The 72089-nt window shown below is 35.5% G+C and overlaps 1 protein-coding gene, 1 long non-coding RNA gene and 1 pseudogene across 2 annotated transcripts in view; 1 reads left to right on the top strand and 2 right to left on the bottom strand.

Moving 5' to 3' along the window:
• Nucleotides 1-30984: 30984 nt before the first annotated feature.
• LOC132270193 (rust resistance kinase Lr10-like) lies at nt 30985-32778 on the bottom strand (annotated as a pseudogene).
• A 3327-nt stretch (nt 32779-36105) lies between these two features.
• Nucleotides 36106-40082, top strand: LOC132271633 (uncharacterized). Its single transcript, XR_009469749.1, has 2 exons — nt 36106-36547; nt 38517-40082. It is a non-coding gene; the product is annotated as an uncharacterized LOC132271633 (long non-coding RNA).
• A 30260-nt stretch (nt 40083-70342) lies between these two features.
• LOC132271632 (rust resistance kinase Lr10-like) overlaps nt 70343-72089 on the bottom strand; it is a 2682-nt gene continuing 935 nt past the window's right edge. Inside the window, exons 1-3 of the mRNA XM_059773082.1 lie at nt 71941-72089; nt 71751-71777; nt 70343-71660 (exon numbers count right to left, since the gene is read on the bottom strand). The exon at nt 71941-72089 is cut by the window's right edge and continues 935 nt beyond it. Coding sequence (XP_059629065.1) covers nt 70546-71660; nt 71751-71777; nt 71941-72089 — 1291 coding nt within the window. The 3' untranslated portion in view covers nt 70343-70545. The remainder of the gene's footprint in view (nt 71661-71750; nt 71778-71940) is intronic.

Here is a 72089-nt window from a genome sequence, read left to right as displayed (position 1 = left end):
ATGCCCATTCATCAATAGCTTTTAATTGATCTTTAAAGGGTATTTGAGTAAGATCAAGATAAGTACCATTTTGTGTAACGGCATACTTACTAAGGTCTATTTTAAGAGTAAAAGATGGTGTTGGATCATTTACTGGGAAGTAGATGGGACTGTTTTATCTTTAGTCTCAGTGGCTGATGTTTCTTTAGTAGGAAGTATTTCTTTGTGCAAAGGAAAATCACCGTAAAAGGATTCATCTAAAATAGTATTAGATGTTCTTTTTCTTCTGTTGTAAGAGGAGGATTCTGGCTGGGGTTCAACTTGAATTTCTTCATCAACAGATTCTGAATCGTCGGAATCATTGAATTCTTCGAAGTCAGATTAGTCAGTAAGAACATTGATTTGTTCTTCTGTTTCATTATCAGATATAGTAAACTGATATCCAAAGTGAGTAAGGAGATCTTCATTTTGTAGAGAAGTTTCTCGTATCTGATTGATGATGTGTTTACTTTCATCAATAGATAGTTCAGGATTAATATACATCTGTTGTAGACATTCGAGGAAGTATACGATGTTGCTATATTCCTCTTTATTCTAATTCTTTGATTTTTTATCATTAATTACAAGCATATCCTCAGATCCATAGTAAAGGTTTATTACCTTTATTATGGATTTGGCAGTAGATGTTTTATCTACTTTATCTGGAGGCTCAGGGGGATAAAGGTCAGATAATTTAGCTTTCTTTAATTTTTCTAAATTAAGAATCATTTGATTAATCTGAACTTTAAGATCCTAATTATCTGTCTATTGAATAAGTTGTGTTAACAAATCTAATTTTTCATTCAAGGAGATCATTCCTTATTGTAAATCCTCAATAGATGTCTCAATAGGGGCTAAAGAGGAGTCTAGTGAACTTTGGAATTTGTTATATCCATCATCAACCTTATCAATCAAGAAATTAAAACCTGCACCAATTTGGTTTAAATTGATCGAATCTGAAGTCTCAAAGTGAGGGATATGAGAACAGGAATTTGGGTTTTTTCCTACTAGGTTATATATACAACCTACAGACTTTGCTTGTTGTGCCATAGTAAACAATTAATGGTTCTTAAGACCTTTTGATTATTGTTCAGGTGCCTAAAACCAGGATTCCTTTTTGAATGCTTTAACGTCACATAAACTGATAGCAAAATAAGGAAGATATAGGCTTTAAAATAATAATCAAATATATAAGATTTATAACAGTAACTAAAGCACAATAATAAAGACTTATAACTGAATAAGAAAACTTACAATAGTGTCCAAGCTCGTAGTTTAGGCTCTAATACCAATTACAAATACAAAATACAAATGTGGAAATATAAAAACTGAGAATGTTTTGCAAGAGGGAGAGAAAATGAAAACTTTATCTAGACTACAAATACCGAATACTAGATGAAGCTTCGGTTTAAATAACATAAAAAGGTACATGAATAGTGATTAGGATAAGATAAAATCTTCACTGTTCATAAATAGTGGTTTGTCAGCTGCTACTTTCACTGTTGATGAATAGTTAACCAGCTACTTTCACTGTTGATGAATAGTAGATATGACATATCTTCTTGTCGTGTGCTGAATTGCTGTGCAGTCGATCAGTAAGAAGATAATATCAGTCTTCCATGGCATTGATGAGATTATGGAGTTCATACTCATCTAAAAGAGGGCTTCTAACCAGGCTTTAGGCAATTTGTTCATGCCAATCATGCTCAGACTTATCTACCGACTTATAAACAATAAATGTTTAGAAGTCAAGGCCAAAAAATAGGTCAAGAATCAAATCAGCAACACTTCAGCAGGACGATGTTGATGTGACAAAATTCTTAAAGAAACCTGGAAGATAGTATAATACCCCTCGAATCTGAAACATGGGTTGATATGGCCCAAGCCCAAACCCGAGAGAATATCAAACAATTAATATTTAAAAACGAACACGGAATACAAAATTGAATTAAGAAATAAAAATTAATGCTGAAAAGAATACTAATTAAATAACATCCTCAAGTATTGATGTTAAAATCCAATACCCCAAAACCTCCATTATTTTACAACTCGGAAATTCATCTAGTGGACCCCTAATAAAAACCAACTGAAAATAAATAACTTGTGACAGCCCAAGTTTTTCAACCCGGTGTGTCAGTGATGAACCAAAAGTTGATCCGATAATGGATCCGAAATGCGGAAGCAAATGATAAACCAAGGTCACTAGAGATAGGAGTCACTCTTAAGACACAAATGTGACCCTCCATGAGGTCACGGAACTTAAAGAGGACAAAAACGAAAACAAAGGTTAAAGAGGACAAAATTTGCTATCCAAGAGGCAAAAAGGTCAATTCACTATTAAAAGGAGAAAATTGACTCTAAACAAGTCAAAAAAAGGTTAATACAACCTAATCTAATCATTTTGAAACATTCCAAGAGGTTCCATGAACATTAGCTAAGAATTCCACAAAATGCCCCGTCCCGGTTGAAGTGAAACTGACACTGCTTCACTAAAATATACAAAACTCCCACCATGTTTGGAATTTGAGAATGGGATTGGTACCATTGGAAAGCTAATTCAAAATCCTTGAGTTTAGGCTTAATAATCACCCCATTTGGATTAGAAACAAAGAAGTTATGACCCGTTGAAGTCGGATGATCAGTGTTGGAACTCCACAGAGACTAGGCTCTGGATCAAGCTATTTCGGTCGACCGAAATGGACTTTCGAATGGCCAAAATGGAAGTGCTGAGACCTGAAATCATGAAGAAAAGGTTCATGTTGCTTCGGTAGACCGAAATAAAGGTTCGTTCAACCGAAATGACTTATGAACAGTGCATTTGGATACTGGAATGTGATTTTACTGTGCATTGGCAATTCCATTTGCCATTGGTCGACCGAAATAGAGTTTTGGTCTACTAAAACACCACAAAAAACTGCTAAAAAGGCTGCTATGAGTCCAAGGTGTTAAGGTTCAACCTCAACTTTGAATCCCATGATGTTTTGGTTCACAATGAATGTGTAAAACTGATTTTTCATGAGTTTTGAGAATGTGAACATGTCAACAACTTTGATATGAATAAATAAACATAAAACAATGGCCCATGGCCTCATACACATCATTTACAAGATTTTCATATGTCAAACCTCAAACTTTAGTTTAAATACACTTTTGATGCAAAGGTTGATACCAAAAGTGTCTAAGTACAAAAGTATACATGTTTGGCCCTTGGCCTCTTTACATACATGTTTATAATGTCAAAAGTAAATGTTTGAGTGTCATTACATATCAAGAAAGTTACAAAAGCTCCAAAAGTACCATACATCCATGGCATTCAAAATATTATATCAAAAGAAAGGCATGCTAAACACTTGCATGTCAATATACAAAAATGCTTCATTTAGCTCAACAGCTTCTAAGGATGATGAACCTCCAAGAACATACTCTCTTTACCTGAAAAACAACCCAAACCACTAGGGTGAGTAATCAAGTTACTAGTAGGATGTGGTGCATGCGCATACCCTATAGTTTCAAGTATAATGTGAACCAAACATAGACCATCACAAGGGTGCATTCCACCTAACGTCTATGTTACTATGGTGCTCTAAGGGATCATCTCAAGCTATACAAATGTTGAAACGGTAAACACATAACATCCAAGTATACATAAGCAAGTACACTAACCACATTAAACTAAGATTTACCAAATCACAAGCTACAAGAAATCCATGATGTACAACTTGGAAAGTAATGCGAAATCAAGTAATGGAAAGACTAGGATATGTGGCCACGAGACCATACAAGTTATTTTGGATAATTATGACCCACAAGGTACTACCTAGTGCGCACTATGACTTAGGAGAATTCCTATCCTCCGTACTAGAGCCAAACTCTAGCCATCAAACATTTCATATCCTTACAAGCTTCCAAAAATTAACAAGTTCATGTCATTTATACAATCTCAATGCATGAACTACCTACCAAGCACAAGTAGGGTAAAACCACACAAACCATGCCCTAAGGTTTCATGTCTAAAATGGCAAGCTAATGATACTACACATTATGCCACATGGATTTAATATTAATGTAGGCCACACAATTGCTAATTATGCAATATAACAATTTACCTATAAGTAATTTCAAGTGATACTTACAAGACTTTCAATGAAATCTATATTACTTAACAACACAAGAGTAATTTCAAGATATTCATCATAAACCCTAAATGAAATCACAAGTATTAGGCAAATCATTAAACAATAACCTACCTATACAATTTAATAGTCATATACATGCTTTAATCCACTAATCCTAAGTCAAGCATACAAAATCTCTATTCATATGCAAATACAAGAATTTTAAAGTATGTAATTAATATATATCAAGCTCCAATATATATAAAACCCAAAGAGGATAAACATACAACCACCCCTACCTCAATAGAGAATTGAATCTCTATAATCCAAGCAACCAAGCCCTAAATGTAAAACAAGTTTAGGGTTATTGAAAAGGAGAGTGAGAGGAATCTTTTCTCTCCCAAGGTTTTTACTCTAAGGTAAAAGGAAGTGAGCCAAATTGAAGGGAGAAGCTATGAACTAAGCTTCCCTCCAATAGTGGATTTGCTAGGGTTCAAGAGAGATAATGAAATGAAGAAGGTAAAGTGTAAAATGGTGAGTGGAAGGACTAGAAATCCTCCACTCACTATGTGCTCTTGCACTACCTCTCACACACACACAATGCAAGACTAAACCTTGATCCTACACTTGTCACTAATCCAATGCCTCTTCCAAGACTAAATCCCAAGCTCACACTTATCACAAATCAAAGGCTATATGTGCACTAATCTAAGGCCTACACATGGATGAATCTCCACCCACCAAATGTCAAGAAGTCATGGTGCCAAGTCTCTTCACCTAAATGCTAACAAATGGCTACATGAGAGTGTGACACTTGTCACACTTTCCAAAAATTGCAAAATGGTCCTTTTTCAAAATATCTCCTAAAATGAATTGTAAAAAGGTCCCTAAAACGAAAAATAATTATTTTATATAATTACACTAAAATCCCAAAAGTTATAAATAATTACACATTCATGCCCTTTACAAGAAAAGTGGTAATCTAGCATGCTTTTCAAGAAAAGTAAAAATACTAATGTCATGAAAATCAAATACCATGAATGCATGCAAAACCGGAATCAAATCCGAGCACAACAAGTGAGGTTATGCAAGGAAAAATGAAAAACGGGAAAAAGACAAAATAGGAAAAAGACGAAAAAAAAAATCGCCGAAAATGGAAAAGGAGGAAAAAGACCGGGTCATTACATAACTGAAGATAAAATCCAACTCTAAAACATGGAATAGAATCCCACGTCGTCGATAGAGTGAATAATAGTCTCTGCTCAGCATGATCAAGCCTAAGACTGAAACTGTCCGATACCTGAAAAATATAAGAGTGGGTCAGGCCCACGAACAAGTTCTAATCTAACTGCAATCCATACAGTGACCCAATACGCAGATACACCCTAGATATCTCAACAATATCTATTTAGTCCATACTTATATATATATCCACACTAATGGACATTCACTGGACTACAAAGGGGTCTCAATCTAAATAGAAGGCAACATGCAAAAACGCACCCGAAGGTGGGCATGAGTACCTAGACCTAACAAGGTACACCTCAATTATGGTTGAACCCAAATTATTGAAATGGACTAATCTTGAAATCCCAAGAAATTACCTATTCGAATATCTGAATCCTGAAAAGAAAGTGCAAATACTTGAACCAACAATTACTAATATTTAAGCTTCTGGACCCCATCTCTATATTACCAATACAGAGAAACCACAACTTCAATGGTCCTCTTTTGCATGACACATTCGTGAACCTACAGGATGGGATAAACTCCTTCCTAGATTGTCTAATGTCCAGCTTTTGGATTTACCTCCTCGGCGACGTTACACCACGGCTGAAAAGGCAAAAGATCCTATAGGAGCACCAATCCTTCCAGGATCAAATTCCAACCATTCGGTTAAAGTTACAAAAATTTTCCATTTTAACCATGGATAAGATGAACTTCTTCTTGCTCCCTCACAAGGAAAAAAGTGGAAATGTACCTATGTCAACGGACTTCTTAATTTCAAAGGATATAAATCCTATAGCCTTTGTGTTCTCATCGACACTGGAGTTACAACCAGCTGTTGTAGATATAACACCATACGATCAAAAAAATGGCGCCAGATGAAGCACCCTATTGGAGTTCAAGGAATTGATACGGAAGCACTGCATACAGTTATCCAATTTAAAGCAAAAGATATTGCTATTTTGCTTAATGATAAAAAATTCATTATTCTAAAATTATTATGTTTTCCATTTATGCATAGCGATTTTATATTAGGATGTAATTTCATTTACACCTATTTACCATTGCATTTAAAAGAAAAAACTATTTCTATAACTACAAAAGATAATACAGTAGTAGTTATCCCTATCCAGGAAAATCTCTCTGTTGTATGTGATAGTAAATTTTCATCCCCAAAACGGGATAATAATGACTACAGGACTCTCACTGGACTGTGGAAAGGGTCTCAACCTGAATAGAAGGCAACATGCGAAAACGCACCCATAGGTGGGCATGAGTACCTAGACCTAACGAGGTACACCTCAACCTCTCATATCCAGCTACCCATCCTACTACATATACGCTCCCTAACCAACGACTCTGAAACTCAAGCTTATATCGCGGTACCATAAAAATATATTTAAAGTCTGATCCTAACTATCCATCAAGAATCCATTTAGTCATTCAGCTTGTACAGCTTATTTGACTTAACATAGATAACAAGTAATTCAGTTAGTCATTCAGCTTGTGCAGCTTCTTTGACTTAACATATATAACAAGTAATCCAGTTAGTCATTCAGCTTGTGCAGTTTCTTTGACCTAAGCATAAGTAGGATTTACTTTGAAATCCATTCCCTTATTCCGTGTAGGTAGGATGTAGTATTTTGAAGCTAATCCAAACCTAGACATGTCACCATCCCATACCGGTGCATGTCATCCATCATCCAGCAGTTGATAAAACAAGTAATAACTGTAGTTATCAACTATTTCACATATCTAACAATTTATAGTAAAACATTAGATACAAACATCAATGGTTCCAGATTAAGCATGGTAAAATTGTATTATTTAACAGGCTTATACATACTACTTCCCAAGGTCCAATAATTGATAATACATGTCATGCATATAAACATCAATTTAACTCCAAGATGGCATAACAGAATATACAGATTTACATGCTCACCTTATAATACTACACAATTGTTCAGGAACTGATGACACAATTAATGTATGTTTTCATCACTTACCCATTATAAGCATACAATCATCCTGTAATCTAACAAGCTTATAATTTACTACAGACACATGAAAAAACCATAATTCCATTCACAGATAAACTGTTACCCATAAGGTTGTGCAATTTAAATCCTTCGTCCAAAAATAGTCTGCTAATTTTACTTAAAAATTAAATAATGTTCTAACAGCAAACCTTACTTGATTTATCATGCACTATCAAGCCCTCTCAAAAATTAATTTTATCATAGACCTCAATCAGATCTCCCAATTACAGCCCCTAAACCCACCAGTAGCATCAGAAACAAGCCCAGAATCAACCCAAGGCGTCAAAACACAACAGAAGGAAAAAGGAGACATCTCCCCACAAGGGGAGCCGCCTCCCCTTTGAGTGGAGCTAGCTCCACACCATATGGAGCTGCCTCCAACTCTCTTAGAGCCGGCTCCCCCTTGTCGGGAGCCGCCTCTTTGCCCCTTTGCTCCTAATCTGCTCATCTTCCCCAATTGTGTCCTCTCCGGCAACGTCCAGTGCATCCGTCTTAAATTCTAAGGCTACTACTGGTTAAAATTATGTCCTAGTGTAATCTAGAAATAGTTCAATTCCTTAGTCATTCACCGACAACAATCATAGCAAGAATTATGTGATAAGGAGTTAGAACGAGCAGTTTACCAATCAAGAACATGCACTGTTCTAAGTAAATTAATCATGTGAACCAGAGCAATATTAAGGCTTCTCTTAGTGTTAAAAACTAATTTAACTCTTTACATACCAGTCTACGTGAATTATACATTCAGTTCCATGAGTTATATACAAAAGATTTTAAAACAAACAATATAACTCAAGGCTACGTTCAGTTTAACAAAAAAAAAAAGGCAACAGAGACATGCAAACAAATCCACTTTTAATCTTTATAGATTCCTAGAATTGTGTTAGAGATGCAAAGAACACAAGCCTAAGGAATAGAGTTAGGATTAGAACTTGCCTTACTCCGACGTCGTTTTCAATTCTCCGGTGACTATTTGTTTACTCCTCTGGTTTCTCTCTCTGCCTCCACCACCATGAACAGGGTTCTATAACCCTAGATAGAATTTTACCCGTATATTTATAGACCACTAATCTTAGGTTCCATTAAACCCTAACTAACTTACCCGGCCCATAAACTAACCTATGATATATAATTGTCGACTACATATAAGAATTGTAAACTTAATTTATAACCATACGTGTGTAACCCTACATGCAACCACTTTAAGAAGGAAACATCAAATTCAATTAAATAATTAACTAAATTCAATTAAATAAATTCAATAAAATAATTAACTACACTGAACACAATTAATTCTCAAGCACAAGTAAATCAATTAATCAATTAAAGCAAACAAAATTCAATTAAATAACAATTAAATAAACTCACAACTAATTCAAACAAACAAAGAAACCAATAATCAATTAAATAAATTAAAAATTCAATTAAACAATTAAATAAATACCAGGACTATCTTTTTAAAATTAGGGGTATTACATTCTTCTCCCCTAATAAAAGGAATTCCGTCCTCGAAATTCGCTCTTACCTTCGTCCCATAATTCAGGAATTTGCAAGCGAATGACATCCCCCCGTTCACAAGTAGACTCAGCCGCATTGTGATGACTCCATTGAACACGAACTAAAGGAATAACCTTGTTATGAAGGGTTTGATCCCGACGGTCGACAATCCGACACGGTGGTTCCAAAGAAGTTACATCCGACTGTAACTCAATCTCCCTAATAAACAGGCGATCGACACGATCAGCCGTATAACGCCTCACATGGTGCCATCCCAATAGTCTTCTGGAAACTATTGTTCTAAGCAAACTCCCCAAGCGGTAAGTAATCCTCCCAGTGGCCCTTGAAATCAAGAACACAAGACCCAAGCATATCCTCCATGATCTAATTAACCCTCTCAGTCTATCCATCAGTCTGAGGATGATAAACAGTACTAAGGTGTAATTCTGTACCCAAAGCCTGCCGAAAACTCTTCCAAAATCCTAACACAAGCTCGAATCCCTGTCCGAAATAATTAACAATAGAATGCCATGCAACTTACCATCGCTGAAATGTAAAGTCGTGCCAATTGCTCCGAAGTGAAGTCAGTGTGAATAGGCAAGAAATGAGCTGACTTCATCAGTCTGTCCACGATAACCCAAATGGAATTGTGATCCTTGAAGGAGTTTGGCAACCCTTCCACAAAATCCATAGAAATGCTCTCCAATTTCCACTCCAGTATCGGCAGTGGCTGTAGAGCTCCTAGTGGCCTCTGATGATCAATCCTGACCATCTGACAAGTACTACATCGTGAGACAAAAAAAGCAATGTCCCTCTTCATACCTGCCCACCAAAATTGCCACTTCATATCCTGATACATCTTGTCATCTCCTGGATAAACAGAAATCTCAGAGTGGTGAGTCTCAGTCATCACATCCTTCCTCAAATCATCAGTAGAAGGTACCACTAACCGTCCCTTATACCTTAAACTTCCATCAGTCCCAACATAGCAGAATGGAACCTCTCCGAAAGCCATCTCTGTAATTTTGTCAATGCACTAATGATCCGTGAGTTGTGCCTTCAAAACCTTTTGAATAATAGAAGATGTCACTACCATACAAGCCATGAAAGCATCCGATAACTCATCCACTGTCCTCAAAGCATTCCACTCAGTAGCGAATAGAGCAGAAAGACTACCAACAGGTCAGCGACTGAATGCATCTACCACCACATTCGCCTTCCCTGGATGGTACTGTATAGAAAAATGATAGTCCTTGACAAACTCCAACCATCTGCGCTGTCTCATATTCAACTCCTGCTGAGTGAACAAATACTGCAAACTCTTGTGATCGCTAAATAATCTGAAGGACTCACCCAACAGATAATGCCTCCAAATACGTAAGGCAAAGACCACAGCTGCCAACTCCAAATCATGTGTTGGATAAATAAGCTCATGAGGCTTAAGCTTCCGAGATCCATATGAAATTGGTCGCTTCTCCAGCATCAAGACATATCCAAAACCCTACAAAGAAGCATCCATGTAGACCAGATACTCTATCCCGTTCTGTGGGGTAAACAAAACTGGTGCAGAAGTCAACTTAGTCTTCAGCTCCTCAAAAGCTTTTTGATAATGTTCATCCCACACGAAACAGACACCCTTCTTAGTTAAATAAGTGAGTGGTCCCGCTATCTTGGAGAACCCCTGGATGAACCTCCTGTAATATCCTGCTAAACCGAGAAAACTTTGAATCTCGATAGGTGAAATAGGCTGTCCCCACTCAACCACTGCTGAAACCTTGGCTAGATCCACCGCTATTCCCCTTTCTGACACCACGTGACCTAGAAATTTCACCTCCCGCTGCCAAAATTCACATTTCTCGAACTTGGCATACAACTGGTGCTCATGAAGCATCTGTAAGACTATCCGAAGATGTAAAGCATGATCGTCCTCTGACCTCGAGTAAATCTAAATGTCATCTATGAAGCCAATGACAAATTTATCTAAGTAAGCCCTGAAAACTCTGTTCATTAAGTCCATGAAAATCGTTGGTGCATTAGTGAACCCGAATAGCATCACCCGAAACTCATAAGATCCACATCTAATGAGAAACACTGTCCTCGGAACTCTGCTGAATCTAATCCCTCAGCTCTCGCATCTCCACTAGTGCCATCCAGTACAGTGCTCTAGCAATAGGCATAATGCCTGGAGCTAAGTCAATCCCAAAGTTACTTCTCTAACGAGGTAGAAATCCTAGAATCCAAAAACATCAAAGATTCCTGCATAATTGATATGTTGTCCAGTGATACAGTAATCTCCTCCTCCGTTTCCTCCTCTTCATAAAACGAAAAAGTGCTAGATACCCCGTTATAACGAGACCTAGTGACTATGTACATGTCCTGACCAGATACGGTAAAAAAAAAAAATCGTAAACCTATCATAATTATTAACTTGGGCATAGTAATAGGATAACCAGCCCATCCCAAGTAGCACAGTATAAGAGTGCATATCCAGAATCACTAGATTGGCTAAAAATCTGAGCCTGCAACATCTAGTGTCACCAGCTAAACTATCCAAACTAGAATGCTAAATACTCCGTAGAGCAAAACACGTAAGGTAACTAAAATACTCCGAAGCTATACCCTTTTAGATTATCGTGCTATCCTAGAACTTCATCATTCGATAACAAAACTACCATATCAACTTACACAAGTTCGTTTATAAACTCCTTGGTAATCGTCCTACCTTAACACAACATACATATAAACAAATATTTATTTGTTTATCCAAAACTAATCACTCCACTGTGATAATCCATATTATTGCAACAAGAATAATAAACAAAAACAAAATAGTTCCATAAACCATTTATAGAAGAAACCTCAACATACTTTAAATCATAACCTGTCAAAAGAAAACCATAAAATATTCTTTAACATGCTACTAGTATGTGTGATTAAATCTGTACCACACTTCTACTAATACCTCCACTACTATAAATAACAAAAAAAAAAAAAAAAAAAAAAAAAACTCCCAACAAAACCATCATCCCTGTGAGTCGGTACCCTCCTGCCTGGACAGCCCGGTATCTCAATGTTTGGGACACTGCCTGAAAGTGTGACCCATCTCCCCACAAGTATAGCAAGTACCCTAAAAAGTACCAAACGGTCTCCTCTTCTGGTTAGCCTCAAACTGACCCATTCTGCCTGTGGTCCCTTATGCTGTTGCTGAGCGAACCTAGGACATTGTCTGGCTGTATGCCCATAATTGCTACAGGCATAACAATGTCCTTTAAACACATTCTGCACCACTGGTACTGCTTCTAATGTCTGCTGAATGTGTAGCTGATTCTGAAGCGCAGTTGCTACCCCTGCTGCTACAGCTTGAACAATGGTGTAAACTAACTGAGGAGTATACTCTGGTTTCCTGCCTTAATTGTAGCCCTGGTCCTGGGACTCCGAGTTACTTGTTCATTCTCCTACTCGATATGCAACTGACCACTTTCATCCTACTCCTCCTCCTGAAACCTAGGCAATGGTTGTTCCTTCCCCATTTGCTGACGCTGTAAGAGATATTGTCACCTACGTGCCGCTCTCCTTTCCTTTATAGATCCTTGCATGTTCTGTCCTCTACTAGCGTTAACCATCTGTTAACACGAAATGACAGACATCAGTACCATCTTTAAACGAACCGTAAGGAATACAATGAATCCTAAACTTAAGCTCTAATAAAAAAAAAATCGTTACGCGGAAGTCTTATACTATAGAATCCTAGAGACACTTGAACCTGGAGTGCTCTGATACCAACTGTGATACCCCTCGGATCCGAGACACGGGTTGATCAGGCCCAAACCCAAACCCGAGGGAATATTAAACAATTAATATTTTAAAACGAACACAGATTACAAAAATAGATTTAAGAAGGTAAAATAATAAAGTTGAAACGAATACTAATACAAAATCCTCAACTGATAAAAAAAAAAAAATTAAATAAATCCAACTTCTGAAACCTCCATGAATACAACTCGGGAATCCATCTCTAGTGGACCCCTGATAATAATATAAAATGAAAAGAAAACTACTAAAAGAATATCCATAGTAAACCATGAAGAGAAGTCCTACGTCGTCGGAAGAGTGAGTGATGGTCTCTGCTCAGCACGATCAAGCCTCCGACTGGAACGGTCGAACACCTGAAAAATAGAAGTGGGTTAGGCCCACAAATAAGTTATATCCTACTACTATCCAAGCAGAGACTCGATATGCATATACATTCTAACCAACTCAACAATAGCTAATAGTCCGTACATATGTATATTCACACTACAGAACTCTCACTGGACTATGGAGAGGGTCTCAACCTAAATAGAAGGCAACATGCGAAAACGCACCCATAGGTGGGCATGAGTACCTAGACCTAACAGGGTACACCTCAACCTCTTATATCCAGCTACGCATCCTACTACATATACGCTCCCTAACCGACGACTCTGAGATTAAAACTCATATTGCGGTACCATAAAAATATATTTAAAGTCCGATCCTAACTATCCATCAAGAATCTAGTTAGTCATTTAACTTGTACAGCTTCTTTGACTTAACATATATAACAAGTAATCCAGTTAATCATTCAGCTTGTGCAGCTTCTTTAACTTAAGCATAAGTAGGATTTATTTTGAAATCCATTCCCTTATTCCGTGTAGGTAGGATGTAGTATTTTGAAACTAATCCAAACCTAGACATGTCACCATCCCATACCGGTGCATGTCATCCATCATCCAGCAGTTGATAAAACAAGTAATAACTATAGTTATCAATTATTTCACATATCTAACAATTTATAGTAAAACATTAGATACAAATATCAATGGTTCCAGAATAAGCATGGTAAAATTGTATTATTTAATAGGCTTATACATACTACTTCCCAAGGTCCAGTAATTGATAATACATGTCATGCATATAAGCATCAATTTAACTCCAAGATGGCATAATAGAATATACAGATTTACATGCTCACCTTATAATACTACACAATTGTTCAGGAACTGATGACACAATTAATGTATGTTTTCATCACTTACCCATTATAAGCATACAATCATCCTGTAATCTAACAAGCTTATAATTTACTACAGACACATGAACAAACCATAACTCCATTCACAGATAAACTGTTACACATAAGGTTACGCAATTTAAATCCTTAGTCCAAAAACAGTCTGCTAATTTTACTTTAAAATTAAATACTGTTCTAACAACAAACCTTACTTGATTTATCATGCATTATCAAGCCCTCTCAAAACTTAATTTGATCATGGACCTCAACCAAATCTCCTAATTACAGCCCCTAAACCCACCGATAGCATCAGAAACAAGCCCAAAATCAACCCAAGGCGTCAAAACACAATAGAAGGAAAAAGGAAACGTCTCCCCACAAGGGGAGCCGCCTCCAACTCTCCTGGAGCCGGCTCCCCCTTGTGGGGAGCCGCCTTTTTGCCCCTTTGCTCCTAATCTGCTCATCTTCCCTAACCGTGTTCTCTCCGGTAACGTCCAGTGCATCCGTCTTAAATTCTAAGGCTACTACTGGTTAAAACTATGTCCTAGTGTGATCTAGAAATAGTTTAATGCCTTAGTCATTCACCGACAACAATCATAGCAAGAATTATGCGATAAGGAGTTAGAACGAGCAGTTTACCAATCAAGAACATGCACTGTTCTAAGTAAATTAATCATGTGAACCAGAGCAATATTAAGGCTTCTCTGAGTGTTAAAAACTAATTTAACTCTTTACATACCAGTCTACGTGAATTATACATTCAGTTCCATGAGTTATATACAAAAGATTTTAAAACAAACAATATAACTCAAGGCTACGTTCAGTTTAACAAAAAAAAAAAAAAAAAAAAAAAGCAACAGAGACATGCAAACAAATCCACTTTTAATCTTTATAGATTCCTAGAATTGTGTTAGAGATGCAAAGAACACAAGCCTAAGGAATAGAGTTAGGATTAGAACTTGCCTTACTCCGACGTCATTCTCAATTCTCCGGTGACTATCTGTCTACTCCTCTGGTTTCTCTCTCTGCCTCCACCACCATGAATAGGGTTCTAAAACCCTAGATAGAATTTTACCCGTATATTTATAGACCACTAATCTTAGGTTCCATTAAACCCTAACTGACTTACCCAGCCCATAAACTAACCTATGATATATAATTGTCGGCTACATATAAGAATTGTAAACCTAACTTATAATCATACGTGTGCAACCCTATATACAACCACTTTAAGAAGGAAACATAAAATTCAATTAAATAATTAACTAAATTCAATTAAATAAATTCAATAAAATAATTACCTACACTGAACACAATTAATTCTCAAGCATAAGTAAATCAATTAATCAATTAAAGCAAACAAAATCCAATTAAATAAACTCACAACTAATTCAAACAAACAAACAAACCAATAATCAATTAAATAAATTAAAATTTCAATTAAACAATTAAATAAATACCAGGACTATTCTTTTAAAATTAGGGGTATTACATGTAGTTAACAAAATTACATTCTCTTCTGATGATTGTACTTCATGGAATGCCTTTCCAGTAATGATCAAGTCCATGATTTACAAAATTACACCTCATTGGAAGTTCAGTCGCAATATGACATTCTGGATTTCTAGTTATCTTGGGTGGTGCAAAAAAACAAAATTTTTCCAGCCTTACCAAATCTGGTTTCTCAAAACCACAGAAGATAATGAATTTGATCATCATCCATTAGTGAATTCATCTCAGCTCACTGACAAGATTAAACCCTTTGAGTTGGCAATCAAAAGCCTTTTGCATCTCAAGCATAAAGTTTATTCCGTTAGCGTTTCTCAAACAGAGGATATTTATCTCCACACTGTTTGTGATGGTAGACGTCTTTTCGTCACTCAATTATTTATGGAATATCCTGAATATAGTGATGGACAGCGTTTTGAAGCAAACGAATTTTTAACCAAAATTCAGAATTTCAATATTGACGTCATCATGGCCGCCGAACAAACCGAGCATGGCTGGCATGAACAATTTGCCCAAAGCCCGGTTAGCAGCCCTCCTTTAGATGTGTATGAACTCCATAATCTCATCAATGCTATGGAAGACTGATATTATCTTCTTACTGATCGACTGCACAGCAATTCAGCACACGACAAGAAGATATGTCACATCTACTATTCATCAACAGTGAAAGTAGTTAGCTAACTATTCATCAACAGTGAAAGTAGCAGCCGACAAACCACTATTCATGAACAGTGAAGATTCCATCTTATCCTAATCACTATTTATATACCTTTTATGTTATTTAAACCGAAGCTTTATCTAGCATTCGGTATCTGAAGTCTAGATAAAGTTTTCATTTTCTCTCCCTCTTGTAAAAATTCTCAGTTTTTATATTTCCGCATTTGGGTTCAACTATTAAATCGAAGGGCTTCAGACATGAGACAGTTGTATTGTGCATTTTGAAGAAATAAGAATTGAATTGAATGATGTTATGATGTTGACTACCTGTTGTAGGTAATATGAGGTGACTAGAAAGTTTTTAGATTGATTGATGATTATGGTATTGGCAATGTGTTACTTTTAGCTTGTTATGATTAAGGTATGATAGGGGATTTTTAGAGTATGTATATGACTGTATAGTTGTTGAGGTTATGTAGAACAATGGGTGGATAGTGAGTGGATCTCTTTCTTGTTTTGTGGACTGTGTGGGGATGTGTTTGAGGTTTAGACCTGAGGACAAGAATGATGTCTATGTTGAGATCGGATTGATGATGAGAATGGCTGGCCAACCATTTCTCCTGAGTCAGTCCATCTTTAGCACGATGTTAGGTCAAAGGTCCATGATTGTTTTAGTTTTTCAGGAATGGTGAGAGTATAGTATTGCGCGATGTATCGGTATGACAGGGTGGATTCAGATGGTTTATCTCGGGTGATGAGGTCTGCTAGGTAGGACCAAGCGTCTGATAAAAAGGTTTGTGGTACAATAATTGATTATTGAGAATCTCAATTTGAGGATTTGTGCCAGGATACAAGATGGTATGTTTTATTATTCTGGTGACTCGTGTTTATACAGTTGTTGGGAAAATTATTGTTGGGTCATCTTAAGGTTATTAAGTGTAATGATTGTTGAATGCTGCGGTTGGTGGTCGCTTGTGCTGATATGTGATGGTGTAGCTGTGTGTTAGATGGCGAGTATTGGTTTGATAGAGATGTGTGGATTTGAGCTTCAGTTTGATTGTATGATGGATGGGGTTCCTTTTCTGAGATTTTGTGTGTCCTTTAAAGGATAAGTAGAGATAGGGTGTTGTCATGTTCAGGGGTCTTGTAACCATTCTTCTTTCAAGTTCCGAAGTCTTGTGTAGCAGCGTAAAGTGGACCGATGTCTGTTTTGAGTTGGGTATAGCATACGGCGTACCAGATGGTCTGGTGTTATGATGTTGTGAGTGCTGAGTACCCTCGTAGGATGGTGAGCATGGGGTTTTTCTGATGTCAGTGTGCGATTGCCTGTTGACATCGGGTGTCAAAGACAACAAGGTTGTTGAGTTTTGGGCTCTACGGTTTGGTGAGGTATTCTTGAGAAGGGGTTTGGTTGCCGGCCTCCTTTTTTAAGGAGGGTAGATTTCGAGGACGAAATCTTTTAAGGAGAGTAGTTTGTAATGTTTGTGAATTTTTTTTTTTTTTTTACATATATATAGTTGTGGTGTAGAAAGAAGAAGAAAAAAAAAAAAAAAAAAAAAAAAAAAAAAAAAAAAAAAAGGAAAATTTTATTTTAAAAGGTGGTGGAACCTACCACTAGCATATATGTGTGGCTCAGAGACCCATTTGGTCTCATTCTTCATCTCTCTCCCGTAGCTCACTCTCACCCCTCTCATTCTCCATTTTTTTTTTTCTTTTTCTTTTTACAAGATTTCAATCCTAGATTTCTCCCTCAATTTTTAGAGTTTTTACTTGCCGTTTGTGGCAAATTAGAGATCATGGCGAGATCTTCGATTTGATCGGAGCAAAGGTGGTTTTGGTGCACCCTAAGAATTTCGAATTCTAGGGTTTGGGTTCAGCAAATTGGGAGTTTTTGCAATTCTTGAGATAGGGGTTTCTAATTTACAATTTTCTTTGACTTTTATGAGTTTTCTTATAAAAGTTGTTAAGTTGTTTACTAAATTATGAGTATTGTTTGTGGTTATGGACATTTTATGTATAATGAGCATGACAAGGTGTATATTGTGATGAAAATGATAGAAATTACTTGTATTGGTTATTGATTTTGATTATATGCACTTGAATACTTGAACGTCTAGTACTATGTTGCCAAAATTATTAAATGAGAGTTTCTTAATTTAACTTTCCCAAAAGTATGTAAATGAGATATAGATGAACTGTATGGAATTGTGTAGTAGCATGCTTATGTGAAATGGATTATACTTTGCATGCTTGGTATGCTAAAACAATGTTAAAGGGAAGCATGAATTACCTATTTTAGAGATTTAATTTGTAAAGCATGTGTGAAATTCTATGGTTGAATTCATGATTAGGAGTATGAAGCATTCATGCATCTATTGGGAAAGGAAAAATGGGAAAAATGTTTTGAAAGCAAATATAATGATTTTGGGAAAATGATTTTGAAAAGTTTTGTGAAAACTCGGACGCCTAGGAGGCGCCTAGTGGTCCGTGGTGTTAGTGTGATCTAGAGGGGGTTAGAGAAAGACTCTAGTGTGGTTGAGCTACCCAGACGACACTATGGAGGTGCCATGTGGTCAGGGAAGACTAGCCAACCCCTCCCTCGTGATGCCTTGAAGGTGCCTTGGGTCGGATTACACTAACGGTTTGAAAGTTGAAACGGAAATGTTTTAGAAACGGGGAGCGACATGAGCATGGCATTGCACTTCATTGGCATACATGGTGTGTTTGTGACTTGGTTGACATTTGTGTTTATAATGGATGTTGTAGTTATGGTTTACATTCCCGGTATAGTATGATCCCGTTCTCTTATTTTCTATTCTATACGTGGATTCACGGGGTCATAAGAGGTGTGTCTTAGACACTTTCTACTGAGCTTATGCTCACCCCTTTATTATTAACATTTTTCAGGACACGGAAGGGAAGTAGCGGACGACGCTCCTACACAGGGTTCGATGGGTTAGTAGACCGTTTTTGACATACTTTGTAGCTATGATCTCATTTTATTACTATTATTTATTTATTTATTAATATTTATTATTATTATTATCTTATAAAGTCTGGAATGACACGTATATTATGTATTGACATAGAAAATGACGGTAGTGCCCTTAGTTGACCTCGGGTTCGATTAAGGACTCGGTTAGTAATTCGGACCCTCAAGTTCGGGTCGTTACACTAGTTGCTTTAAAAAATAAAAAAGGAATGCAAGTAAAAGAGGATGACTTAAAACTAGAAGTCTAGTGAACCGTAAAGGGAAGAAACAGAGGAAGGAGGGTAGAAGCGGGATAGCATCGAAATGAAAATCCACATGGATTTATTTATTTATTATTATTGTCTATATATATATATATAAGAAAATGATTCTTGCACCAAATAGTTACAATGAATTGCTAAACCTATTCTTTTAATTGGTCAATTATGCAACAAATAAGGAAGTGAAACTCCTCAATTAGTTGTATTTGATATAAATAGTTAATTAAAAATATAATTATTCGATTAGAAAATTCACTGTAAATGTTGGGTGTGAGTATCACTATTCATTCATATATATATATATATATATATATATATATATATATATATATATATATTGACTGCAGAGATTTTTACTCTCTCTCTCTAGAGATTGTCTATAAGATAGAACTTTAGTTTAAATTATTTTAAAATAACTATATAACTATTTGTCTATAAGATAGAACTTTGGTTTTAATATATGTATGTATAAACAATATCAAACTTTGTAATGTATAGACAAAATTAAATCAAAAAGATATTTGATTAACGCTCCGTTTGTTTGAGCGTCAAATGTTTTTTGAAATATATATATATTTTTTATTATTATTTTTTTTTGTGTTTGATTGTTGCAAAATATTTATGAAAAAAAATATTAAAACTTAATATAAATAATTTATTCATTAATTTTGACAAACTATTTTATATGCTCCACTCGATGGACTTCAACATCAACTTCAACTTTTCAACCTAAATCTTTGTTAAACACTGGAAAGTAAAAATATAAATATTTTACCTATAAAAAAAATATTTTCTAAAAAAAATATTGTACTTCAAAACAAACAAGCCGTGGCCAAATTATGTTCTAAGCAATAATGTAAGGAGAGACCATGGTTTCAATCAAATCTTTTTACTTTTGGAATGTTGCTTGAAATGGCAGGAGGAACAATGTATATCAAGTTAGGACTTTGGAGGTACAACTTTTGTTTATTGATTTTAAGAGCCTGAAATAAAGATTACGAAAAAGGGGGAAAAAAATTATAAGAAAAATCTAGGGTTGTGGAATTGTGATCCATTCAATTGTAATAGTAAAATGTTTTACATCCGTCTTATAATACTTGGGAGTATTAAATTAGGACTTTGAATTTGATTTTAAATTTGAAAAAATAAAGTATTAATTCAGTACTCTCAAATATAAAATAAATTTAATAATGTATGAAAAATATTTTGAAATTAAAAAAATATTTAGTATAAATTTTAAATTAAATCTTTTTCAATTTCAAATGTAAAATACCACTTTAATGCTATCAAACATAATAGAGTATTAATTATATTTGACTTGACTGTTGTGCTGTGTGGTTGGTTGCTGTCAATGGATGGATCCCATTTCAGTTCTTTCCCTTCTCCTTCCTCCAACAAATGCCTTCCACTTTGAGAGGACTTTAAATTACAGCCACTGATGAATTATCTGCCCAATCAATGCTCGGTGACTTTTAGGCCTTCCTCTTTTGCTTGTTCGCATGATTTTGATTTTTCACAAGACTACGAAATGCTCAACTCTCATGTTAAATAAATAAAATTGAATTAAAAAAAAAAATTTGGTAGAGATGAAATCAAAGACCTGAAAAGGACTCTTACTTTTAATTTATCATCTTTTGCTTGACTTTGATTTTTCAAAGGGCTTCCTTCCGTTGAAGTCAGAATATATATATATATATATATGCACAATAATAATAAATAAATAAATCCATGTGAATTTTCATCGCGATGGAACTTGCTATCATGCTTCTACCTTCCTTCCTCTGTTTCTTCCCTTCACCGTCAACCAGACTTTTAGTTTAAATTTTAAAGTCATCCTCTTTTGTTTGCATTTCTTTTTTATTTTTTCAGAAGACTCCTTAGCATATAAAAAAATAATACAGTAATAAATAATAAAAAATTAAAAACACTTGGAAGATCTGTCAGCATGATCGGTGCACATCTTTAATAAATAGGTTTCGTGTTCTCCCAAATTTCATTTCTTACATTCAGCTTTTACATATTAATTCTTCAAGTTGCATCAAGATTCCTACAAAATCAAATATATAAAAAGAAAAGGAGGGAAGAAGAAGACGGGAGACTCTTGCCGTGGACCAAGGATTAATCCTCATGCTTTATTTGGAAACATCCAATCAGTGCTTGGATTTGGGATTAGAGAGTATATAAAATTTAGTACAAAATTTTAATTAAATTTCTTCCGATTCAAATCTAATAGGTTAATTCGGTTCTCCCAAACCTAACATCAAATAAACTTCCATTCTTCATATTACAGGGGAATGTTCCACATGAGTTAAATTATAAGATCACAGTCCTTATTGATGAGTAAATTTAATTGCGTACTTAGCATAAATATTTAGACAATACTGTTGGAAATTTTTATATATAAATAATAAAATTATTTTATAGTCCTATGCATTACGTTTTTTAAAATAGGATTACAATATGATTATTGATACTTGAGGGATTGGGTTGTACTTTTCAATTTGGTAGTCTAATTGTGGGTATGGTTTTACACCGTTGGATTGTGGTTTTCTAACTTATTTGGTGTGATTTAATTATAACTATCTAAGTTTCCATGATAGAAAAGAAGACTTACATATGTTTATTTGTAGAGAGTCTCCCTGTTGTTGTTATATATAAGAGTTTTAAAACTCTTATTCAGACTTATCAAATCGACAACTTTCAGGAAGAGGTAAAACACTTTATTTTTCATATCTCTAAAAGGGCGATAAGGAATTCTCAAAGATATTTAAAGTTTAATTTTCTAATCAGGTATGATATCAAAACCTATCTTTAATTGATGATCAATTTTGATTTCTATTTATTATTGTTATTTAAATTCAACAATTGGTATCAGAGTCAGATCAGGATTTGTAGAAATCAAAATAATAAAAATTAATTTATGATGTAACATACTTAAATCAATGTATTTGAAATCATTAACTTAATTTTGTGAGTGTTTCATCATCTGAAAAATTGTGCGTTTGTACCTGCATATCAATATATAATTGATTCATATAGTCAGTAAGTTCTTTTTTAAATTATATAATATTTAATGCACGCCAAACGAGAGAACTTTTTAATTATTTTAAGCAGCAATAAGTTTTAAGCAATATGTTAATCAAGAATGCAGCAGTACGAATTTTGCATTGTTGTACACGCCGAACGCGAAACAAAATCTGTATCGTTGTCCCATCTGCTCCAAAACAGTGTTCGACATGTCCAGAACATGGGAAAGATTAAATCAGGAGGCTTATTTATATTCCTTTTTTATTTTTTTATTTTGTGTTTATGGATCTGAATACCCTTAACTTTGGTGGCGATTTGTCCGTATCTCTCTTCATTCTGTTGGATCTTGTTTATTGGCTTGATTTAGAAACAGGGTAGTGTGGCCCCATGTGATTGTGCTAACAGCTTTTCTCAAAATCACCTTTTTTTTTTATTTTTTATACAAGCTTTGTTAAATATCATTATCATAGTAGATGCACCATGATGCTTCGCTTCAGTATTGTGCATTTTTTTTATTGTTGTTGATAATTGTGGACAAGTTGGATTATGTAGGTTAGAAGGTTCATCAGTCCAAAGGGTTGTAAAAGAAAAATTTAAGTGTGCAGAAACAGTCTTCTTTTAGCTTTTGGAATTTTAAAGCAAAGTGAAAAAAGTAGATTCTAAATTGATATATATATTTTTTATGTGTATATGAATTAATGTGTTCATGGAAAGATAACTCTCAAATTTTTATCTTTTCTTCAAAACTAATCTAGAAGATTGATTTTGGTTTAAGAACTCAATGTGTGAATTAGTGTGTATTTTTATTTTATTTTTATTGTTGCATATAAAGTTATTTTCAGTGGACATGATTATTAAAGAATGCATAATATTGAGTTTTACTAATTGCTCCTAAAGAATCAAGTTATGAATTATTTATTTCAAGGTTGAAGAATCTATGGGCTTGCATAAGTAAGCAGTATTAACCTAATTGATTTGAGTTGATTTAAAAAATTCAAGTATTTTAAATTATTTATCGGATATATAATATACCTGCATTAAGTTTTTTTATTATTTTCTTTTAATTAAAGTATATAAAGAATTGAGATTTTTTTAAATCTTAATTGATGTGTATGTTATTAATATATTGTTCACTGCAATTTCTTAATATTTATGAGGAGGCTTTATTTTTATTTGTGTTAGAGCCATTTGTGTTACAGTGAAATTAAATGTTCCATAATTTTAGATTTGGCTTATGTACACTAAATAAATATGAACATAAATAAAATGGAACATCTACAGTTTAGGTCTTTCCTTGGAGTTTAGGAAGACCGATAAAGTGATCGTTTCAAAAGTAGTAGCCAAAGTGAGTGATGCCTGCCAAAAGGTGACACGCTCATGAAAGTTATTATTTTTTAAAAAAAAATTTAAAGCATTGGTCGTATTGAGGTCTCACAGTACACTTACCTACATGAGGGCATTTGTTCTGCCAAAAGGTGATCAATGTCTTAGTGTGGGATAAGTGAGTATAATATTTGAGAGTACTTGAATTATAACTAAATAACCCTCTTGCCAAAAGGTAGTCGAAATGTTTAGCAATAATTCAAGTATAATCAAATAGGTCTATGTGCGATTTTATTGTAGGTTTGGGGGTAAAGTAAAATCTAAAATTCTGTCAAAAGGTGATTTTTAGATGGTATTTTATTTGTTCCCGCTGGGTGGATGGTTTTTGCACATAGTAAAACACCCTGAGAAATTCGACTTAAAACCTCAAGTATAAATTAAAGTAATAATCCCTAAAGTTATGACATATTATTTTATATGTTGTTTATGTGGTGTTATTCAATATAATATTTATTCAGGTTACAGACACTTCTGCAATTTAAAGATAGTTCATAGAGATTGAACCATTGAATGGTTAAAATTATATTGCCTATAAGACATGTTTTAATATTATATTTGGTTTCTTAGACTATGAGTCTATGTTTTTTGAGGAAGAAACCCATATGCCCAGTGCGGAGTCTTCTTAGGTAGAAAAATTGTTGCATTTTTAGGTGGACTAAAGGTACTACCATGCCATTAGGTTAATTTATGCTTCTATTGGTGATACTCTTTAGGGTGGTATTATGGTTTTTGATACTGCCAATGAGCTTCTTGATTTTATGAAGAAAGAGTTAATGGGAATTAAGAAGCAACTGCAATACTATTATCTGACATGATTTATGTTAGTCAGATATGATGGCAATGGTTCAGTAAGGGAGTATATCTACAAGATGTGCAAGCTAGTTAATGAACTGAGGTAGTAGGGAATCATATTTGATGATAAGTTATTTGTCCACTTGGTAATCTATTATTTACTTAGGTTTTTTCAGCTTTTTGAGGTGAATTATAATTCATAAGAAGTTAAATGTAGCATTAACCAGCTGTTAGCACTTCGTGCGATTGAAGGGAGTGACTCAAGGGTGTTAAAACTGAGTCAGCTCATCTTGCCGTGACAGCAAGAATCGTTTCAAGAATAAACTAGGCGGCAAAAAAGAATGTAAGGCTAAACAAAATAAAGAAAGACAGAACAATACATGAAAAAACATTGATCATGGAATGATAAATGTTGGTTCTTTAGAAATAAAAGAATATAAAAGAAAAGGCTATTGTGGTGAAAAGAAAAACAAAGCATGAAAGAAAAATTGACATGTTAACATTTGAATCTACCTTGGTAAAAGTATAGGTATAGACATGGTAGATGGATTTGGGTATGATCCTACATGTTTTTTGTTTTTCTATTGACTCGATACCTTCCGAATAAAATCATGTTTTGGTTAGAGAGGATTCGTCTATGTTATACATAGGATATTGGGGAATGTCTCTCAAAGTGTAATACCCCTAATTTTTAAAAGGATATTTCTGGAATTTAATTTATTATTTAGTTGCATTTTTTGTGATTATTTGCTTAAATTGTTTTCTTTAATCATTTGTTAAGTGTTTTATTGTTATTTATTTATTTAATTGGAATTGTTTGTTTAAGTGGTTCATTGTGAGTTTAATGTAGTTAACTATTTAATTGAATTTCGTTAATTATTTAATTGAATGTATTTAATGAAATTTAATTATTTTTTTGTCTTAAACTTAAACGTGATTGTAATTGTTTTACATTAGGTTTAAACTTTATATGGGTAGCCGACGTTGTTTATAACATAGGGTGATTTATGGGCTGAGTTGGGCTCTGTCTCTAATCTTACAAGGATTAGGGTTTTAGGGATTAAAACTTATAAATACACCATGACAATACAGAGAGATACAGAGTGAGGTTTTGAGAGAACAGAGCACATTTGGTGTGGGATTCGACTGAGGTTTCAAGTTCGGACCTAGGAGAAGGGAAGAGCAGAAGTAAGAGAAGGCTAGACAGTAGTTCAGTGTTGCCGGAACAGTGGACACGACGCCGAGATTTCATAACTGAAATCACAGGCAAGTTCTTTTCTTCCTCCTTCCCTCTAGCTTATGTTCTGTGCACCTAGATACCCTCTAGGGTTTAATTAATGAATAACTGAGTTTTACATGTATATTATATGCCAAATTGATGATATATATGTGTTGTAATCTGTTAAATTACAATTCGGGTATGTTTGTTTTCAATGGTATTCTTAAAGCATGCTTAGTCTGTATAATTGGTAGTTTTTTTATTTAATTTCCATTGCTGTAAACAAATCATGGGGATTATACTGGACATAGTTAGAACCCTTAGGAACAGTTTAAAAACCAAATAGACAGGTTGGGAGCGACTGGAGACGAAGCAGAAGGTCGCAGAAGTTGCAGCGGTTGAAGACGGCTCTCAGAGGAGGTGAGCGCCGGCTCCATAGAAGTGGGAGCAGGCTCCCACACATGTAGAGCCAGCTCCAAGGTTAGTGGAGCCGGCTATAGGCTGATTGGAGCCTGCTCCCAAAGTTTTGGAGTAGGCTTTGCCCCAAAATTGCTTCTTGATATTGTTTTTGATGCACTGTTTTGAATTGTGTGAGGGTTGAACTGTTCTGAAAATTTTGGGACTTCACAAAGGAATTAAATGGTTTATTTTGGATGTTATTAAGACCTTAGATTGATCAAAGTTGGCCTCTAAGTCAATGGGACAAGAAGTATTAAATTAGTAAATTTTCTATACTGTTAACGGATGAAAGAAGGATTAATTGTATAACTAAATTTTAGCAATTTAATGGGATTTAGGATGTTTATAAAACTTATTTTTAATACATGATAGGGTCATCTATGTATTTGTTTCGATCTATACATGCTTTGGAATGCTAATTGCCGAAATATCAAACATTTTCTGCAATTACTTAGATTACTGTTGGATTGCAATTACTAAAATAATGAAACGTTTTCTGCAACTACTTAGATAATGGTTTGGACTGTAAATTACTAAATTATGAATTATATATTGTAATTTACATGGATATGGAGGATTGTATGCACCGGTATGGGATGGTGGCATACTAGGGACGGTTTAGTTTTAAAATGCTAAGACCTAATCTATCGGATTTAAGGAATGGATTGTAAAATATTGAATCCTATTTGTGTTTGAGTCAGATCAACTGACTAAGTTGAGGGACTTCTTGGATTAGTTGGTTGTAGTCAAGTCATATCAGCTGAATAAGTTGAATGACTAACTGGGCTGCGTTTTGTATGTCACCTCAATGAATAATTAAATGACATACTCTGGATTTGGACGGACTTTAGATATTTGGTTATGGTACCATAAGATGAGCTTGAGTCTCAGGCTCATTGGTTAGGGTGCGTATATGCAGTGGATGCGTAGTTGGATATAATAGGTTGAGGTGTACCCTGGTATGTCTAGTTACTCATGCCCACCTTTGGGTGCGTTTTCGTATGTTGCCTTCTATTCAGGTTGAGACCCCTATTATAGTCCAGTGAATGTCCCTTAGTGTGGATATATATATATATATATATATATATATATATATATATATATATATGTATGGACTACATAGATATTGTGAGGTATCTAGGGTGTATCTACGTATCGGGTCATTGTATGGGTTGTAGTTAGATTAGAACTTGCTCGTGGGCCTGACCCACTCTTTTATTCTTTTCAGGTACAAGACAGTTCCAGCCTTAGAGCTTGATCGTGCTGTTCGAGTACAGTTTTCCATTTGTTAGATTACGTATTTATTTTCAGTTATTTCAATTCAGTTGGGATTTTGTTTAGGGGTTCACTAGATGGATTCCCGAGTTGTAATCATGGAGGTTTTGGAAATTGGATTTTATATTAGTATTCTTTTCAGCTTTTAATATATATTCTTATTTCATTTTGTCATCTGTGTTCGTTTTAAAATACTTAATTGTCTGATATTTCCCTCGGGTTTGGGCCTAGGCCTGATCAACCCATGTCTCGGATCTGAGGGTTATCACACAAAAGGACTTGAACACTTGGTCAAGGATGAGATTATTGGGCCACAAATTTTATGCTTTGGTTGTATTAAAAGACAGATGTAAAGAAACGCAATTTTGAGGCTAGTCGGTCATTTGGTTTTTTGGACTATATTTATACCAAAATTTGTGGTTTTTTCTATTGTAACTTGAGTGCGGTATAGGTATTTCATTGTCTTCATTGATGGGTTCTCAAAGTATGATTGTGCACTTAATCCACCAGAAGTCCGAAGCACTTGATGTGTGTAAAATATACCAGACTAAAGTTGAAAGTAATTGGGTATAGTGATTATGATTTTAAGATCGGACTAAGGTGGTGAGTTTTAATGAGAGAATGGTAAGGAGGGTGTAAATCATAGTATTTTCAGTACATACTTAAAGGCAGTGCATTGTGCTATAGTATACCACTCCTAGTTTTCCTGAACAAAATAAAGTTGCAGAAAAAAGAAAGTGTGGGGATGTCTTATAGAGATAGAGTTATATAATGCAAATATCAAGGAGCTTGATACTCACACTATTAATGATTATTTTATTGGGCATCTTGAAAGATTAAAGGATTCGAGATTTTACTGTCATGTACACCTATGGAGATTATTGATATATATCATACAAATTTGATGAGAGTGGCGAATCCAGTGAGAGTTTAGAATACTATAGTTTCTTTTTACAGAGGAGCAACTTTCAGTATCTATTCTATTTATTCCAAGCTTCATTCCACTTTCTTTAGTGGTTTCAGTTAAAGCTCATATACCACTCTTTCAGTTATTTATCCTTTGTAGACATTTCTTTCAATTTCCAATCTAGTTCTTAAGCCAGTTTAGCTTAAGAGATCTTCTAGAGCTTGGTAATATGCTGTAGTTGGTGATTTTGAGGTGTCTAGTGAAAAAAAGAAAAAAAAAAAAAAAGAAAAAAAGAAAAAAATTAATGATCAAGTGCTTAAGCAAAAGTTTAGTGTTGATTTCTTTGAGATTTTCTCCAACTTCATTAAAGGACTATTTAAGAGTCATTCTTTCATTATCACTCATTTATGGCTTAAGCAAGTTTTACAGCAATAGTATCCAAAATTTTGATACAGTGGTTACTAATTGTAAGTTCAAAGAGAATGTTATAGATAAATGCATATACCTCAAGTTCAGTGGGAGTCATTTTTTGTTTTCCTTGTCCTATATGTTGATGATATTTTGTAAGGTAGCAATGACATTTATGTGATACATGATATTAAGAATTTTATGTAAAGTTTTTGACATAAAGGACATGAGTATGCAAAATATGTCCTTGGCATTAGGATCCATAGAGATTACGCTACTGGAATACTTGGACTTTCTCTAAAAACTTATATTAATTAAGTATATGAAAACAATTTAAGGGTGACCAAGCGTAGTAAGCCCATTGATATAAAGTACATTTTTAAGCATCAGAAGGTTAAGGTTTAAGTGCTATTAAGATTTCCCCATATGGTTACAGGAAGATTATTGCAAGTCCTCTTACTAAAGTCTTCAGCTGAAGATAATAAAGTATTTAAAAACACGTGATTCAGATAGGTTTCGAGAGTCATTATGTTATGATGTTTGGTATTTCTTTTGTATATGCTACATTGCAGTTAGTTTCTTTACGCATTGTGGTAACAGTTATTTTTTCCTCTAGTTTACACCTTATGATGACAGTTATTTGCATCCAAAATAAAGTTATGATGCATTATTATTATTATTATCTTGATATATATGGTTTATACACGTGCCATTATGTTTGCCTAAGAGTTGTATTTCACTCATGAGGATGTTTGGGCTAGATGTGATATTGGCACCACATCGGTAAATCCAAAATAATTATTAAAAGTTGTCTAGGAGTGATATTTCACTCATGCGATTGTTTGGGCTAGATATGAGATTGACACCATATCGGTAAATCTAAACATAAGATTTGTTTGAGAGTGGTATTTCACTCATGAGGTTGTTTGGATTAAATATGAGATTGACACCATATTGGTAAATCCAAACATAACTATTAAAGTTTGCCTGTGGGAGTATTTCACACTCTATGAGGATAGCTTGGGCTAGATATGGGATTGGCTCCATATCGGTAAACCCTCACACTGAACAGAAGGTTGACGGTTTGTAGTAATATGTTTAGGTGACATACCGCGATGGTATGAAGCAGGACAGATAGTGCGGTGTGAGTTTAGACCACATGCAGTTTGCACATATCATGAAATACAGTAAAAACCACTATATTTGCTTGAATCTTAGATGGAATCGGTTTTGAAATCATAGAACTGTTTAGACTAATATATTACTTGTCTATGCATTCATGATCCACTATTGAGGAAGTCTATGGAGGAGAGTGTTCTAAAGTATCAATTCATCTATTTTGATAATTATATTTTATAAAACAAAAATGAGTGCCTACTCGATTTTTCCTAAAGTGTGTTGCAATCCATAGTGTCAATTTTATAAAACTTAGAGTGTATGGATTAATTAGGAAATTATTAGAAATTTTTATATATAAATAATGAAAATTATTTTATGGTCCTATGCACTACGTTTCCTAAAATAGGATTGTAATGTGATTATTGATACTTGATGGATTGGGTTGTACTTTCTAATTTGGTGGTCTAATTGGGAGTATGGTTTTATACCATTGGATTGTGGTTTTCCAACTTATTTGGTGTGATTTAATTCTAACCATTGATATCTAAGTTTCCATGATAGGAAGGGAGACTTAGATATGCTTGTTTGTAGAGAAATCGTCCCCCCCTGTTGTTGTTATATATAAGGGTTTTAAAACCCTTATTCAAGCCTATCGTATCAACAACTTTTAGAATGGGGTAAAACGCTCTTATTTTCATATCCATAAAAGGGTAATAAAGAATTCTCAAAGGTATTTAAAGTTTAATTTTCTAATTAGGTATGATATCAAAACCTCTCTTTAATTGATGATCAATTTTGATTTCTACTTGTTATTGTTATTTAAACCCAACAATTAGTAAGAAACATCAATAATTGTGCTCTTAATTTCATTATAAAATTACTGCTAACTCCCTATCGAAAGTTGTTGCAGGCTTGATTGAACTTGCATTCATTTCAGTTGCAGAAGCAAAAGGATTTGGTGCCATGGTGAGGTTGTTTCCTTCTTTTTCCAGCATTTGAACCACAACTTTCATAGAAGGCCGGTCCACAGGGTACCACTGAATGCATCAGAGCCTAACAATAGCTAGTTTCTTTACTATTTTTGCATATTCCTCAATCTCAATGCTGATCATACCGAGCTCTTCTCCTTAATGTAAACGATTATAAATCCATTTTGGGAAGTACGTTTGACTAGTGTTCTTTACTTTAACATCAATACTTTTCCTCCCACCAACCATTTCAAGCAACAACATTCCAAAGCTATATACATCTGATTTATACGACACATTCCCGAAATTCCTATAAAAGACTTATGGGGCAATGTATCCCATGGTACCTCTTGCAGCAGTCATAGAGACAGCACTTTGTTCCTTGGAACACAACTTTGCTAGGCCAAAATCACAAACCTTTGGATTGAAATTGTGGTCCAACAATATATTATGCGGTTTAATATCAAAATGAAGGATTCTTTGATCACACCCTTGATGAAGATATTCAATTCCTTTGGCTATGCCCAGAGCGATATCTTGGAGCTTCTCCCAACCGAGGAAATGGTTGTTGTGATCTTTTGAAAAGATGAACTTTTCTAAAGAATCATTTGGGCAAAACTCGTAAACAAGAGCTCGTCTAGATCCATTAGCACAGAATCCGACCAAACAAACCACATTCACATGGTGGATCCTACCCATTGTTCCACTTCATTGATGAATTCATCCCCATTTCCTTTTGAATTGTTGAGGACCTTAACGGCTACAAAATTTCACTTGAAAGTTGTCCTTTGAAAACTGTCCCATAAGCCCTTTGCCCCAGTTTTTCCTTGAATTGGTTTGTGATCTTTTTAATATCAGTATAAGAGTATCTTGAGGGCTGGAGTGCTCTATAGTCCTCCAAATTTTTTTCAATCTTTACATCTTCTTCTTTCAACATTTTGTTTGAGCTATAGACACGATAGAGCGCAATGACTAACAGAGTAAGAATTAAGACAACTAAGATGACGATAGCTGCATTAAAACAAACCAATCAACCGAGGTAGATTAATAAATAATAGAAAACAGTACAAAACCTTTTCTAGTCACTAATAGCAACCGGAAGGTGATCAATATATAGACAACTTTACTTGTCATAACTAGTTTTATTGTTGAACCTGTAAAATCGAATCAAAGTGTTAGTTTGCCAGGCTTATAATATAAGAAAATTTGACTTGTATATATTTTGTTTTAGCTAATTATTTCTTTTGTTCTTCCTTATTTTTAACAGATATTCAGCTTTTACTATTTGTAGCCTTTTCCTGATTATCTATATATAGGTCATCTTTAAAGATACGGAACAAAAACAAATACCACATATGTTATAAGGATATCACAAGATTTAGTACCTTTTGTTGTTTTAGGCATGTGGACGAAACATTCAATATCATGATGTCTGCTGGAATGATTCTTTAAACCACATATCTGGCTCTGTGATTCGCATTTCCAGCAATTTGGTTCCGACCAATATAATATAAGATTATCACTGAAATGGTGAAATATATTAGGAGGAAGTGATGTGGTGATGTTATCAATATTTGTGCAGGAAGTAAGGGAATAGGCCTCCCCATCGACGGCATAAATTTTATATCTAGGAACTGTATTAGGGCAAGGGATGCGAGTTTGTAAATGTGTATCTGGTGCAGAACAATTGTACAAAGCGTAGTCATAGTAACTCCTAAAATCTAGATCATGAAACTGAAAAGTAGAGGCAGATATATTGAGGTTCATTAGCTGACTTGGAAGGCAGCCTTCCCCGTCATACTGGTAACTGGATTGAGACTTGTAATCAATCTTCTTGACTAACAGATTTGCTGAATTTGGAAGCTCCAGCATGGTTTGATTTCTCTGATTGCACTTTAGCTTAAACCCGGGATAGCCACAGTAGCCGGGCTGGCTGTGGTCTCACTACAACAAATTTAGGCTCTTGCCATGAAATTTTTTGCCACACGTAAAATTTCATGGCAAAAAGTAGTGTTTTTGCCATAAAATTAAATTCTTGTGGCTAAATATTGGTATTTGCCACGGAACAAACTTTTCGTGGCAAATATTAGGCTTTTGCGACGAATTTTACGAACGACCTAAAAATTTGTGGCTAAATATCAATTTTGCCACAACAAATTAGGGACGACATACAAAGTCATGGCAAAATGTTGTTTTTGCCACGAATTTTCAGTCGTGGCTATTGTATGCTCTTTTGCCACGCAACTATTTTCGTAGAAAATCTATTAGTAATTCGCAACGATGTTACTCTTGTGGCGAAAAATGTTATTTTGCTACGAATTTTTGGTCTCGTGGCTAAATGATTTATTCTGCCACGAATTTTCAATTGTGGCTATTGTATGTTATTTTGCCACACAACTATTTTCGTGGCAAATTTATTTGTAATTCGCAACAATGTTATTTTTGTGGCGAAAAATGTTATTTTGTCACGAATATTCTATCTTGTGGCTAAAAGACATATTTTGCCACGAATTTTTAGTTGTGGTTGTTGTGTGATCTTTTGCCACGTAACAATTTTCGTAGCAACGATGTTATTCGTTTGGCAAAAATGTCATTGTTTGTAGTTATAATTTTCTTGCGTTGTGAAATTTTAATATAAAATAATTATGTTTATTTTTAATTGTTATATGAGAAAACTGTAAAGAAATTTATTTGTTATAAATGGTTTGATGTATATAAAATATTATAGCTTATACTGAACGATAAACTTATTCATAGTCAATTGCTTTATTATATATATATTTTATATATATATATATATAAAATCTAATTAGAAGTGAAAATTGATAGAAGTTAAAATATATTTTCAATGGCCAATCTTAGATAATTTTTCCCACGTTTCTTTATTAGTTTACCTAGCAATTGTTTTAATATAATATAAAAATATTATATCTTATAGTGAAAGATAAACTTATTTAGAGGTAATTAATTTAATATAATTTTTTCTTTATAAGAAAAATTCATATTGTCCAGTTTACTCAATCATTCCAATTAAATGATTTGCCAATACGTTTCAAGGAAACAAATAATTATTGTTCTAAGGTATACCTAGGGGTGTTCAAATAATCCGTCAATCCGGTCTGAACTAATCCAATCCGTGTGGTTTGGTTCGGTTCGGTTCGGTTCGGTTCGATTTTCATATCTCATGGTTCGGTGATGATTTAGAAAAATAGCAATCTGCTATTCGCGGTTTGGTTAACGGATTGGGCCCTGAAAAAACCGATTCGATTCGTTAACCGAACCGATCTGCTGCCTTAATTATATATTAATATATTATATATATACTTACTGTCACTCTTTGCCTTCCATATTGTCCAGTTTACTCAATCATTCTAATTAAATGATTTGCCAATACGTTTCAAGGAAACAAATAATTATTGTTCTAAGGTATACCTAGGGGTGTTCAAATAATCCGTCAATCCGGTCTGAACTAATCCGATCCATGTGGTTCGATTCGGTTCGATTTTCATATCTCATGATTCGGTGATGGTTTAGAAAAATAGCAATCTGCTATTCGCGGTTCGGTTAACGGATTGGGCCCTAAAAAAACTGATTTGATCCGTTAACCGAACCGAACCGATCTGCTACCTTAATTATATATTAATATATTACATATATACTTACTGTCACTCTTCGCCTTTCTTTTCCTCCTCTTGCCTCCCAATCTCTCGCCTCTCAATCTAGCACCTTTCAATTTATCGTTCACCCTACAATACATCAAAACAACGGCGACCTCTACATATTGAAGCAACAGCGACCCCTTCGGCTGGATCGGCCTCTTTTTCGTTGAGTTCACAAGATTTTTTCGTGGATTTTCTTATTCTTCTCTTCTCTGAACAAATCATATTGTTTTTTGTAATGTCCTTCCTAATTTCTTCTGTTTCTCTTATTTTTCTCATATTTTTTGAAAATATTTTATTCTGATTTATTATTTATTTGTATAAAGATGTAATTATGATAATCTTAGTTCCACAAGTTTGATTTTAAATTTTTTTATTCTCTTAAAAATATAGTTTGATTTTAATTTGTGATTTTTTTTTTTTAAAGTTATATAATTGGTTTAGATGAGGAGTATTGGAATAGGTATTAGTAGCTGAATTTGATGTAACAATTTCTGTTATTGGCAAATGACAACTGCAGACGATACTAATGTTCCAAGGTTTGAAAAGCCCAATTCATGGGACCAAACCGATTCGATCCGTTATTTCACGGATTGGCTTGGTTCGGATTGAAATTCCCCACTGATCGGTTCGGTTTCAAATTTAACCAATCTGTAGGAATCGGATTGGATTGAACTTTATCCCCAAATTGAACCGAATCGATCCGTGAGCTTATTCTCTTCTCTTACATCCGATCAAACAAAAAGAGAAAATCACACAATATCCACTCTATGAATATTGTAAAAGATAAAATTTAACGATATATATATATAGTTGTAATAAGTTCTCCTCTAAGGTCCCGAAACATTCTTTAATCCAAGTTATTTTTACTAATAATTCTCCCTCAAATGCTATATTAATCACACATAAAATTACCAACATGCCTATGCACATATATATAAATCATGAAAATATTTTTTGAACTATTAGATTATGTTGAAAATTATATGCTTCAAATTACATTTAAGATATAACTAACCTTATACTAATATGTCATGAGATAATTAATAATATGCTAAAAAATAATTAATTAATTAAATATTCAACTTCTTATTTAATTAAACATGTAAATTAAAGTAATAAAATAATAATAATAATAAATAAAGAACTTGGACCGAGGCTAGTATTGGAAACTATGTCTTTAGAACAATTTACACCCCGTATGGTGCTGACGAACTCTGTGGTGCTTGTCTCCTAGGATACAACGATTTACATCTACCAGTAACAGCACTACAAACTCATGAATACGACGAACCTCCTCTGTGTAATAATCTCTTTGACTCAAAAATATATCTCTCCTACATAAAGAATGAATTGGGTTCGATTTGAACCATTTGACTCGGTCCAATTGCAATATGACTCATTACTATAGATGTTTGGTCTAATTATTCGAACATGTTGAGAGAAAGAGGGAATGGAAAAATGAACGATTGAATTACGACAGACCAAAGGTATTTATAGACTTAGAAATGTCTCTTGGTGCATGGGTGTGTCTGTTTGGGATGTCTCTTATTGTTTGGATGTGTCTGTTGGAAACAATGCAATTTTTGGTTTGAATAAACATGATTCATAAACAAATCCTTTCATTGTTTATTCACCTACATTTCAATTGATTGTCAACCGTCACATCAACGTTTATAACCCAAACTCACAAAGACGTCATTTCTTTTGGTAATTGGTATTTCTGCCCCTTTTCTCTATCTTGGCCGCCAGAACCCAGCGTTCTTCTTCTCTCTCTATCTCTTCATCTTGAGGTGAAAAAAAAAATCCCTAGTTTCCTCTCAATGACTGCTTCGACGAACGAATCGACGCTTCTCAATATGTCTTGCCTCTCCACATATCAATCTCCAAAATCATAGACTGTCGACCGAAGAGAATTCAATATCGAATCTTTCACTCAACCTAGCTAGCTTCACTCACCATTTTTTCAACAGCCAGAGCTGGTATGTCCAGATCTGATCTTTGATTGTCCAGTACTCTGCTTTTGTTTACAATTGTTATCTCTTTTAATTTTCGTAACTCTGATTTCTAATGTTAACTGCCGATTTTTCATTATTTTGTTCTCTTAGATGACAATGTTTAAATTGTTTAAAATTTGTTGAATATTTTAGATATCTTACTTGGTTTACTAAGTAGCTTTTCTACTTATGATTTTGCTTATTTACAAAATTTATTGAATTTGAACCCATGCAAGATCTATATTTTCAGTATTTAACATTGGTTAAAATAAGGGAAATTGTTGGAATGTAATACTGATGAATTGCAAGAGGTATATCTGAAACACCAACAATTGGATGGGTTGTTTCAATATCTATGCGTAAGTTCTTAATCTGATTGGGTAATTTAGAAGAAATTCAGAATTGTGAGTTTTTTTCATTTAAGCTTGTTTGTTGCCTCTTGAGCTGCACATACTTAATTCTTCTATTCATAGCATGTACTCGTTTCCAAGTTTCTGGTCTTTAAAAGTTGGCACTGAATTAATTTTCTCAAGAAAACAAAAATCATAGAATTAGAAGTCTCTGTCTTTGGATGGTCTTTCAAGTTCCCCTCATCTTCCTCCCTTCTAATAAGAATATTGCTGGCTGAAATTAAAATAATTATGTATGGATTCGTGAGGCACCAGCAATATCTTATAGGCTCGGCATTTCATTGGTGGGTTGGTTCGACTTTCTTGTTTGTCAACGCCGTGTTGGGGTATTTAGATGAATGCTATTAGCATGTCTCCTTAATAATAGACATTGTTCAGATACATGGGAGGATCAATTTATGATACTTTATACCCCCACCAGTACTGTTTTAATTATTGGGAACTAAATAACCTGCAAATCATGAGAACCAAATATTTAACAATGTCTTTTCTTCCAAAAACATATATATAATTGATGTGATAAAAGTCAAAGAACGTTCTAAGTCAGCTAAGAAATTAAGTATATCCAAAATATGAATATAAACGTGGACAGCGAGACTTGAACTCAAATAACTTTCAAATCAAAGTATTACTTCAGTTGTTCCAAAAACTTAGTTTTAGAATTATTGTTAACATAATGATGTTTGTGTTCACCCACTCGTAACGAAAGTTTTCCCCATACATTAAAAGAGGCTCCTAGAAAGAAATTTTTTATGTACAACATACCTACCCCAAATAAAAATATGTACACATACAACAGTTTGGCCAGTATCCAAACCTTTGAAACTTAAATTTAATTTATTGGTACAGCAAGCCTTGGGAGGCTCATTGTCCGGGGAGGCTCATCGTCCTTCTTGGTTAATGTTATATTTTGAGGGTTTTGTGTATTTTCACAAACAAGTGGTGGTGATATCGCATTATTTTGATGGAACTACTCGAATAACATTCTTATTGCGTGGAAAGGCAGCCCATCATTCTAAGCAAGTGCTTTAAAAATGTAGATGATCCCAAAATTTGGAGATTAGTTACTTGCTGATACATTTATGATCCTTGTTAACCCTTTATATATTCCATTGCTGCTTTCTCTTGATGATGGAGATCTAGTAGTAAATATTGTTACCCAAAACTGAACAGAGATCTTACCAAGTTCTGGTGTAAATTTGTTGTTAGTCAATATTTTGTACCTCATGTGCGTGGTGGTAACTACACCCCTGCTACACCAAAAAAAAAAAAACACAACTGTTTGTACAAGATTAAAAGAGTGGAATATTTGAGATTGTTAAATGGGAAACCTTTAAATTTCTGATTCCAAATATTTGCAAAACTTTATTGTGAAACTAAATGCATCCACTTATCTAATTTTCAAATTATCTAACCATTGTTCTTTTATGCTGTTTCCTTGAATGATGGAGAAATCCATGTGATCCTTTTACTCTTTGCTCACTTTATGAAATCTTTGTCATGTTACCTTCACAACTATTATATGCAATACTTCTAATGTGCAGGTGGGCTGAATGGAACTGGAAGTGCCGTGATGACAATTTTTTTTTAAAGCTAGGTAATATTTAATGGGAGAAGCTTTTCAAGTTGTTAGGATCTGTTAGAAGTATTCACATCTAGAATGTAGATGCCAAAAATATTTACAGAAGATTATTGCATATGAAATTAATTAATTGCATATAATTATATAAGGAGTCATATTATCACTTCGTAAATTTGTTGTAAACAAGTTATTAAGCTTGACATGGTATAGATATTTGGATTTCAAGTCCCCTTATTTTTTCAAGCTGCCAACCACATCTTTCTCCTTGAAGTTTGTAAATTATGTTTATTGTCCTTATCATACTAATCAATTAGTGTTTGTAAAAGAAATATCCCATTCCATGGAAATTTGATTTCTTAAGATAAGATTAATTGTTTTGTTCTTTACTAGGTATCTCAATTGTTTGGACTGAAGATTGGTTTGGGTTTGTGCTTAGCAGGATTCATAAAACACCTTGTTCTTTTTAACAATCATTCTTTTTAAGACTACATTAGATATACTCATACATTGAAATGCATTCTAATGGTTATTTGAGATGTTGAGAGTCAAAGTTTACATTATTTACTAAGTACTATGTAAGTTTAATCTAAATCTTTGAGTGTCTAACTGAAGTTTTTATATTTCTAGCATGTGCAGTCCTGTGTAGCCAAATTTGTCACTAGGATTGGCCAAACATGTGCATTTGTTGATATAATATTAGTTTTGAATTTGACTAATTATTCTATATCCCATAAATGTAGAAACTCTTTCTAAATACAGGAGAAACTGCTGATGCCAATATTAAAGCTCTATGTTCATGACAAATGAAAAAAGTTTCATTTAGCGTTAATGATATCCCACGTAAAGTTTTTTGAAAGCCTTTTTTATCCATCACATAGTCATGCAACATTTTCATTTATGTGTTTCTTCATCGTTGCATTAAAAAATAAATAAATAGAGGAAAAAAGAAAGTTTCAAAAATTGTGTACTTGTTTAACCAATGGTCTCAATTGTCAAGTTCTACTTAGCTTTTTCTAGGTCCATGGCTTAATTTTATTTGTGTTTCTCTGTTTTCGTACTGATCATGCTTAATCCACAAGGTAGTCCATGGCAATGCATTCTATGCTTAAAAAGTTGAATATTTTTTTCCCTTGCAAATTGTGTGTTGTGCCAACCCTATGAACTTGTGTGTCTGGCTGGTTGTAGTGCAATGCATTCACAAATTGTATCCTATTACTTGGATTTTCTTTCTTCTATTTTCTCTGTTTTTGTTTCCTCTTTGTCTCTTGTGGTTTGATTGTTGTTGCAGGTAGAGGAAAGATCATCATTGTTTGTTTTGCAGATTTTTGGATGGGGTCATGCAACAAGACTTCAAGCTCTTTTTGTTTAAGATGGTTTAAGTAGTGTATGTCTAGGTCTTTGAACCCTTTGTTGAATCTATAGCTCATTTTTGTCTAAGATCTTGAAACATTTTATTTAAAATACTAGCTTGTTTTGGTCCAAATTATTGGAGTTGAAATTGTTTTAGATGCTAAGACTCATTTTTTTACGCGATGGGCTTTATTATGTATGTTGTAAACAATATATTTTTTGGTTGGTATAACTTATGCAATATTAAGTATTTATTTGTTTGCATAATCGTGTTGATGTGATATATATATATATATATATTTTGATATTTTTTCTTTTGTTTATAGTGTTAATAATTTACAAGGTTTGCCACAAATTCTTATCGTGCCACGATAAAAATGTGGCCTATTTTTGGTATTTGCCACAATATATATTTTTGGCTATTAAATTAAAATTTATTTTATTAATAATAGAATAGCAACGGATAAATTTTGTGGCTGATTTTGGATAGTTGCCAAGACATATATTTGTGAGCAATTAAAATTATAGCCACCAATAAATTATGTGGCCTATTTTGGGTATTTGCCACGACATATATTTGTGAGTAATTAAATTTATAGTCACGAATAAATTCCGTGGGAAAAGTCCTATTCTACCAAGATAAATATTTTGGTTGCAAAATGATTGAATTAGCCACGATTAATTCCCAAATCGGGATTATTACTTGCCACGAAAGTATTGTTATTTAGCGACGAAATAGCTAGTGGCAAGAGAAGGTATTTTACCATGAGTTCAAATTTGCGGCAAAAGGTTCACATTTAGTCATGAAAATTTTTAGTCGTGATTATTGGCATTCTATGACGGGGCTACACTCACGACCGAGCCACGACCTAATTCTTGCGGTTAAAAGACTTTCACCATGAAATTTGAAAGTTTTTGCCTCGAAGTGTCTTGTGGCAAGAACCCAAATTTGTTGTAGTGTCTTTAAGACGGAAGGGGAAATGAATGGCCGGACCATGCTTCTTGCAACTGGAAACCTTGCAATCTTCTTGGCGTTCTCCTAGTCCTGGCCTTGCTAACAATATTAGAAACAACAAGCAGTATTGCAACGGAAGACGTTGGCCATTTCAGAGTAAACACCAAATCTCTTTATAGCCTCTCTCTCTCTCTCTCTCTCTCTCTCTCTTTCTCTGAAACATATTTGGTGGGTATAATATGGCATCGTTGACTTGTCCAATCATGAAACCAATCAATTTGTAAAATGAATATCGGCCTGTTTTCATCTTCTCAGATACTCAGTTCTGTACACTTAAATAACTTTGGGTAAAGTACACCTTTTAAGATTTGGTAAAATGATACTAAAATGAAATTTACCTGTTTTTTTGGATAAAGACATCCCTTAAAGGTTCAAAAATGAACAAAAACACCCCTTTATATGAGAAATTAACCAAATTATCCTTTGACCGTTTAGGAGACTTTTTTAACTTTACAATTTAATAAATTGGACCAATCTACTAAATATTTTTACATAAAAAAAAAAAGTAAAAAAAAAAAAAAAAAAAAACTTTATATATATTGTTAACTTTTTTTTTTTGTTATTTACTTTATAAATGTCCTAACTTATTAAAAATGTAAACATCTAAAATGATTTTTTGATTTAATACATATATTTCAAATAAATTATATTTTGTTATTATTTCTTGTCTTTTTCTTTTTATTTTTAAATTTAGATACTTAATTCTTTCATCTAAAAAAATTAAACCAATCTCTTTTCCTTAAAAATAAAAAATATGGTACCAGTATAACTTTATGCATCTTAAATTATATATCAAATATTATGCATTTCCCAACATAAAAGAAAATAGGTACTAGTATAATTTTATGCATGCCTTTGCTTCTTTTTTTCCCCTTTGCTTTATTATTTTATTTTTTCTTTTGTTTTATTATTTTTTTTCCCTTTTATGTTGGAAAATGCATAATATTTGATATATAATTTAAGATGTATAAAGTTATACTGGCACCATATTTTTTATTTTTTATTTTTAAGTAAAAAAGATTGGTTTAATTTTTTTAGATGAAAGAATTAAGCATCTTAATTTAAAAATAAAAAAGAAAAAGAAAAGAAATAATAACAAAATATAATTTATTTGAAATATATGTATTCGATCAAAAATCATTTTAGACGTCTACATTTTTAAGAAGTTGGGACATTTATAAAGCAAATAAAAATAAAAAATAAAAGTGAACAATATAAAGTTTTTTTTTTTTTTTTTGTTACTTTTTATTTATGCATAAATTGTTCATGAGGGTAGATTGGTCCAATTTATTAAATTGTAAAGTTAAAAAAGTCTCTTAAACGGTTAAAGGGTAATTTGGTCAATTTCTCATGTAAAGGGGTGTCTTTGTCCATTTTTGAACCTTCAGGGGGTATCTTTGTCTAAAAAACGGGTAAGTTTCATCTTAGTGTTCTTTTGCCAAACCTCAGGAGGTGTGGCAGTACTTTACCCATAACTTTTTAGATGCCTGGTTACTTTTTTTTATTACTAATTCCTTATTATAGTATTATTTATTTATATATTTTCCACAATAGTACTGCTAGTTAAGCATCTCATCATCATGTCACATATATAGTGTTCGGAACGTAACATACAAAATATATATTTTTGGGCGAAATTTTGAGTAGTCTAGCTAAAAAATATTTGCAGATCTATTGACAATCGCACTCTTATCTGTAAGGAGATGAATGTGGTATATTTATTTTTTTAAATTCGTTTTCGAGTGAATGTGAATGAGAATGAGTATGCAAAATGTGAGAAGTAAATGTCCCACATTGAAAATAAAGTGAAACTAATTTGAGTATATATATATATAGTCCAATTTTTATTAGACTACCTGAAGGATTTACCTCTTAAATTCCTGTCAATACCACTATCCTTGGGGCGAAAAGGGTTTAATTTTAATATTTAAATATTTCACACTATCTATTTACAATCTTAAATTTGGCCAGCCTTGTTTGGTCAAATTGACAAATAAATTTGAAGATTAGGAGTGTGTCAAATTATTGGCCAAAAACCTTCTTTGGTCACTTGTATCGGTAATGTTACCTATTTTTCCTATTTTTTTTTTTTTCTGAAATTTAATTAATTTTTCTGGACTATTTTAATCTATACCTTGTTTTGCATGTCACGTGAGTCCCGAAGGCCGTTGTAGATAATTATTTGAGTCGAGGGTTTTGAAAATTTATTTTAATTATTTTAAGTCAATTAGAAGTGACGGTATCATTTTTAGAATTTTTTGGAAGTCGGGACGATTTTTGGGTTCGAAAACTTCTTCCGATTTTCTCATTTTAAGTGAGGGGGCATTTCACATGCATATGCAATTATGCATATATGTGTATCTATATATTAGAAGAGATATTTTAGGAACAAGTTTGGTATTGTGATGGATGAATGAGGGCATTGCGATAACCCGGATTTTTTTTTTTTAGATTTTAATTTATATTTGAGTTTGTTTTAGTAGAGGTGTAGTTGTTGTTATTTTATAGTTTATCTATATATAAATTTTTATTTTTTATTTATTTATTTATTTGTAGAAGGGGAGCTTCCAGCCAAGATTAAAGAGAAAGAAAGAAACGGTGATGGGTGGTCCCACTTGGATTATAAAGATGGGTTTTGATTTGATGTTATTTCTTTTGTGTGTGTATATATATATATATATATATATATATATATATATATTTTGTATCTTGCCAAAGGGAAATGCACGTGGCTGAAGAGAGAAAGGAGAATGGAAATGTGATTGGGATGATGTATTAGTGGCGGGTCCCATGATAATTGATTTGGTTTGTTTTTATTATATATATAAATATATATATATATATATATATTTTTTTTTTTTTGTGTCTGAAGGTGGAAGTGATGTGTCGGCCGAGGTGGAGAGATAAGAAAGAGAAAAGTAAAGGAAGAAAGAAAAAGGGTATTGTAATGATTGTGGGTGGGACCCACTAGAGGAAACTTAGTTCTATCACGTGGGCTTTGGCACGATGGAGTGATAAAGTAAAAAGAGATAGAGGTGGTGAGGGCGAGGTCCACTTGTGATGGTAGCCCTGACTTTTGATAAACTGATAATGGTCCTTTGGTTAATTTTTTATCATGGTTTTGATATTTTTGTGTACGGTGAGATATATGTGTAGGTGGAATGGCCTTAAATAAAGGGTGTTTGTGCACCAAGTTTGAGTATATACAATTAAAGAGAGCTCATACATAGAGAGAGAGAGAGAGAGAGAGAGAGAGAGAGACAAGAGTTTGCAAACAGATAGTCGAGAGTTTGAGTACAAAGAGGGCCGAGAGTTGCAGAGGAGGCCGGGAGCTTGAGGCTTTGATGATTCAACGAGAAAAATTCTTTTTCAGTATAGGGTTCTATATACCTTGAATGGTATGGGGTGGTTTTGCTTCAATGATTTTTATTAAATGTTTTATACATATATACCAAAATACGGTTAGCGATTCGGACCCACGAGTTCGGGTCATTACAGTATCATTTTAGTGGATACACTTGCTCGGAGAACTAGATATTCAACCAATTGGACCACTAGGCAATATAAAAAAATAAAAAATAAATTATCGGACTAAAAATTGGTTGATATAAAATTTTGGTCATATTAAATTTTAAAAAATGAATGCAAATATACCAAAATACGAACAACAATACACAAGAAACATCAAGGGCATACCTTTGGGAGAACATTTTTTCAAAAGATTAATACAATAAATTAATATTTATCACCGTTATTAGCATATGTAAATTGACGAATGTGCGAGTTCAATTTGGGTTCAAGGTTTCCACACCCAATTTTTACCCAAATTAAATCTGAGAGCTTCGTTTTATCAACTCAAAACCGGCACCAATTATAAAAATGATTATACAGTTATGGGAAAAAGGGTTGGGTTAGTATCATATTGCACCCACAATTTGAACTATAAATAAACAAAAAGGCATGCTGAGGAAGAGGTCCAGCACCCTTAGAATCATTATTATTATTTGTTTACTTTCTCAAGCTTTTCCAAGAATAACATTCTTCCTATTTCTTCTTTCTTTATATCTGTATTTCTCAATCTCTCGCTCTATCTATTTCTCTCTTTCCTTCTATCTCTCTTTTCCTTTCTCTTCTTGTTATATCTATTTTCCTTCCCTTTCTATTCTCTCAATCTTTTACTATAATTTTTCACTGATAAAGTCCTTTTAACTAAGGCAATTCTGAACTCAAAGAGGAGTTTTTATTGTTCCCTTTTTTCCTCGCAATCACCTGAAAGTCAAATTTCTCAAAGGGACTATAGTTGACAATTTACATTTGAACCATATATTTGGTTCTGGCACGCCCGGTTTACATCAAATCAAGATTGACTCTAGATAGCTGATTTTAGTGTCAACATTTTTGGCACGCCAAGTGGGACCCATCAGGTGAGCAAATTATAGTGAAGATGCCTCCAAAGCTAAGAAATTCGAAAGGTATGGCTACAAGTGACAATATTGACAAAGAGAACCAGCAACTCGGCGTTGGTGATAATGTCGACTCATCTATTCCATCTAATCTTCCTTTAGGTCGGGTACTGGAATCGATTATGTAGAAAATCGATGCCTAGCAAACATAGATCGGTGAAGTAAGGTCCCAAGTGGGGGAATCAAATCAAATTTTGGTTTCTCAGATACGTGAGATGAGGTTAATGACTGGGGAATTAAATCAAATGATGTACACTTAAATGGAGAAGATGAATCAGAAGCTCGAAACTAGTATATCGGCTAATCAAAATCGATATGATCAAGGCGAAGCATCTCATATTAATGAGTCCATATTTCAGCGTATGACGGCATCATTGATACATATATCCCAAGGGCCTCGAACAAGCATCGTACCGCCAAGTGCAGGACTTGGTATTATAATCGGCAATGTGCCGAATCATACACTCGGCATGCCAATGGGGAATCCACCAATCTTATCAGATCTGCCGGCAGTAAATACTGTGCCAATGTACCAGCCACCAATGAGTGATCACCATAATCAAAATGTGCAGTGTCCATATGTGCAGCCGATTCCACCAGTGAGAGATCAACAAGAAGTCGTAGGCAACCTAAACCAAAGTAGGACTAATCCATTGATACCTCCAGCAGCTGCTGGGGGGCAAGTAAATGCCAATCATCAAAGGGAGTGGGTTAATCCATTCATTCCGTGGCACCCAAATGATCCTCCAGGAAGAAATGCAAGGATTGATAGGGCTCAGATTTTGGCTTTAATATAGGCCGAAGTAGCACAGGGTCGTAGACGTGCTCGGCCAGTATACAAAAAGCCCTATCTTGATCATGTCGATACCCATGAGTTGCCTAAAAATTATTGGTATCCCGATTTTTCTATGTACAGTGGCGAAGAGAATTTTTCTATAATGTAGCATATTGCAAGGTTTACCGCACAATGTGGAGAAGTAGGTCCTAGCCCTTGGTCAAGGATGAGGTTATTTTCTAGCTCTCTTGCCGGGGCGGCATTTGAATTGTACAGCAACTTACCGGCCAATTCTATTCAGACTTGGGATGAGATAGAGGAGGCTTTGCATACCCAATTCTACCGAATAGAGACAAAAGCTACGCTGGCAGACATATCTTGATTATCTCAATTGCCGAGCCAATCGGTTGAGACTTTTGTTGCTAGGTTCAGAAAGGCTAAACTCAAATGCCGAGTAAGTTTGCCAAAACCAGAATACATCAAGTTGGCATTAAATGGTCTAGACATTGAACATCGCAAGAGGTTTGATTGGGTTGAGTTTGAAGATCTCTTCGACTTAGCAAACAGGGCTTCTCGGTATAAGGAAATACTAAAAGAAGAGAATTCTTCTAAGGGTACTTGGTACAAGGACCCTAATTATGAGGTATTCTCGGCAGAAGTTGGAGATGAATTAGAAGTTGACGTTGCAGAAGTCAATATCAAAAAGCCATACGTTTGTGAGGCGTTGGTTAAACCTAAACTGACCACGGGGGCAATGCATCATCAACATCAATATTAGCAGCAAGGAAAGGTCCTGCCGATACCGGGAAAAGTTATTCTTTCGACTTATCAAAAATAAATCAAATCTTTGATCACTTGATGGCTGATAAAATGATATCTTTGCCTAAAGGGCATAAGATTCCATCGGTAAGTGACTTGAAAGGAAAAGAGTATTGTAAGTATCATAACTCTTAGAACCATGTTATTAATGATTGTACTGTTCTACGAGCTGTATTACAGAAAGCTATTGACGAAGGTACTTTAAAAGTCCCAGAGAAAACTTCAGAGACCATGAAGGTGGATACTAATCCATTTCCTACAATCACATCTACAAATGTGATAAGCTTAGCCAAGCGAAAGAATCAGCAGGAGCCTGAAAAGATATCCAGTGAGTTCCTTTCATCAACTACGACACCTAAAAAGATGGTAGAACTGCAGAAACAATTAAGGGAGGCTCAACTGGCCTTGATTGACCATGGTTGTTGCCCAAATTGCAAAGGAAAGTAAAAACCAAAGGAAGATGTGCCAATAGAGGTTCAACCAAAGAAGAAAGGAATTCTTGAGAGGTTTACTTTCCCATTGAAGCCTGGGGAAGAGCCTCGGCAAGGTGGTCCCAGCAGCAGTCATTTGAAGGTGGGAAAGCAAACTCAGCAAATATATATGTCTAGCTAATTTCATCCCCAAAATTGACATCCCAGTTTCAAGAGGCAGTCGCCGGTTCAGTCAGAAATTTGGGTACAGAAAAGAGCCGATTGATATAGAGTACGAATTGTGAAACCAAGGACAGACTTAACTGAAGATAGATGGACTTGAGTTAATCATCCAAAATTCCCTAACGCTCAACAATATCATAATGGAGGCTTAACTCAATCTCAGAAATGTAGGGAACAAAGGAGAAGGGCTGAGGAAAAAAGGAAAGCCGAGGAAGGAAGCAAAGTAGAGGAAATTGGCATTCTAGATAAAGATCAACTGGATGAGGAGTATCAGCCAACGTGGCCCAGACGCAACAATGAGTTCAAAATTTAGTTTGGCAGTTTCCTAGATGAAATGTCATGTAATATGACATTTGTATTACTAGCAATGTTCCAAGCCCCATCGGCATCAAATGCAAGTACTGAAAATAAGAAAAAGAGACTCAGCCGATTCAAAATTTATCAATTCTTTCTTCAGAATCAGCAGAGAAAGTGGTTTTTGAAAAACCTTTGTTAGCAATGACTCAACAACTTAGGCCTTTGTATGTTAAGGTATGGGTAGAAGGTTAACCTATTAATCGAGTCTTGGTAGACAATGGCTCGGTTCTGAATGTTATTCTAGCAAACACGTTAAAGAAACTCGGCAAGAGTATTCCTACTGATATGGTAATTTGTGGTTTCAACGGAGGCTCTACTAGCACTAAAGGGATCCTTCCTTTAGAAATAGAAGTTGGAGGAAGGACGTCTTTTGCGGCATTCTTTATTATTGAATCCACGGCTTCACATAATTTGTTATTAGGCTGTGATTGAATTCATCCAAATATGTGCATCCCATCATCATTACACCAGAAGCTGATTTTTTGGGATGGAGATAAGGTGAAAATAGTGAATGCCGATGATAAGCCATTTGTGGCGAAAGTGTACTCGGCAGATGCTATTTTGTATGACGAAGAATGTGTTCTTATTTGATTTGTGGGAATAGGAGCCGATGGAAGACCTACATCAGCAACCATGAGAAGAAGTTTTGCCGATCGTGAAATCGGCGAGTTACAACAGGAGAATTCAAGTCCTAAAGTAGAACTCCCTCGGCTTACAATAATTGAAAAATAAGTTGTTTATGGAAGCGAAACTTGAAAGAGAAGCAGTTCGGCAGCAGGCCTTTAGGGCCGCTTGCATTAGGTTACAAGCATATATAGCCGAAAAACGGCTGGAAAAAGAAACAACAATAGAACCAGGACCATCGGTTAATCTTGCTGAGGTCGATCAATTCGATAATGAAAAGTTGGATGCTATTCAGTTGGAAGACTTGGAATTAGCACCGGCTAAGCTTGATGATCTTAAAGCAGAAACTCAGGATCCATTAAAGGAGGTGAATTTAGGCACTGACGCAGAGCCTAGACCAACTTATATCAGTGCACTGTTAGAACCAGAATTACAAGCCGAGGTTATTGGTATGTTAAAGGAATACAGTGACTATTTTCCTTGGAATTATGAGGAAATGCCGGGTTTATCCAGAGATCTAGTGGAACATCAGCTACCCATTAAAGATGGCTACAAGCTATATAAACAGCCACCTCGTCGAATGTCTCAAGAGGTGGTAAACAAAGTCAAAGTGGAAATCGAACGATTATTGGATGCTAGCTTCATTTGAACTACAAGGTATGTTGAATGGTTATCAATTGTAGTCCCTGTTATCAAGAAGAACGAAAAATTATGTATATGTGTAGATTTCTGAAACATAAATCTGGCAACCCCAAAAGATGAGTATCCAATGTTGATAGCCGATCAACTGATTGATGTGGCTGCAAAGCACCAAATTATGTCTTTTATAGATAGACACTCAAGCTATAATCAGATTTATATAGCCGAGGAGGATATTCCAAAGACAGATTTTAGGTGTCCCGGATCGATTGAAACTTTTGAGTAAGTGGTAATGTCTTTTGGTTTAAAGAATGCTGATGCTACATATCAGCGAGCTATGAATTCTATTTTTCATGATATGCTCGGTAAATTTATGGAGGTGTATATTGATGATGTAGTAGTAAAATCAGCAACAAAAAAGGAGCACTTGGTTCATCTCAAAGCATCTTTTGAGAGGATGAGGGTTCATAAGCTAAAAATGAATCCAATAAAGTGTGCCTTTGGAGTATCGGCAGGAAATTTTTTGGGTTTCTTGGTTCATCAAATGGGTATAGAGATCGATAGGAATAAAGCTAAGGCAATTATTGATGCTAGTGTGCCGAGAAGCAAGAAACAGTTGCAGAGGTTACTTAAGAAAGTGAACTATCTAAGGCGATTTATTGCCAATACAGCTGGTAAGTTACATGTGTTTTCCCTGTTACTCAAGTTGAAGCCGATCGAAGAATTCAAATGGGATGATACACATCAAAGGGCATTTGACCAGATTAAGAAATACTTGTCGAGTCCTCTTGTCATGATGCCACCAAGGAAGAAATGGCCGATGAAGTTATATTTATCGGCTGCTAAAGAATCCATTGGAGCTATGCTATCACAAGAGAATGAAATAGGAAGTCAACAAACAATATATTATCTTAGCCAAGTTTTAACTCCAGTCGAGTGTAGATATACGCCGATTGAAAAATTATGTTTGGTTTTATATTTTGCAACAATGAAATTAAGAGTTTATATGTTGTCTGTTTTGGTTTATATTATTTGTCAAACAGATCTTATAAAATATATGCTATCAAGGCTATTAATCACAGGCCGGATTGGCAAGTGGGCACTAATGGAGTTCAACTTTGCATATGTTCCACAAAAGGCAATTAAGGGAAGAGCATTGGCAGATTTTCTTGCCGATTATTCCTCACCTGAAATTGAGTCACAAGTATTTGATGAGCTTGACTCAGCATCCATATTCATGACTCCATGGACTTTAATGTTCGATGGGTCGAGTACCAGTGAAGGCTTGGGAGCTGGTATAGTCATAATATCCCTAACAAGGAATCAAATTTCGTTTTCCTTCTTTTTGGATTTTAGGTGTTCAAATAATCAAGCCGAGTATGAAGCATTAATTATCGGCTTGGAAATCCTGCTAGAAATGGCAGTCAAAGACATCCACATTGTGGGAGATTCAAGTTTGGTGATTAATCAAATCTCAGAAGACTTTAGATATTTAAATTGGCAATTGAGACCATTTCATTCGTTGGCAACCCAATTGGTCAACCAATTTCACAATGTGACTTTGGAATATAGACCAAGGGCCATGAATAAAATAGCTAATGATTTAACACAGACTGCTTCAGGATTAAGGGTGCCGAGTGGTATGAAGGAAAGGGTAATGAAGATCACACGCCGATCTCTTCCATCGGCTGAAACAAGAAATCAAGTTATGGAAGAAGTCTTTACCACTGATGTTACCGAGTTAGATGATGACGATTGGCGGATCCCTTACATATTATTCTTACAACATCCAACTCCAGAAGCTAATCGAAGAATAAAAAGAAGTGCAGTCGATTATGTACTTATGGATGGAGATCTTTATAGAAGATCGACTGATGATGGTTTGTTATTTCAGTGCATTAGTAAGTTTGAGGGTTTGAAGATTATGGCCGAGGTACATGAAGGGATATATAGAGCTCACCAAGCTGGCATAAAAATGAGGTGGTTAATATGCTGATATGGATATTATTGGCCTGGAATGAAAAAGGACTGTACGACCTATGCAAAAGGTTGTATAGACTGTTAAAAGCATGGCCCAATGCAGTGGGTTCCAGCAATAGAGATGCAATTATTAGTTAAACCATGGCCTTTCAGAGGTTGGGCCATGGATCTAATCGGCAAGATTAATCCTTATTCATCAAAGGGTTATCATTGGATTATTTTAGCTACCGATTACTTTACCAAGTGGGTAGAAACCGAGGAGTACATAACGGTAACTCATATTACTGTTATACAGTTTCTGGAGCGACATATCTTTCACCGATTTGGATTACCAGAAACAATTGTTACCGATAATGGATCTGTGTTTTGAGCAAATGAAGTATTACAACTTGGCCGTGATATGCAAGTGAAAATGGTAACTTCAACACCATACTATGCTCAAGGGAATGGTCAGACAGAGGCTTCAAATAAAGTTATTATTGAAATTATTAAGAAGATGATAAAGGATAAACCAATGAGAAGATGATAAAGGATAAACCAAGGCATTAGCATGAAACCCTTTCAGAAGCCTTGTGGGCTTACAGAAATTCGAAGCGAACAAGTACAGGAACAACTCCTTATCAGCTAACATTTGGCCATGATACTGTGCTGCCAATGGAGTTAAATGTGAAATCGGCAAGAGTAGCTTTACAACACAACCTTATACCTGCCGATTACAACGAAGCTATGCTTGCCGAGTTGGAAGATTTAGATGAAGTTCAAAAATTGGCTTTAGACCACCTTATGGTCCATAAAGCAAAGGTAATGAAGGCTTATAACAAAAGGGTGAAGTTCAAGTCATTTGCAGAGGGTGATATGGTTTGGCAAACAATTCTTCCACCTGGGAAGGTGGATAGAGTTTATGGCAAGTGGTCACCCACATGGAAGGGACCGTTTTTGGTTCACCAAGTTTTACATGGAGGAGTTTACAAGTTAAAAGATGTAGATGGTGAAATCCATAAGAGACCAATAAATAGAAAGTACCTAAAGAAATATAAACCAACTATTTTTGAACTTATGGAGGAAAAGAAAACCTCCACTAAGTAAAAATAGTTTGGATTGTATTGTTTCAATTTTAATGTAAGTTGTTTTGAAACTATAAGTCAGAATAAAGATATATCAAAATAAAGTTCCAAAAGCTATTATAGCAATACTGTTCAAAACATCACATCATGCTCTATAAGAAGTAAATTATTCAAAACCATATTATAGACCATTATAAAAAGAGAGAGATAATTGTTCAAAGTTGGGGAAAGTTCTTACAAAATCTTCAAATTTGGCCTTGAAATTGGCCCAAGAGGTTGTAGTTTGTTAGAGCTTGGTTTCTGCATGTTTCTTGGACTGCTCTAGCTTTAGCATCTATGCCTACAGTGCTTTAAACTTGGGTACAGTAACTTCGGTTTGTTTCTTCAAATCTGCTACCTTGTTGCCGAGTTGAGATTTATCCTGTTGAAGTTGAGCTAGTTCTGTTGAAGTTTTTTCTCCCTGGCATCCAGATTGACAGCTTCTTTCTTCAAGGACAGGTGAAGTTCTCTTCCACATTTTAAAGATTAAGCAAGCAGTTCTTTCTCTTGGGTTTGAGTAGCACAAAGGTTGAGAGCTTGAGTGGACTCGGCATAAGCAGTGATCATGGAGGGGACTTGAAGTTGAAAGTTCTTGAAAAAGGTTTGGTCCTTCAGGGAGAAGCTTGGGTAGCTACTCAGAAAGGAAAGGGTCTTGGTAAGTTCTTCCTTGAAAGAGGGGACAGAGGACAGATCTTGTTGAAGCATTTGGAGTAATATTTGTACAGCCTTAACTACTTCCGGTGGAGTTTCATTAGTGTCCTCACTTGGGATTGTAGTAGGTTTAGGATTTAGAGAGTCAAACACAGAATCAAATAAATAATCTAATGCGGTGAATGGTGAACTTGGGTTGGATCTTGCGAGCACAATAGGAGAAGTGGGTTTTTTCTGCACCTGAAAGGTTTCAAATCAGTTTCAACTATCGTAAATAAACAAGTAACATGTTCATTATTAGATACTCACCTCCTCAGAGTCTCCAATTTGTTCATTCATGGGAGTTGAAGCCAAATGTTGGGAAGAAACTGGGGAAACCTTTTCAAGGGATCTTTGCTCCTGGTCCATTGAAACTTTAATTCTTTCCTTTTTAATGTTGTCCACAGTAAAGTCTCGACTTGATTGTTGCTCTGAAGAAGGTGGAGTTTCCTGAAAGGAATGCTGATTTAGTTATACTATTTGAAAAAAAAATGTAATCAGGCTTCTAGGGATTTTACCATGAGAGTTTCAGTGGCAATCTTCCTTTTCTTGGACATAACTTCTTCATCATCATCATTATCATCATCATCATTAAGCGAGATGAAATGTCTTTTGGCTCTTGACTTTTTAACAGGTTTCTTTCCCATAGTTTTCTTCCTTGTTTTTCTCTGGACTAAAAGAGTTAGCAGAAGAAAAATGGTATGTATTAACAGAATGGTTACGATTTAATCATAAGTGTTACCTGAGTAACAGTTATGGGAGGTATGCTTTGAAGAGGAGTGCAGAGATTAGGTGGAGTTGATGCTGACAAAGTTAGGTTTGTTCCTTCTGGTGCAGAGGGTGGAGCACCTGCAGTTTTAGAAAAACAAAAATAACAAATCTATATTGCAGTGTAGATATAGTTATTGATTAGATACAAATAAGGACCACAACTTACTCTGCCGAGAGCGTAATCTAGTTCTACCTGCTGGAGTTGTAGGTGGAGCATGACTGGTGGATTTAATGGGCTTATTCTTTGGTGTAGGAGTTGTGGTAAGAACAACAGGTGTGATGTTTTCTCCTCCTTGAAAAGAGAGAGAGATGAACTTGTAGGATCCAAGGAGAGTATTGACAAGCTGCACAACTTCTTTTGACCTGGTAAAGCAAATGTAGGAAGACCACCATTCTTTAAATTTTGGGTCAGTGGCTAGTTCTTCTACAAATTCTTTGTATTGAAAATTGGTTAAGAGTGTCTGAAATTTATTTGTAACATCACGGACTTGGTCGCTATCAGTCAACTTCACTCTTTTATGAAAATTCTTGTTATACGAAGAATGAGGGGGTACTGGAATTAACTGAGTCAATCCAAATTGCCTGGCTAATTGTGCAGGGTTATAGAACTGTACCCTGGTCCGGCTTTTTGCATGGTGGGGAGCAATGGTATTGCAAAAAATATCTCTTGCAGTCAAGAAATGGCCCCAAGCAGTCTTTCGTAGTTCTATTTGTTCTGTTAAGGAATCGGTAGTGGGAGGAAGCAACCAAGATGGGGCCAAATGACAGTCTAAAAAGGGAAGGAATTGAGAATGGGTTTGAAAGGTATATTGATGATAAAAGAATTGAAAACAATTAAAGAATGATTGTTCCTTGGGTTTAGCTCGGGCATACCCAAAAGAAATTAAGGAGTCACTTGTTGAGAGATGAATTTTGGGGGACAATTCAAGGAAATAAGCATACGACCAAAATTGATAAAGCTAGAAAGGTCCTCCAGACCGAGAGAAACTTGAGACAGTGAGGTCCGATAAACCTCTGTATAAAGATGCTAACAGAAATGAAGCTAATGCCATGGATTTTCCTTTAGACAGGGCTATAGCTAACTAGGTGAGATCTTTAGTGATTTGAATTGCATGGGCACATAAGAAATGTCTGCATAACCACAACAACAAAAAGCCTATGTGTTCTTGTTCAGTTACTTCAGTTTCATGTTCTCCAATCATTTCTTTGAGGAATGGCCCGTGAGATTGGACGTGATGTTTAGGGCCGTCTTGTTCAGGAAAGTAGAAGTTGGTTTATGAGTCTTGAAGAAGGTAATTGATATCTTCCCCTCTAGGTTTTAGTCCAGTTAGAAAACAAACATCCCTAAAGGTTGAGGCCATCATCCCACAGCGTAAATGTAACGAATTGGTGGTGGGTGACCAAAAGTGTAAAGATGCAAAAAACAGTGGATTGTATAGAGCAAAAGAAAACTTACTGAGTTGGATGATGTCAAAAATGCCCTTGCGCTTCCATAGATCACCTTTAGCCATAAACATGCGATCCACCCATTCATTCCATTGGAGCATGGGAGGATGCCAATTCCTGATCGACAGAGACGGCCTTTCACCTTCAGAAGTCTGATACATAGGTTTGAGAAAAGGAAGTTGGTTTTCCCCTTGAGGGTAAAAAGGAGACAGGGATGGAGGAAATCGATTGATAAATGCTGGACCAAGGCCCTTAGTATTATTTGCTAAATCGATAAGTGTGGTATTGTTCAGTTCGGAGGATTGTAGGGTTTTTAGTGTACTCTTGCTCATTTGGGTACGAGATGTCGATTCTGGTGTAGGAGATTCCAAATTAAAACCAGGGTGTTATTTTTTTGAAGACATATTACAAAGGAAAAAAGGGTTTGATTTTGATGGAGATGAGAGATTTTGAAAGAGGAGTTTGGCTGATACAGAGGATAACAAATATGTTTTGTGTATATGAATCGTGGGTGGTTAGAAGAAGAAGAGTTTACAGCAGTATTAATTATGGATTAGATAGGTAATGTCAATCGGCAGTTTTGGGAACTGATAACATGATGGGGTTTGGAATCTATATGGTGTATATGGGGATAAGCTACAATGGGTGCGTAGTTCAAACTTTTAGAAGCCTAAGTTCCAAACGGCTACCAAAACTTGGGGGGCATTGTTGGCACCCATTTTGGTAATTGGGTCTAGGCTTTAATTGGGCTTGATAAATAGTGACATGGTGTTATGGGCCAAGAGTATATGGGCCTGATGAATGATGATACTTTAGACACTCGGGCTGCATAAATATTGGGCTGAGGATGCAGTGATAAGTTCGGGCTTGGAAAATTGGATTTAAAGCACTAAATTGGGGTCGAAATTGTGATAGCATTGATACAGTGATATGGAAGTAGGCTACAGGTGATATACAGTGACATGGCAAAGCTACACATAAGGGTGTCATTGATCAGATAGGAGTATTTTGAAATATTTTTGAAATACTTTATGTTAGATAAGATTTATATGTTTACCAGATTTTAGTTAGGAATTAATATTTATCTAGGAACCTTAATTTGAATTTAAATTTAGTAATGAGATAGACTTCTATTATAATTAGAGTACTTATTGGTAGGAATTTGTTTCTAATATTTTCTATAAATAAACAAAAGGGCATTCTGAGGAAGAGGTTCAGCAACCTCAGAATCATTATTATTATTTGTTTATTTTCTCAAGCTTTTCTAAGAATAGCATCTTTGTTATTTCTTCTTTCTTTCTATCTATATTTCTTAATCTCTCGCTCTATCTATTTCTCTCTTTCCTTCTATCTCTCTTTTCCTCTCTCTTCTTGCTATATCTATTTTCCTCCCCTTTCTATTCTCTCAATCTTTTACTATAATTTTTCACTGATAAAGTCCTTTTAACTAAGGCAATTCTGAACTCAAAGAGGAGTTTTTATTGTTCCCTTTTTTCCTCACAATCACCTGAAAGTTAACTTTCTCAAAGGGACTATAGTTGACAATTTATATTTGAACCATATATTTGGTTCTGGCACGCCCGGTTTACATCAAATCAAGATCGGCTCTAGACAGCCGATTTTAGCATCAACACATATCACCAAAAAAGGGGGAAAAAAAATGAAAAAATCACAATATCAGAAAGAGGTGTAAGAAAAAAAATCAAATTCAATCCAAGAAAATAAATTGGTGGAATGGGAATAATCTTTACTTAAGTGAGCGTCAGTAAAGTCGGCAAAAAGATACTTTAACTTGCTTTCAACGGATTTGAAGTGAAATTAGTATTGCGGTGCCATGACCGGCCACTAATGTTGGTTGCATGGAATTAGAATCTCGGATTTGGAATTGAAATTTTTTTTGATATTACTAATTCCAACACTCCAATTTCAATTCCAACACTTCAATTCTAGGCAGCCTAACATAACCTACAAAAAAAGAATACAATTTTTTTGGTGGCTTTATAACAAAAACAATTGGCATTCATTTGATACCTCCATAGTACATACCTTATCCTAAATGGGATATCATCATACAAAAATTCATACTCAAAACCTTGGAGCAACACCTGGTGAATATCAGAAATAGTGGGTTCCGAGGGATCACAGCAGAGAACCCATCATATTGATACACAAGGTTGATGGTGAAGGAGTGATGGGTTTCCAATGAACTTGAAACATTATATATAACATATGAGGATGATAACGAAGAAGTGCTTCTGTTGACACAAGAAGAGAAATCTACGTAGTTTGAAGAATTCATTGGGCTTGCACAACTCACAAAATACATAAAATTATAATATCTAAATAAACAAGAATACTTAGCGTAAGTGTCAATGAACGGAAAGGAATAGGTAGGAACAGAGCACTGACGATCCTTCTCTCGATAAGCATCTACTAATATTGCCATTGGATGATAATCAACATAAATCAAACGTAGGACATAGTATTTAACTCCAGACAAGTAGACAGTGGTGCGATTATTTTCATAAGATAGTTGGTAGTGACCGTGACCGCAACTACAATGCTGGCCTTTCAAATGAAAAGGGTAGCTGATGTTACCAATATCTCCGCAAGAAGAAGGGGAGTAGTGTTTGTTTTCTGCTTCTTTAGCAATATAAGCTTCAGGAAATAGAGAAACTACAAGAACCATAAGCCCAATTATACTACTAAATCTCAATAATATTGCTCTCAACATCATATCTAAACTAATGCTTATATAATGGAGCTGAGAGAGAAATTCATATTTGAAAGCTTGCTAGCGAGCTAGATTAATTTGAAGATAGCAACCTCGTGGAAGCAAAAAAAAAAGTCAGTCAACAGTAGTGGCGATGAAAGGAAGGAGAGGTTGAAGGAAAAGAGAAAACAGAGGCATAAACATGAATTTATTATTATTATTCATATGTAGTGGCTCCAACTCAAAGAAGTCCTTTGAAAAGTCAAAGCCATTAATGTCTTCTTTTTTTCTTTTCTTTTTTTTGGGTGGGGGGGGGGGGGGGGACCTTTTCATGAAATTACATAACACAAACTAACCCCAATAGAAATGGTCCAATGTGGAGCCCAAGCCACGATGATAATCTTGTCTTACTCTATATAATGATTACATTTTAAGACTTCTTACTGTAGAATCGAGCACATCTGATTGCAACTTTGAGTGGAAGTTTTTTTCTTGTTATCTATAGGGGATGGTGAAAAACAAGGCAAAAAACAATAGACTCAAAGGAATCAATTTGGGCAACGGATAGCTTTGTGTCACGAGCTTAGAATTTTAGCACCACTCTAGCTGCTCCCGTACGGCACTAAGACGTTGCTTTCACTCTCGCAAGTACTTGGTCAACCTAACTCCCGTGCACACCTTAGCCAACACACTTCTTTCATGCGCTTACTAATATTGCAGTGGCCCTCGCCCTCTCCTCACTTGGCTTGCACACTCACACACACTAAGGCATTTAAGTTGGCTAGGAAAGAACACTTCTATTACTTCAAATAATGTTTTGTACAAGGCTAGCACTCAAACTATCTACAAGGCTCTCAAGACTCACTCCAGGACTTGATGGCTACAAAATGAAGTCCTACTCCTATTTATAGGCATCCCCATCGCTAATGGATGGCTAAGATGCATTCCAACCAACGGTGGAGATCGATTCTCTAGAATCTTCTCCCACCTTCTTTACACTTAGATACATATCTACAAGTATTTGTAATATTCTAGAACTCTCCATACTACTCCACACAATTCTGGAGAACTCTAGAATATACTACACATCTCTAGAATCTTCCACACAACTCTAGACAACTCTAGAAAACTCTATAACCTCCACTCACCATGCAGTTGCCATGCAGCTTCCTACTCAGCGTCTGTGTGTCGCCTGCGTAGCCTAACCTTCATAGGCGGGGCATGACGTTCTCCCCCACCCATTTCCGTGACGCCCTTGTCATGGTTTCTTCAGCTGACCCAGCCTCTCGTAGGTCATCAGCACTTGGGCATATGTCCTTGGCCCAAACGTACGAGCGCCTTTCGAGAGATGTGAGGTCCTCACGAGCTCTATCATGTTGACTGCCACCTCTGGACTCTCCTTCCTGCCCATGAGAGGCATCATGCATACGACCTTGCCTTCTTCGCCTCCAAGTATCATCAGTGCACCAAGGCATGGTAATGGCGCGGCGTTGTTCCTGTCCATGAACTCCAGCCCCAGCACCATGTCGTGGTTGTCCATTTTCGCAACCTGGAAGTCGGCATTGCCCTTCCATCTTTACATGCATAGCTCCACCTCCTTACACACTTTACTCACGCGTGCCTCTTCGGAGTTGACAGCCTTGATCCAGCCCTCTGTCTTGCACATCTCTAAGCTAAGTCGTTGCACCTCCTTCAGGGTAATGAAGTTGTGTGTGGCGCCCGTGTCCACCAACGCTTGCACAGCTTTGCCACCAACCTGCGCATCCACATAGCGCACCCCAGCTACCTTCTTTTCCTTACCTTTCTTCTTGGTGTCATGTGCCATGTTACTCAGCATCTGCATAGCCCCCATGCAACTGTCTTCGTCGCTGCCCGCATCATCCATCTTGCCCTTGCCCTTATCTTTCACAAGGGCGCTCATGGTCTTTTTGTTGGGGCAGTGTCACAATATGTGCGATCCTTCGTACAAGTAGCACTTTGGCAGCTCCCACTTGCCTTTGCCGCAGCGCTCCCCTTTGCCACTAGGCTTGGACCTCTCTTCATGGTTCTTACCCTTGTTATGATGTGGGCGTCTCTCCTTATCGCTGTGCTCATCATCGCTAGACTTTGGCGAGCCCCCTTTCTTGAAGTGTCGGTCTCCCCTCCCTTTACCGTGATCCCTCATAGGAGATGTGGCCCTCTTGTCATCGCGCCAAATATCTTCAAGGTGCTCCGCTATAGCCATTGCGGATGCCAAGTCTCTAGGCTCCCTCATCCTCAGCTCCGTGGCCACCCAAAACTACAACCCATCAATGAATAAGCACACGCGTTGGTGCTCCGACATCTCTGGGATCTCTAGCATCAAGTTGGAGTACTCCTCACATACTCCCTTATGCTACCCTTCTGCTTCAAGCGCCTTAAGTTGATCATGGCAAGGTCCTTGACACACTCTAGGTAAAACTGCCTCTTGAACTGCCTCTTGAACTCCTCTTATGTGTCAACAGTTCTTGCACCCCTACCAGTGAAGCGCTGCCTCTACCATAGAGCGGCAGTGTCCATGAGGTACATAGTGCCTGTCTGCACCTTTTCCTCATCATCCTCGATCTCCATACACTCGAAGTACAGCTCTATGTGCCAGAAGACCCATCATACTCCTTGGGCTCCGACGCCTTCTTCTTCCTTAGCTTCACCATGACCTCGCGCGCCTAGGAGAACTCCTTCTTGCACTCGGCAATCTCCACGCGCAAGTCATCTACCCAATCATGTAAGTCCATTTCCTTCTCTCGTGCCTTGTTGGCAATGCCATCAATTAGCTCGTAGAGCTCCACCATCCTTCTCTCAAGCCTGTTAAACTTGGTCTCCGTGTAAACCAAGTGTGTGGCAAGCTTCTCCTCCAAGCTCTACTCCTAGACGTGGACTTGGTGGTCTCTTCCGCTAGCCATGTCTACTCCAACAAAGCTCCCTTGATGAACCTGCTCTAATACCAACTGCCACAAGCTTAGACTTTCAACACCACTCTAGCTGCTCCCGTGTGGCACAAAGACGTTATTTCCACTCTCGCAAGTACTTGGTCAGCCTAACTCCCATGCACACCTTAGCTAATACACTCCCCTCGTGCGCTCACTAGTGTTGCAGTGGCCCTTGACTTCTCTTCACTTGGCTTGCACAGTCACACACACTAAGGCACTTAAGTCAGCAAGGAAAAAACACTTCTATTACTTCAAAGAATGCTTTGTACAAGGCTAGCACTCAAACTCTCTACAAGGCTCTCAAGACTCGCTCCAGGACTTGATGGCTACAAAATGAAGTCCTACTCCAATTTATAGGCATCTACATCCCTAATGGATGGCTAAGATGCATTCCAACCAATGGTGGAGATCAATTCTCTAGAGTCTTCTCCCACCTTCTTCACACTTCCATACATATCTACAAGTATCCACAATATTCTAGAACTCTCCATACTACTCCACACAATTCTGGAGAACGCTAGAATATACTACACATCTCTAGAATCTTTCACACAACTCTAGACAACTCTATAAGACTCTAGAACCTCCACTCGCCATGCAGTTGCCATGCAGCTTCCTACTCAGTGTCTATGTGTTGCCTGCGTGGCCTAACCTCCATAAGCGGGGCGTGACATTTGTCTCACTTACTACCATGGCATATATTAGTAGTCAGTCCGTTGTTTCTTTTGTATGTTAGAGATTAGTTATCTATTTAAAGAAGTCAAAACAAATAAAACTTAGGGTAAAGTGCAATAAACCCCCCTCAACTATACCCTAATGAGCAAAAAATCCCCTGAATTTCTAATGTAGCATAAAACCCCCTTAAAGTATGTTGTTGGTTGCACTTTACCCAATCCGGCAACCAGTTAATGGATTTTTAACATATGTCTTGCACGTGATAGCCCATATTTCTCTAAATGACCATAGAGCCCTTATGGAATGTAAAAGACCATAACGCCCTTTAAAGACATTTGAACCCAACTAGTATTCAAACAAGCCCTAACGTTTTATCTTCTTTCCTCATCAATCTGTGGAGTATATTTGTATCTGCCTATATATATATATATATATATATATATATATATATATAGAGAGAGAGGGGTTCCATTAAACAAAATTAAATGATGTATACTTATATAGGCAGCTACAGAGGAACTCATTCTCCGTAAAACATACAATATATATATATATATATATATATATATATATATATATATAGGTTGTGTGCACATGCCCGTCCATATTAATGGCAAGTTTTTATCTGCTAGTTGAGAAATTCAATTTCAATATTAACAGAACTGATTTTGAACCCCAATCACAAGCAAACTCAATCACAAAGAACTAATTCGCAAAACCTAACCACCGCCGTATTTCTTCCTCACGGCCGAGCCCTCGGTGGTCCGTCACCGCCACTGTACCACCTGTCATCCACACAGCTGACATCATCTAAAGCCGAAATTGCCGAGGCTGTCTTCATCCTCTCCACCATCCGAAGCCTCCTTGCTCGCAGTAAGTTCTGCGGTCGTTCAATCCCACCAAGCTAGCCGCCGCGAGTCATTCATGGCCGAGTCAGCTGAGCCCTCCACCTGCCTCACCGTCATAGCTAACCCATCTCCATCAAGCCGCCACAGCCAAGCTCGTCACCGCCTTGCCCATCGTTTTGTCAATCGCTGGCTTCGTCGCCGCCTTTTCAATTTTGGGGTTCATCGCGTTTCAATTTGGCAGCTTGGACAGGGACGAGTTAAAGAGAGAGGGTAGTGAGACCCAATTAAAGATAAAGAAAAGAAAAGGAAAAATAATAATAAAGTCATAAGCCAATAGGCTGCTGACACGTGTTCTCCAATTATTTTATTTCCCTCTCTGTGATGCGGCACTGTTTTATGGAGGGGTAAATTAGACTTTTCCAATTTCCTATAACTAGAAATGACCTGAAAAACACTCTTTGTCCTAAGTAGGGCTGCAAATGAACCGAGCTATTCATGAACAGCTCGGGCTCGGCTCGTTAAGGGCTCGGCTCGGGCTCGTTCATTAAGCAAACGAGCCGAGCTCGAGCCTAATTTCTAGGCTCGTTTACTAAACGAGCCGAGCCTGAGCAACATTGGACTCGACTCGCATAGGCTCGTGAACAAAGCTCGTATCAGGCTCGTTACATATATCAGGCCCATTCTATATATATCAAGCCCATTTGTTTTTATTGTACTTTTAAAATGTTTAGTCCATATTATTTTTAAGTTTGGCCCAGCTCATATTTTTCATTAATATGGCCCAAGCATTATAACTTACTAGCCCAAAGAAAATCCACCATAGATCCATAGCCCAAATAAGATTTCATCTCACCCATTAAATTAGAACGTATCTCATCCGTTGATTTTGTAAGATATCAAAAAACCCTAAAACTACACCCCACCATTCAGATCTGCCTCTTCTCCACAACATCGTCAGTCACTCTCTCTCTATCACTCACTCACGAGTTACGAATCAACTCCACCGGCAACGACAACCCTTCCATCTACACAACTACTTCTTTGTCTCTCTCTAATCAACTCAATCGCCATAACTCGCTCTCTCAGATCTGAACGCATCATCTGTCATGTCATCGTCTGTGCCGCTGTCCCTCCATCCTCGTCATCATCGTTGGCCATCCTCTATCCTCGCCATCAATTAGGTACTGCATCAATTAATTTTTTGGCAAAACTTTATTTTCACTTTAATTCCATGGATCTGGACAACCTCAAAACATTCTTTAGGCAGTTGCAGACAATTTTGTTTAGCCTTTTCTTCTGCTTCTTCTAAATTTATGGAGATTAATGCTCAATGGCCACAGGTAACTAAATTAATTTATCTCCAACTTATTTTCCTCTGTGATTTCTTTTTCTACTTAATATATACAATGTTTCAGTGGTTCTATAGATATTATTATCATGGGAATTTATAATTTTTTGATGTGTTGTTTTTTCATAGAAAATGCATAATGCACTCATGCTCAATTTTGTCCCTTTTTTTTTTTTCGAAATTAACCCTTAATTTTTTCTTGAAACATAAAAGCTTGCACTAATGCACCTTCTTTTTTTTTTTGCCCTTTTTCTTTTTGCTTACATGATAATTGATAAAGTAATGGAAAAAGGTATTGTGGCCTGTAGAATACTAATTAATTTTGAATTTTATTTTTATTTATTTTTTGTTAAACGAGCCGAGCCCGAGCTGAGCCCGAGCTTTTAAAATCAAGACGAGCCCAATCCCGAGCCCAAATTTTTGAGCTCGTCACGAGTCGAGCCCGAGCCCGAGCTGATCCCATAAACAAACGAGCCGAGCCCGAACAGCCTAAAGCTCGGCTCGGCTCGGCTCGGCTCATTTGCAGCCTTAGTCCTAAGACTACACCAAAACCATAGTTAAGAGGGGTTATTTGTAGTTGAGGGGGGTTAGTTGCACTTGGGGTATAATTGAAGGGGGTTTATTGCACGTTACCCTAAAACTTATTATTTCATATTGTCTTTTTATGTTTTTAAAAATTTTCAAACTTTTTATATATTTAAACTAAAAATTACAATTAAATTTTTTTTAAAAATAAGCAATGTATTTATTACATACCCTTTAAAAATTTTAAATTCTATGTTCATGATGTTCATACGAATCAATGTTGACTGACTCTTAATTTTAAATCTTCCTCTTTGGCTCATGGAAAGGACTTAAAATAATAAAAGTGAGGGATGACAAAGATTCTTAAGGCTGTTTGAATGGTTGATTTGTTCATTTATGTGACGTCTCCGATTTTCACCATTTTTAATTTTTCTGAAATTTTGTCTACGCAAGGGCATTTTCGTCTTTTCGCGTTATGTGTACGGGATTGTGGTTGGGTCCATTTGCATTGTGTACATTTTAAATTATGTGGATTAAGTAGTATTTGCATGTGGTGCGCTTGTGTGTGTGGTGTATGAATTGAAGTAAAAGTAAAAGAGAAAAGAAAAGAAAATTAAGGCGGGACCCACCACTACCTCAAATGTGGTCTTGAGAACATATTTTTGCTCTCTCATTTTTCATTCTCCCGTCAATTCTCTCCCTCCCTCTTACTCCTAGCTTTTCATTTCATGTTTGGCTTCAAATCTTTGAATCTTCATAACTTCTTCACTTCTTAGTGAAATTGAGAGCCATTTGAGGCAAAACGTCGAGCACATCGAGCTCTACACATCCAAACCTGAAATTCCAGATTTGGTGCCCTCCTTGGAGTTCGAATTTAAGGACCCATTTCAAGGGTTTTGTCCATTTTCGAGGTAGGGGCCCTTAATCCACTTCCTTCTTGTTCCATTGTGAGTTATATCTCCTTTGTGTGATAAACATGCTTAATTTGAGGGTTAATTGTTTCAATGTTGTGTAATTGATGTCTAGAGAAATTCATGATTTTGATTATGATTTGTTTTATGTGAAAAACATGTTGTGGTGATAGTTTTGTTGTGTTTAATGTGTTGATGACTCAATTGATGATGTTGAATATGATATATGCTTAGTTGTGAAGTAATTATGAAATGTAAAACTTCTACATGCCATAATATTGTAAGCTTGAGACACATATACATGTACATGCCATTGGGTTGCATGAAATGGGAGAAATCAATTTTTTAAATGAAAACGAGAATTTTAGGAGAAGAGTTTTTGTGAAATAGTTTTAATAACCCGATCGCTGCGGGGTTACCAACGGGCCGGAGATTAATATAGCCTAGAGGGGACTAGGGAGTCGCCCTAGCGTGGTTGAGCTAGCTGGCCCCATAATGACGCCGCGAGGTTACCGAGGGTCAGGGACACTAGCCAATCATCCTCTCTTGTCGTGACGGGGTTACCAAAGGGCAGGTTGTATTAACGGTTGGAAAGTATGGTTTTGAGAAATGAAAAATGGGGAGTGACATATCATGCATTGCATTTCATTGCATTGCATTGTTTACACTTGGAATTGACATTGAAGTTGTTTTAACCCTACATTACATGATCCCCATTTCCCATTGGCCTATGCTTTGATTGGATTCATAAGGATACAAGATGTGTGTCTTAAGTGTCACCTACTGAGCATATCGCTCACCCCACTATATATTATTTTTTTCAGGTCTTGGAAAAAAATCAGCGGATGCCAATCCACCTCAAAATTGAAAGTTGTTAGAAGATGATTTTTTGCTATTTTGTATTTGGCCATTTCATGTATAATCATAGTTTTTGGAGAATGTAAATAAGTTTGCAATGTTGGCCATTGGATGATGTAATTAAGTTTTATTCAATCATAAGCCTTTTGTGTATTTAAGTAACGTGTGGTGACTCATGTTGTTGATGGTTGTTGTATTTTTATTTGATGTTAAAATGTAATTAACTTTTAATTACACTAAACCCTCTAGTGTATTTTAGTGACGTGTGGTAAATTACGTTAATAACGTGGTTGTTGTACTTGAATTTATTGTTGAAATGTATTAATTTTGCACGTAAGTGTAATGACGTGGGTGGTTGAATGACCAAAAGTTGGTGTATAGGGGTTACACAGAACGGTGGAAAGTGGGAGTGAAGATTTTCTAGAACCGGTCAACGAACAGTTTCCGAAGCCAGTCGACCGGTATCTTCACAGTGTATGTTTGAGTAGTTGACGTCCCAAAGCAGTCGATGTATGGCAGTGGGTTTTCCCACTGTTCATAACCCAAACCAGTGGACGTATAAGGTGTATACGTCGACCGATTCTGTCTTTTTATGTAATTGCTAATTTAAGTTCTTAAATTACACTTGGCACCCAATTGATGTTGCAAGTAATTATATTATGACCCAAAATAGGATAATTATTTTTTTTACCCCCGAAAGGATTATATTGCCCCGAACCTTACGTTATTTACTATATGATACAAGTTAAGGACCCTTGTACCCGGAGTCTCAATTTATTGAATTATGGTAAATTACCATCTTGCCCTTTTTGGGCCTCGACATTTAAATTTAACGTGAAATTATCATTTTACCCTTGGATGTTTTTGGGTCGGGTTAGGACCCGTTTAATGATCCGGATCCATGAGGAGCTGGGTCGTTACAATTTACAAAGACTCAGTTGAGGAAAATATAAATTTTATATTCTTACTTACCTCTCTCCGGTCCTCACGGAATGTATTTAGGCTATGTTTGGTATGGTGGGTTTGAAGGGAAATGATAACATTAGTTATGAGGGAAAGGGAAAGAAAGGAAAGTGAAGAATAATTTTAACCTCTTATTGTGTTTGGTTGATTAATGAAGAAAAAGAAAAGAAATGATAATAATTATGTTTAGGAAAAAAAAAGGAAAGAAAATTATTTTAATAAATTTATTATTATGCCCTTTCATATTTTAAAATATAAAAAATTTTATCATTTTATATATATATGCACACCATATATAAGGCATGTTACTAGGTTCACACAAATCATTGTAATCTGATATTGGACTCACAAATGTCCAAATTGTATCTTATATATAAAACATGTAATGTGAATATCACATATTTGATGTGATCTGATATTGGACTCACAAATGTCCAAATTGCATCTTATATATAAAACATGATATTGGACTCACAAATGTCCAAATTGCATCTTATATATAAAACATGTACCGTGAATATTACATATTTGATAAGAGTGGAACAATGGAACATTAATTAATTATTTATTTATAGTTTCTTTGTTACTCCCTATATCATTAGGGCAAATTTATAAAACCCATATCGGCATATCATTTCAGATTGTTCAAAAAATCAAAACTCATATCTTTCAGTTTTCATCGCCTGCTGTTCCAGTTTGAATTCGCCATTCGCCGTTGGCAAGCTTCAGCCGCTATCTCTCAACTCTTAAGCTTGCCCCACTCTCTCTCTATGCAACTGCTAACTTGTATGTATGGTGGTGGTTGTTGTTGTTGTTGTTTTTTAAAAAAAATCAACTAATTAATTTGGGCAATGTTGGTAGTTACAAAATTTTAATATAATATGTTGCCCTGTCCTTCCGTTTCCTCCCAATTTTGGGAGGATAACAAAAACTGATGTGCAACCTTTGTTAAATCCCTCCGTTCCCCTAGGTTTCCTTTTTTTTCTTTCTCATATTTCACCCCAAACACAAAATCCCATCTCTCTCCATTACCTTTCTTTTCTTTTCCTTCCATTACTTTCCTACCAAACTGGCCCTTAGTAAACCAACCAATTAGTTAAGAAATTGATTATCAAAATTCCCAAGTTCCTTCTCTCTGTCTCTGTCTCTGTATATATATATATTTCCAAAGCCCACTCTACACGTTGTTGATAAAATGAAGTGAAGGCAACGATTCAATAATTTCAAAACCTTCAACTCCTTTTTCATAGCCCCACAAGAACCTAAAATTCCTTTCACAAAGCAAAAAAATATTTATTCTTTTCACGCACATACTTCCCCACACCAGAAATTTCAATAGGCTCAATCTCTGCCTAATACAATGAGAAATTCTTCACTTGACCCAAAAAAAAAATTATGTTTCATGCATGGCTAAGTAGATCAGCGCCAACCAACCATGAAAAAAGCATGCACAAACCCTTCATCACTTGAACTCGACCTGTTTGGCTTGATTAGACAATGTCAAGTCAACCTCAAGCTCAACTCGAGCTTCAAATAAAAATTGAGAAGAGAAGAAATTGATTATAAATCTGTTCACGCGGTATTTAACTCACACGGCTAATTGATATTGAGGGCATGTCAGAGTCTATATATGACTCAAATAATTGAACATCAACTATTCTTTTTTTTATTGATGATTGACGACTGTGAGAGAGAGAATTAAAAAACTTCTTGGTTAGATTCTTTTTCTGTCTTGGTGGAAGGACCTTTTAATGAGTTTTGAAAAAAATTGCAATTTTAAAATAATAGAATATAAAAGAACTAATTACGTTTAGTAAGTAGGAATAGAATAGAATATTGGAATGTCACATTCCAACCATTTATTTGTTTGTTATATAATTTAAAGTGGTAATAACTATTCTATTTGAATGAAAATCCATTCTTAGGAATAAAAATTTATTCCACAAATAAACCTATTGAATAATCATTCCATTCCCAAGTAATTTTTTTTTAAAAATCAAGTTCTCAAAAAAATCCTCATGCTCTAAATCTAAAAACTACCACCACCACCACCCTCCATCTATAATTTTAAAGGTGGGTTAATATTATAATTTTGGTGACTAATTTTGACATTATGAAAGTATCACTATCCTACTTTCTTTTCCATCTTTATCTTGTCATTTTGGAGGGATACAATATGAAATCTTCTCAATTCTTTCTTTTCTCATCAAATCCTCCCATCCAAACACAACATTCATCATCTTTTCTTTTCTTTCCCTATTCCCAAATCCTCCCATCCAAACGAGGCCTAAGTCTGCAAGGACACCCGAGAACACCATCTTGCAATTCCATATTTCCTCATTCAACTTGGATGCTATTTTGAGGTAATATGACTTGTTTTACATTGGAGATATTCTTTTTAGGTCATTGATTTCCTCTTGGACATTGGAACTCTAGCTTGATATTATTTTGAAGGAGGTTGGGATATTTTTGTGGTTTGGTGGCTTTTATATTGAGTGTTTTGATATCGATTTTCTTAGGTTTTGAGATTAATCTTCCAATCTTTGTTTGTTTGATAGGTTGTGGCTTTGAAAAGCTTGAAGCGATATTGAGCTTGTAGTGTGAATTGGTGCACACAATGTGTTTGAAGAAAAAGCTGAACCGAGCTTTCTAATCATTTTTGGCCTATCCTTTTTGTGGTTCTTTCATTTAATCTAAAATAACACTAAAAAAATAATAAAAATTAACCCCATAAACATGTGATTTTCATATTAATTCTTGAAGTTGTATCGAGATTCCTGAAAAAAAAAAAAAAAAAAAAAAAAAAAAAAAAAAAACAGGAGACACTTGTCCTACACCAAGGATCAATCCTAAATTTGTATTCTTGGTAATACATGGCAAATTGGCAATGTACTTAATGAGGTTTGTTTGTGTTGTATAAACTATTAAGAAAACAAATTTCAAACCTGAACTCGACTTGTTTGTCTTGATTTTATTTCAACTCGAGCTTGAGATAAAAGCTGAGCGAGGAGTGAGGAGAAAAATTGATTTTAAATCAAATGAAGCTAACAAGTTTGCAAGTCTTGACTTGTTTCATTGTTGTTCAAGATTGAATTTTTTACAAAGAAAATGTATATGTACTGAACCTTAATCGTGCAGAACTCAAGATGTTCTGTAACTATTTGTTTCTTTGCAATCCTCTCTGTATTATGTGACAAACACATACCTATTAAGATCAGCAGAAAATTCTATGATAGTTGTAAAATCATATGTACTTTCACCACTAGAATTATAATTTGACACCATAATTAAGATGTTTCTGCTAATAACATTACATTAAATTATTGAAAGCCATGGAAACTTATACAAGACAGAAAAAAAAAATAACAACGAAAAGAAAAAAGGAAGAGAAATTTATTCAAGTTCCCCTACATTGTAATAAGATTGCGGTACTTGTTCTTGAGTACGACATGTTGCCTACCTATCATTGAAATTTATACAATACCACCAAGAAACATCAACAATTGTGCTTTTACTTTCATTCTAAAATAGCTGCCAAATCTCTATTGAAAGCTCCTACAGGCTTAATTGAACTCGTATTCGTTTCCGTTGCAGAAGCAAAAGGATTTGGTGGCATAGTCAGGTTGTTTCCTTCTTTTTCCAGCATTTGAACCACAACTTTCATGGAAGGCCGGTTCACAGGGTACCACTGAATGCACCAAAGGCCGACAATGGCTAGTTTCTTTGCTATTTTGTCATGTTCCTCTTTCTCAATGCTGATCATTCCCAGCTCTTCTCCTTGATGTAAATGGTTATAAATCCACTCTGGGAAGTATGTTTGGCTAGTGTTCTCTACTTTAACATCAATATTTTTCCTCCCACCAACCATTTCAAGCAACAACATCCCAAAGCTATATACATCTGCTTTATATGAAACATTACCGAAATTCCTTGAAAATACTTCGGGGGCAATATAACCCATGGTCCCTCTTGCAGCAGTCATAGACACGACACTTTGTTCCTTGGAACACAACTTTGCTAAGCCAAAATCAGATACCTTTGGATTGAAATTGTGGTCCAACAATATATTATGAGGTTTAATATCAAAATGAAGGATTCTTTGATCACACCCTTGATGAAGATATTCAATTCCTTTGGCTATGCCCACAGCAATTTCTTGCAGCTTCTCCCAACCCAGGAAATGGTTCTTGTGACCTTCTGAAAATATAAACTTTTCTAAGGAATCATTTGGCAAAAACTCATAAACAAGAGCTCGTCTAGATCCGTCAGCACAGAAGCCGACCAAGCGAACCACATTCACATGGTGGATCATACCCATTGTTCCCACTTCATTGATGAACTCTTCTCCATTTCCTATTGAATTGTTGAGGACCTTAACAGCTACAAAAATCTCATTTGAAAGTTTTCCTTTGAACACTGTCCCATATCCTCCTTCCCCCAGTTTGTCCTTGAATTGATTTGTGATCTTTTTTATATCAGCATAAGAGTATCTTGATGGCTTGAGTGCTCTGTAGTCCTCCAAAAATTTCTCAATCTTTACTTGATCTTCTTTCAACATTTTGTTTGAGGTATAGATACGATAGAGCACGACAACTAACAGAGCAAGAATTAATAAAACTATGATGACAACAGCTGCATTAAAACAAACAAAGTTAACCAAAAAAAAAAAACCTGTCTAGTCACTGGTAATAAAGGAAATTTAATCAATAGAAAGAGCTTTACCAGTCACGACTAGTTTTATTGATGAACCTGTAAAATAGGATCAAAGTATTAGTTTTCTATGCTTATGAAATAAGAAAATCAGACCAGTATATTTTATCTTCAACTTTTCTCTTTGTAGCCTTTGCTTCTTTATTTTCAATCTACAGATTTTCAACTTTTGGTGTTTGTAAAATAGGATCAAATTACGTACCTTTTGTTTTAGGCATGTGGAAGCATTCAATTTCATGTCCCGTGGTATGATTCTTAAAGCCGCATGATTTGCCTTCTGATTCACATTTTGCGCAATTTGGTTCCGACCAATCCAATGGAACATTTTCACTTAGCTCGCGAAATATATAA

Source organism: Cornus florida, unplaced genomic scaffold (genome assembly GCF_030987335.1).
Source record: "Cornus florida cultivar Cherokee Brave unplaced genomic scaffold, ASM3098733v1 CherokeeBrave_3.0.0_Hap2_Chr08, whole genome shotgun sequence".
NCBI lineage: Eukaryota > Viridiplantae > Streptophyta > Magnoliopsida > Cornales > Cornaceae > Cornus > Cornus florida.
This window is presented reverse-complemented; position numbering and strand designations above follow the sequence as displayed.